Genomic DNA, 72,089 nt, shown 5'->3' with positions numbered 1-72,089 from the left:
ATAGAGGATATGATAGGATAGAGGATAGGATAGGATAGAGGATTGGATAGGATAGAGGATAGATGATAGGATAGGATAGAGGATTGGATAGGATACAGGATAGGATAGGATAGAGGATAAGATAGGGGATTTGATAGGATAGAGGATACGATAGGATAGAAGATAGGATACGATAGAGGATAGGATAGACGATAGGATAGGATAGAGGATAGGATAGGACAGAGGATAGGATAGGATAGAGGATAGGATAGGGGATTTGATAGGATAGAGGATAGGATAGGATAGAAGATAGAATAGGAGAGAGGATAGGATCAGATAGAGGATAGGATAGGATAGGGGATTTGATAGGATAGAGGATAGGATAGGATAGAAGATAGAATAGGAGAGAGGATAGGATCAGATAGAGGATAGGATAGGACAGAGGATTGGATAGGATAGAGGATAGAGGATAGGATAGGATACAGGAAAGGATAGGATTGAGGATAAGATATGATAGAAGATAGGATAGGATAGAGGATAGGATAGGATAGAGGATAGGATAGGATAGAGGATAGGCTAGGATAGAGGATAGGATAGAGGATAGGATAGGGTAGGATAGGATAGAGGATAGGATAGGATAGCGGATTGGATAGGATACAGGATAGGATAGGATAGAGGATTAGATAGGATACACGAAAGGATAGGATTGAGGACAGATGATAGGATAGGATAGAGGATTGGATAGGATACAGGATAGGATAGGATAGAGGATAGGATAGGATAAGATACAGGAAAGGATAGGATTGGGGATAGAGGATAGGATGGGATAGAGGATTGGATAGGATAGGATAGAGGATAGGGTAGGATAGAGGATAGGATAGGATAGAGGATAGGATAGGATAGAGGATTGCATAGAATACAGGAAAGGATAGGATTGAGGATAGAGGATAGGATGGGATAGAGGATAGGATAGGATAGAGGATAGGATAGGGGAATGGATAGGATAGGATAGCGGATAGGCTAGGATAGAGGATAGGATAGAGGATAGGATAGTGTTCGAGATTCGAACGATAACGGCTTGATCTGATTTCTGTTCGACACCAAGCTATAAATAGCCCGTTGTTGTTCTGGTCTCGTACATGTTGTCTTCGTCGATGCGATCGCTTCTGTTTCGTCCTTTCTTTGTGTCGCTCCTTCTCCGTCCTTCGTTCGTCTCTCTGCTATTGTTTCCCCAAATTTAAAACCACCCGTTTCTTCAAGATCCACCGATCGCGTCGACGGAGACAACGGTTTCTCGTCTGATCGACATTCGACCATACGCTTTCGGCTCGTACGCGTCTCGTTCACGCTCTCTGTACTCTAGCTTCACTCACGTTTTCGCGGCCGCTCCGCACGTAGTCAAGCTCGAGCTTCACGTACATTCGAAAGTCCAAGTACGACTGTTAACCGTTTTCTACGATTATTGTTCTCCCCGGTCAATAATCTTCTTTCATCCGCGTCGCGAATCGTCTCGTCCCGCGTGCAAGATTTCCGTTCTTCCGCGGTCAAGATCATCCGTCGCGCCGCGAGCAAGATTTCCGTTCTCGCCGTTCCTCCGTGTTTGTCCGAGCGTCAGTGTACGTCAGTGTACTATGAGTTTTGTCTTTTTAAAATAAATAACCGTTGGTTCCGTGCATTTTCGTTTCTTGCGAAATCCATTCGTCTCCTCCGGAACTTCATCCTTCTTTCCGGTGCTCTCATTCCGCGTCCACCGCTGGACGGTCCCGGCACTCGGCAATTCGCCGAACATAAATTTGGTCCTTCGAGCCGGATCGTGAGTGAGTGGAAAGGACACGAACGTGACTATGGCGGAACTCATCGCCACGCAAGAAACTCTTAAACGAGCCATCGAGCGGTCTCTTTCCAACCTGAAGAAGCTGGGCAAGACGAACTGGACAGTGGCTGGGATACACACGCGTATGAACCATCTCAAAACCCAGTGGGCGACTTTCGAAGCCAACGATGTGAAGATCTCCGCTGCCATCCCACCAGAGGATCGACCCTCCATGGCCTACTTCAAGGACAACTATCTCGAGACCACGGAGGAGACGTTCCTGCAGACTCTCACCTTCATGAACTCTGCCCTCGCCGATCTTACTCCGAAAGAAGTGAGTCACACCGCGTCGACCGACACTCCAGGTGCGTTCGCTCCGCCCGTCGCGCATCTTCCTCCGATTCCTCTCCAGCCGTTCGATGGCCGGTGCGAGGAATGGGAAGCCTTTCGGGACCGCTTTCAGTCGCTTATAATCGCGAACTCTTCTTTAAATAATTTTTCGCGTATGCATTACCTCGTTTCGTCGCTCGCCGGACGCGCACTCGGGTGCATCAGTAACCTTTCCGTTACTCAGGATAATTTTGCGATCGCTTGGAAAACGCTCACGTCGCGGTACGATAACCCTCGGCGCCTTCTCGCGAAATACCTAACCACATTGTTAGATCTGCATGCGCTCAATCGCGAATCTGCATCGGACTTGCAAAACTTGCGCGATCGCCTCGCTATGACCGTCTCGTCGCTCCGAAATCTTGGTAGAAGCGCTGCCGAGCTTTGGGACGACTTCCTTCTTCATCTTGCGGTACAAAAGCTCGATCCCGCGACGCGAAAGGCCTGGACTCTTCGGGCAGGCGACGACACGAAGTTTCCCTCCTTCGAAGAGTTCCAGACGTTTATCGATACGCGGGTGCGCGCGCTTGAAGACTTCGATTCGGGCGCGTCCGGCAAGATAGGAGCCTCCTCGTCACTTTCTGCGTCTCGCCCTTCGCGCAATCCCGCTCACTCTCACCTCGCGACAGCGTCGAAAAATTCGCAAGGAGCCTGTCCCTTATGTAAAGCTCATCATTATTTAGGCTATTGCTCCTCGTTTCTCGCGAAGAGCCCTCGGCAAAGACTTGAGATTGTTAAGCGGTTATCGTGCTGCCCGAATTGTCTCAGTTATAATCACGCGATTTCGTCGTGTGCCAGTAAACACACTTGCCGCATGTGTCAGAAGCGTCATCACTCGCTCTTGCACGACGAGTCGACCCCTGGGGCTCGGTCTTCCGCTGAGTCGTCCGGTACTCGCGAGTCCGTCCCCGCTGAAATCAATTCGCATTCAGCAACCGCAGGCTCAGCGGCTACCGGGTCGTCCATACTCTTAGCTACCGCGCGAATTCAAGTAAGCGTTCCCTCCGGTCGCAGCGTGATAATTCGTGCGTTAATTGACCAAGGCTCCGAAGCCAGTTTTGTGGCCGAGTCGGTTGTCCAGCTTTTGCGAGCGAAACGTAACCGTGTCGTCGCGTCGATTTCTGCCGTCGGCGGCGTTCACGCTGGGACTGTACGCCACGCAACCCATCTTCTGGTGTCGAATCGCACTTCTTCCGCGCCTTGTGTTCCGACCACGGCGTTGGTGCTCGGGTCAATGTCCACGTACAAACCCTCGCGAGTCCGAAATTGGCGTACTCTCGCGCATTTAGCCGATCTTTCTTGGGCTGATCACGACCCGTCTAGTTCTGACCCCATACAAATGATTCTCGGAGCCGACGTGTACCCTAGCATCATTCAACACGGGCTGCGTAAAGGGCAAACTGCGCAACCGATCGCGCAAAATACTATTTTTGGATGGGTCATTTCTGGACCCCTTCATAATTCATTGGACCGCGGTTTCTTCCGTCGTTCCGAACCAGTCTCAAATACAACGCAACTGGTCTCCACGCGCCACTGCGTTCACGATAATTCTCTCGATGCGGACCTCCGCCGCTTTTGGGAAATAGAGGAAATCCCACATGCCTCTCTTCTAACTCCCGCTGAGAAACAGTGTGAGCAATATTTTCGAGACTCTACGACTCGCACAACGAACGGTCGTTATATTGTTCGTCTTCCCTTCCGCTCAAACCCTCCGCTGAGGATCGGGCACTCGCGTTCGACTGCAGAACGGATCATGCTCCATCTCAACCGCAGATTTGAGTCAAATCCGAACCTTGCCTCAGAATATCGCGACTTCATGCAAGAATATGAACGGCTTGGCCACATGCGCTCCGCTGTGTCTTCGTCAAGTGATTCTCAATCGGTCTATATCCCTCATCATCCCGTTCTCCGCGAAGGTAGCAGCACGACGCACCTGCGCGTCGTGTTCAACGCCTCGAGTGTTACCACGAACGGATCATCGTTAAACGATCATCTTCTACCTGGTCCTAAACTACAAACGAATCTCTCTTCGGTCATTCTCCGCTGGCGCGCGTTTCGTTTTGTGTACACCGCGGATATTGCCAAGATGTACCGGCAGATCCTAGTGGATCCTCGGGATGTCAATTACCAGCGTATCCTGTGGGCTCCTCACTCGGCGGACTCTATTCAAGCGTACGAATTGCTGACCGTCACGTATGGGATGACTTGCGCCCCATATCTAGCTCTTCGGGTACTCCAACGTTTGGTTGAGGATGAAGGCGACCGTTTCCTTTTAGCGTCTCCGATTCTCCGATCAAACACTTACATCGACGACCTTCTTTTCGGACACGATGATATCGCGTCTCTTCGGCATTGTCGAGATCAACTCATCAAATTGCTCCATTGTGGGAAATTTCACCTCCGGAAATGGGCCAGTAATCATCCTTCTCTCCTCTCTGACATTGACCCTTCCGATCATGGTCTAGCGTGCACGAAAGATCTGGCTCAAGATGATCAAGTAAAGGTTCTTGGAATCTGCTGGAATCCTTCCCAGGATACTTTTCAATTCAAGACATCCCTCTCGGACTCGTGTCCGTCAACCAAGCGTTCTATTTTGTCGACCATTGCCAAAATTTATGACCCTTTGGGATGGATCACTCCTGCTACTATTCTCGCGAAAGTTTTCATTCAAGAACTTTGGCGCCTCCGCGTTGGTTGGGACGAACCCATCCCGGTTCACAAACTCAGCAAATGGCGAACTCTTTACTCCCAATTGGCTCACCTTGACAAAGTGCAACTTCCCCGATGGATTGGTCTAATATCTACTACATCGCGAGTGGAGCTTCACGGTTTCTCCGATGCCTCAACAGTTGCGTATTCAGCCGTGGTTTATGCAAAATGCATCTCGTCCTCCGGCGAAATCACAATTTCCTTTCTCGCCGGCAAATCGAAGGTCGCTCCGCTAAATCCTTTGACGATACCACGGTTAGAACTGCAAGGTGCTTGTCTTATGATTCGCCTTATCGAATTTGTTCTCGAGTCATTCGACTCTCGACCAATACCTTGCGTGTGTTGGACTGACTCGACGGTCGTGCTTAACTGGATATCCCAGCATCCTTCGCGATGGAAGACTTTCGTCGCTAACCGCGTCGCTACAATTCAGACTCGCCTCCCTCAAGCTGAGTGGCGGCACGTCCCCACCGAATGCAATCCCGCCGATTGTGCCTCTCGAGGTCTCCTGAGCGACGATCTTCTAGGTTCCGATCTCTGGTGGCATGGTCCATCCTGGCTGCGTCGCGAGCGTTCCGAATGGCCGAACCGTCCACTCTTGGTCACCGACGACGTTCAACCGGAAGCCAAAGTCGTGTCGGCACATGTGGTTACCACTTTTCCACGGTGGGATCTGGAGAGCCGCTTCTCTTCGTGGCCGAAGCTCATCCGCGTCACCGCGTACATGTTTCGCTTCCTTCAAGCTTGTCGCAAAGGACCGTCGGCTCCTCGACCATCTCCGGTCGGTCGTGCTCTCACCGCAGCGGAATGTAATTCGGCGAAACTTTGGTGGCTCAAATACCTCCAATCAACTCTATTTCCTGTAGAGCTAGACGCACTCCGCCGTAAACGATATCTTTCAAGGAACTGTTCCATCTTATCTCTCGACCCATTCCTCGATAACGATGGGCTCCTTCGCGTCGGTGGTCGTCTACACCGCGCTCCACTACCGTTCAATTCAAAGCATCCGATTATTTTATCTTCTCATCCGCTTGTTCGGTTGATAATTGAACAGGCACATTTGCGCTCGTTGCACGGTGGCCTTCAACTCACTCTCAGCACTCTACGTCAGACTTTCTGGATTCTCCGCGCTCGCAGTTTAGTCAAAGCTGCAATTCATTCATGTGTTGTATGCGTGCGAGAAAGAGCTGCTGTCCCCGAGCAGCTGATGGGACGGCTACCGGAATCCCGGGTCTCTCCTCAAACAAAATGTTTTTCCCACTGCGGTGTGGACTATGCTGGACCAATTCAAGTTCGCGCTTCCGCCGGTCGTGGGATCACATCAAGGAAAGCCTATATCTCCTTGTTTGTTTGCTTGGCTACGAAAGCGATCCACCTCGAGTTGGTTTCCGACTATTCGACCCGCGCCTTTCTTAACGCCTACGTTCGATTTTGTGCACGACGCGGAATCCCTTCTGCCATTTATTCGGACAATGGGACCACGTTCGTCGGCGCTTCGCGGGAATTAACGCGCGCGTTTCGGGAGTCCCTGACAAATCCCGAGTTCTTAAACAAAGCCGCTAGCGATGGTGTCACCTGGCACTTTATTCCTCCTTCCGCTCCGCATTTCGGAGGGTTGTGGGAGGCCGGGGTGAAGAGTCTTAAACACCATTTAAAGCGAGTCGTCGGACCTCGCACCTTTACCTTTGAAGAATTCAGTACCCTTCTGTGCTCCATCGAGGCGTGCTTAAAGTCGCGACCCATAGCGCCTTTGCGAGATTCTGTCGATGACTTTGACGTGTTAACCCCCGGTCATTTTCTAATTGGCTCTGCGCTCTCGGTCCCCCCACAACCTTCGCTTCTCGAGATTTCCGAAAATCGTCTGGCTCGTTGGCAGCTAGTCCGGCATACGACGGAGCGCTTTTGGAAAATTTGGGTGAGCGATTATCTAAACACCCTCCAACAACGAAGCAAATGGCGTCGTGAACAACCGCCTCTGCGGACTGGTCAATTAGTTTTGCTGCGCAACTCGAATCTCCCTCCGTGCAAGTGGGAGCTTGGTCGGATCAAGCAACTCCATCCCGGCGACGACGGTCATGTCCGCGTGGTCACCGTCAAGACCTCGTCTACCGAATTGATGCGACCAATTGTAAAATTATGTCCGCTTCCCATCGATAGCGCTTCTCCATCAATGTAAAAAAAAAAAAATGTCCATATATCGATATAGTTAGTTCTAAGTTTTGCGTTAAAATTAAGTTTCTGCGTTAATTTTAAGACTTCTGAAACTGAGGTTTCAGGGCTGGCGGTATGTTCGAGATTCGAACGATAACGGCTTGATCTGATTTCTGTTCGACACCAAGCTATAAATAGCCCGTTGTTGTTCTGGTCTCGTACATGTTGTCTTCGTCGATGCGATCGCTTCTGTTTCGTCCTTTCTTTGTGTCGCTCCTTCTCCGTCCTTCGTTCGTCTCTCTGCTATTGTTTCCCCAAATTTAAAACCACCCGTTTCTTCAAGATCCACCGATCGCGTCGACGGAGACAACGGTTTCTCGTCTGATCGACATTCGACCATACGCTTTCGGCTCGTACGCGTCTCGTTCACGCTCTCTGTACTCTAGCTTCACTCACGTTTTCGCGGCCGCTCCGCACGTAGTCAAGCTCGAGCTTCACGTACATTCGAAAGTCCAAGTACGACTGTTAACCGTTTTCTACGATTATTGTTCTCCCCGGTCAATAATCTTCTTTCATCCGCGTCGCGAATCGTCTCGTCCCGCGTGCAGATAGGATAGGATAGTGGGTGGGATAGGATAGAGGATAGGATAGGATAGAGGATAGGATAGGATAGAGTATTGGATAGGATACAGGAAAGGATAGGATTGAGGATAGATGATAGGATAGGATACAGGATTGGATAGGACAGAGGATTGGATATGATAGAGGATAGGATAGGAAAGAGGATAGGATAGGATAGAGGATAGGACAGGATACAGGAAAGGATAGGATTGAGGATAGAGGATAGGATGGGATAGAGGATAGGATAGGATAGAGGATAGGATAGACGATAGGATAGGATAGAGGATAGGATAGGATAGAGGATAGGATAGGATAGAGGATTAGATATTATACAGGAAAGGATAGGATTGAGGATAGGATTGGATACAGGATAGGATAGGATAGAGGATAGGATAGGGGAATGGATAGGATAGGATAGCGGATAGGCTTGGATAGAGGATAGGATAGAGGATAGGATAGGATAGGATAGTGGATGGGATAGGATAGAGGATAGGATAGGATAGAGGATTGGATAGGATACAGGAAAGATTAGGATTGAGGATAGAGGATAGGATAGGATAGAGGATAGGATAGGATAGAGGATTAGATAGGATACAGGAAAGGATAGGATTGAGGATAGGATTGGATACAGGATCCCTCGGCCGTGCGCCGGGTGTCGGGATGGAGGGTGGCCGAGGAGATAGAGATTGCGTCAGACCATACGCCCATCGTCATGGACGTGTGGCCCACCCTCCACGCGCGGGATTCCCGGCCGGGCCGGGGGGACCGACGGCCGCGATGGGCCTTGAAGCGGCTGGACGCGGACGCGTTCGGGGCCGCGGTAGCCGCGGCGACATGGACGGGGCCGGCCCTGTCCGAGCTGGCGCCTGCGCAAGGGGCGAGGCGGCTGCGGGAGGTAATGACGGCGGTGTGCGACACCGCCATGCCCCGCAGCCGGTTCGCCCCCAGGAGGGCGGCGTACTGGTGGTCCGCCGGCATTGCGGAGCTCCGGCGTGCCTGCAATGCCGCGCGGCGTCGGTACGGCCGAGCGCGTAGGGGGCGCGACGACGAGGAGGCGACGGCGAGGCTCGGCGGGGAGTACCGAGCCGCGCTCGGGGTTCTCCGCAGGGCTATCGCGCGGGCCAAGGCCGACGCGTGGTCGGAGCTCGTCGGCACGGTGGACTCCGATCCATGGGGGCGCCCGTACAAGCTTGTCATGAACAAGCTGCGCGCGTGGGCGCCTCCGGTGACGGAGTCGATGGACCCCCACCTGCTCGAGGGAGTGGTGGCGTCCCTCTTCCCGCGAGAGGGGGGACAACTGCGCCGCTCCCATTGGGAACAGGAGCCTCTCTCCTGGTCCGCAGAGTGGGAGGTGTCGGCCGGCGAGCTGGGTGAGGCGATGGCCAGGGCGCGGCGGGTGGGCCGCAAGGCCCCGGGCCCGGACGGGGTGCCGGGCCGCGCGTTGGTCTTGGCCCTGGAGGGGGGACTCGCCGCCGAACTCCGGCAGCTGTATAACGGCTGTCTGAGGGAGGGGGTGTTCCCCACGGAGTGGAAGTCGGGCAGGTTGGTCCTCCTTCCGAAGGGGGGCAAGTCCCGGGACTCGCCCTCAGGGTACCGGCCAATTTGTCTGCTGGACGAGGCGGGGAAGTTGTTCGAGCGCGTACTCGTTGGACGCCTCGTCCGGCACCTGTCGGCGGGAGGGGTCCCCGATCTGAGCGGGGTTCAATTCGGCTTCCGGGAGGGTCTCTCCACCGTCGACGCTATTCGGCGGGTGAGGGCTCTCTCGGAGGCCTGTACGAGGGGGGGCGGTGTTGCGTTGGCGATATCCTTGGATATCGCTAACGCGTTCAACACCGTCCCCTGGGATCGGATAATGGAGGCCCTGGTCTTCCACCGGGTGCCTCTGTATCTCAGAAGGGTGATCGGGAGCTATCTCTCCGACAGGGGTATAGAGTATCCCGGCCGGTACGGGATGGTGCGCAGGGGCGTCGTGCGCGGGGTTCCGCAGGGCTCGGTGTTGGGCCCGTTGCTGTGGAATCTTGCGTACGATCGCGTCCTGCGGGAGGAGATGCCTCCCGGGGTCAGCCTGACGTGTTACGCCGACGACACGCTGGTATTGGCCACCGGGAGGTATGCGAAGGAGGCCATCTGCCTGGCGGAGCGCGGCGCGTGGCGCGCGGTGCGCGCGATCCGGTCGCTGGGCCTAGAGGTGTCCGTCGAGAAAACCAGGGCCATGTGGTTTCTCCGCTCGGCCCGGTTGGCGGCGCCTCCCCAGTGCTGGATCTGCGTGGGGGAGGGGATGGTCAGGGTCGGGTCCCAGATGCGGTACCTGGGACTCGAGCTTGACGGCCGGTGGCGTTTTGACCGCCACCTTGAGTCGCTGGCGCCCCGGGCGGAGAGGGCGACCGCTGCGCTCGGTCGCCTTCTCCCGAATCTCGGGGGACCCTGTGGACGGGTGCGTCGTCTGTTCGCGGTGGTGGTGCGAGTTTTGGTCCTGTACGGAGCCCCTGTATGGGCGCGCGATGTCTTGGCTAGGGGGCGCAGTGGCGGCACACGGTCGCTGCTGCGTCGCATCGAGCGCAGGCTGGCCATAGGCATCGTGCGGGGGTACCGCACCATTTCATACGCGACGGCGATGGTGATGTCGGGGCTGATCCCCCTCGAGCTGGAGGCCCGCGTGTTGGCGGATGTGCATACGCACTCCAGGGAACTCCGGCTCCGGGGGGTGGCCCCGGATCAGGCGCGGCTCATGGTGGATGAGCTCAGGCGACATGCTCGGCGGCACGCAGCCCGGGAGTGGCGCGATAGCCTTCCCGGGACGAGGGAGGGCGAGAGGCGGGCCGTTCGGGCCATCCTCCCGGTGTTCGATCAATGGAACAGGGGATGGATGGGGCATTGGGTCTCCTACCGTGTGACGCAGGTGATGACCGGGCACGGGTGCTTCGGCGACTATCTGTGTCGCATCGGGAGGGAGACCGAGGAGGCGTGTCACCACTGCGGCGAGCCGCGGGACACGGCGCAACACACTCTGGAGGAGTGTCCGGCATGGGGGGGAGAGCGCCGTGCCCTGCGGCGCGCGGTGGGCCACGACCTCTCGCTCCCGGCTGTCGTCGCTGCGGCAGCCGGTGGCGAGGAGGCGTGGAGGGGGTTCGCTTCCTTCTGCGAGCGGGTTATGCTGCGGAAGGAGGCTGCGGAACGGGATCGGGAGCGTAATCACGATCCCGGCCGAAGGGGGGGGAGGCGGCGCAGGGTACGCCCCGGGGGCGTACCCCCGTTGCGACGCCTCTGACGCGAGCGGGGACGCCCTTGATGATCTCGAGGCGGGGGATCGGATATCCCCTTACACTCGGTCACCAACGGCGTCCCCGGAGGCCGCCGGGCATCTCGAGCGGGGGCTCGGATGCTCATCGGGCGGCCTAACAGGGGGGAAGGCGCCACGTCGTCCGTTGCGTGGTGCCTTCGGATAGAGTAGGTACGGGAGGGGGCCGCGTCCCCCCCTGGGTGGTATGCTAAGGCGGGGGCACACCGGATTGACATGCGCGCGCAGAGCACGGGTGCCCCCAGGAGTCTAGGGACGGACGGGGAGGAGTTAGTGGGTATACTCGGCGTTGCACCAACCAGCCGAGGAGTCCCACATAACCCGGACCACCCCCCCCCCCCCCCGGGGGGGTTCGGGTATCCGTAACGAGATTACCTCCTCGGAAAAAAAAAAAAAAAAAAAAAATAGGATAGAGGATAGGATACGATAGAGGATAGGATAGGATAGAGGATAGGATAGGATAGAGGATAGAGGATAGGATAGAGGATAGGATAGGATAGAGGATAGGATACGATAGAGGATAGGATAGAGGATAGGATAGGATAGAGGATAGGATAGGATAGAGAATAGGATAGGATAGAGGATAGGATAGGATAGAGGATAGGATAGGATAGAGGATAGGATAGGATAGAGGATAGGATAGGATAGAGGATAGGATTGGATAGAGGATAGGATAGGATAGAGGATAGGATAGGATAGAGGATAGGATACACGATAGGATAGGATAGAGGATATTATAGGACAGAGGATTGGATAGGATAGAGGATAGAGGATAGGATAGGATACAGGAAAGGATAGGATTGGATACAGGATAGGATAGGATAGAGGATAGGATAGGGGAATGGATAGGGTAGGATAGAGGATAGGCTAGGATAGAGGACAGGATGGAGGATAGGATAGGATAGGATAGGATAGGATAGAGAATAGGATAAGATAGAGGATAGGATATGATAGAGGATAGGATAGGATAGAGGATAGGATAGGATAGAGGATAGGATAGGATAGAGGATAGGATAGGATAGAAGATAGGATAGGATAGAGGATAGGATAGGATAGGAGAGAGGATAGGATAGGATAGAGGATAGGATAGGATAGAGGATAGGATAGGATAGAGTATAGGATAGGATAGAGGATAGGATAGGATAGAGGATAAGATAGGGGATTTGATAGGATAGAGGATAGGATAGGATAGAAGATAGGATAGGATAGAGGATAGGATACACGATAGGATAGGATGGAGGATAGGATAGGACAGAGGATTGGATAGGATAGAAGATAGGATAGAATAGAGGATAGAGTATATGATAGGATAGAGGATAGGATAGGATAGAGGATTGGATAGGATAGAGGATAGAGGATAGGATAGGATAGTGGATAGGATAGGATAGAGGATAGGATAGGATAGAGGATAGGATAGGATAGAAGATAGGATAGGATAGAGGATAGGATAGGATAGAGGATAGGATATGATAGAGGAAAGGATAGGGGATTTGGTAGGATAGAGGATAAGATGGGATAGAGGATAGGATAGGATACAGGATAGGATAGGATAGGATAGAGGATAGGATAGGACAGAGGATAGGATAGGGGATTTGATAGGATAGAGGATAGGATAGGATAGAAGATAGGATAGGAGAAAGGATAGGATAGGGTAGAGGATAGGATAGGATATAGGATAGGATAGGAAAGAGGACAGGATAGGATAGAGGATAGGATAGACGCTAGGATAGGATAGAGGATAGATTAGGCTAGAGGATATGATAGGATAGAGGATAGGATATGATAGAGGATTAGATAGGATACAGGAAAGGAAAGGATTTAGGATAGATGATAGGATAGGATAGAGGATTGGATAGGATACAGGATAGGATAGGATAGAAGATCGGATGGGGGATTTGATAGGATAGAGGATAGGATAGGATAGAAGATAGGATAGGATAGAGGATAGGATAGAGGATAGGATAGAGGATAGGATAGATGATAGGATAGGATGGGATAGAGGATAGTATAGGATAGGATAGAGGATAGGATAGGATAGAGGATAGGATAGGATAGGATAGAGGATAGGATAGGATAGGATAGAGGATAGGATAGGACAGAGGATAGGATAGGACATAGGATAGGATAGGATAGAGGATAGGGTAGGATAGAGGATAGGATAGGATAGAGGATAGGATAGGATAGAGGATAGGATAGGATAGAGGATAGGATAGGATAGAGGATAGGATATAATAGAGTATAGGAGACAATAGAAGATTTGATAGGATAGAGGATAGGATAGGATAGGATAGAGGATAGGATAGCATATAGGATAGGATAGGGTAGAGGATAGGATATGATAGAGGATTAGATAGGATACAGGAAAGGAAAGGATTTAGGATAGATGATAGGATAGGATAGAGGATTGGATATGATACAGGATAGGATAGGATAGAAGATCGGATGGGGGATTTGATAGGATAGAGGATAGGATAGGATAGAGGATAGGGTAGGATAGAGGATAGGATAGGATAGAGGATAGTATAGGATAGAGGATAGGATAGGATAGAGGATAGGGTAGACGATAGGATAGGATAGAGGATAGATTAGGCTAGAGGATATGATAGGATAGAGGATAGGATATGATAGAGGATTAGATAGGATACAGGAAAGGATAGGATTTAGGATAGATGATAGGATAGGATAGAGGATTGGATAGGATTCAGGATAGGATAGGATAGAAGATCGGATGGGGGATTTGATAGGATAGAGGATAGGATAGGATAGAAGATAGGATAGGATATAGGATAGGATAGGATAGGATAGAGGATAGTATAGGATAGGATAGAGGATAGGATAGGATAGAGGATAGGATAGGATAGAGGATAGGATAGGATACAGGATAGGATAGAGGATTGGATAGGATAGAGGATAGGATAGGATAGAGGATAGGATAGGATAGAGGATAGGATAGGATACAGGATAGGATGGGATAGATTATTGGATAGGATAGCCGAAAGGATAGGATAGAGGATAGTATAGGATAGAGGATAGGATGGGATAGAGGATAGGATAGGATAGAGGATAGGATAGGATAGACGACAGGATAGAATAGAGGATAGGATACAATAGAAGATATGATAGGACAGAGGATAGGATAGGATAGAACAGGGGATAGGAAAGGATAGAGGATAGGGTAGGATAGAGGATAGGAAATTATAAATTATAGGATAAACGATAGACGATAGGATAGGATGGAGGATAGAATACAATAGATGATAGGATAGGATAGATGATAGGATAGGATAGAGGATAGGATAGCATATAGGATAGGCTAGGGTAGAGGATAGGATAGGATAGAGGATAGGATAGGATAGAGGATAGGATAGGATAGAGGATAGGATAGGATAGAGGATAGGATAGGATAGAGGATAGGATAGGATAGAGGATAGGATAGGATAGAGGATAGGATAGGACAGAGGATAGGATAGGATAGAGGATAGGATAGGATTGAGGATAGGATAGGGGATTGGATAGGATAGAGGATAGGATGGGATAGAGGATATTACAGGATAGAGGATAGGATAGGATTGAGGATAGGATAGATGATAGGATAGGATTGAGGATAGGATAGGGTTGGGGATAGGATAGGGGATTGAATTGGATAGGGGATTGGATAGAATAGAGGATAGGATAGGATAGAGGATAGGATAGGATTGAGGATAGGATAGGGTTGGGGATAGGATAGGGGATTGAATAGGATATGGGATTGGATAGAATAGAGGATAGGATAGGATAGAGGATAGGATAGGATTTAGGATAGGATAGGATAGAGGATAGGATAGGATAGAGGATAGGATAGATGATAGGATAGGATTGAGGATAGGATAGGGTTGGGGATAGGATAGGGGATTGGATAGAATAGAGGATAGGATAGGATAGAGAATAGGATAGGATAGAGGATAGGATTGGATAGAGGATAGGACAGGATAGAGGATAGGATATGATAGAGGATAGGATGGGATAGAGGATAGGATAGGATAGAGGATAGGATAGGATTGAGGATAGGATAGGGTTGAGGATAGGATAGGGGATTGGTTAGGATAGGGGATTGGATAGAATAGAGGATAGGATAGGATAGAGGATAGTATAGGATATAGTATAGGATAGGATATAGGATAGGATAGGATATAGGATAGGATAGGATTTAGGATAGTATTGGATAGAGGATTGGATAGGATAGAGGATAGGATAGGATTGAGGATAGGATAGGGGATTGGATAGGATAGAGGATATTATATGATAGAGAATAAGATAGGGTAGAGGATAGGATAGGATAGATGATAGGATACGATAGATGATAGGATAGGATTGAGGATAGGATAGGGTTGGGGATAGGATAGGGGATTGAATAGGATATGGGATTGGATAGAATAGAGGATAGGATAGGATAGAGGATAGGATAGGATAGAGGATAGGATAGGATAGAGGGTAGGATAGGATAGAGGATAGGATAGGATAGAGGATAGGATAGGATAGAGGATAGGATAGGATAGAGGATAGGATACGATAGAGGATAGGATAGGATAGAGGATAGGATAGGATAGAGGATAGAGGATAGGATAGAGGATAGGATAGGATAGAGGATAGGATAGGATAGAGGATAGGACAGGATAGAGGATAGGATATGATAGAGGATAGGATGGGATAGAGGATAGGATAGGATAGAGGATAGGATAGGATTGAGGATAGGATAGGGTTGAGGATAGGATAGGGGATTGGTTAGGATAGGGGATTGGATAGAATAGAGGATAGGATAGGATAGAGGATAGTATAGGATATAGTATAGGATAGGATATAGGATAGGATAGGATATAGGATAGGATAGGATTTAGGATAGTATTGGATAGAGGATTGGATAGGATAGAGGATAGGATAGGATTGAGGATAGGATAGGGGATTGGATAGAATAGAGGATAGGATAGGATAGAGAATAGGATAGGATAGAGGATAGGATTGGATAGAGGATATGATAATATAGAGGATAGGGTAGGATAGAGGATGGGATAGGATAGAGGATACGATAGGATAGAGGATAGGACATGATAGAGGATAGGATATGATTGAGGATAGGATAGGATTGAGAATAGGATAGGATTGAGGATAGGATAGGGGATTGTATAGGATAGAGGATAGGATGGGATAGAGGATATTACAGGATAGAGGATAGGATAGGATAGAGGATAGGATAGGATAGATGATAGGATAGGATTGAGGATAGGATAGGGTTGGGGATAGGATAGGGGATTGAATAGGATATGGGATTGGATAGAATAGAGGATAGGATAGGATAGAGAATAGGATAGGATAGAGGATAGGATTGGATAGAGGATAGGATAGGATAGAGGATAGGATAGGATAGAGGATAGGATAGGATAGAGGATAGGATAGATGATAGGATAGGATTGAGGATAGGATAGGGTTGGGGATAGGATAGGGGATTGAATGGATAGGGGATTGGATAGAATAGAGGATAGGATAGGATAGAGGATAGGATAGGATTGAGGATAGGATAGGGTTGGGGATAGGATAGGGGATTGGATAGAATAGAGGATAGGATAGGATAGAGGATAGGATAGGATAGAGAATAGGATAGGATAGAGGATAGGATTGGATAGAGGATAGGATAGGATAGAGGATAGGATAGGATAGAGGATAGGATAGGATAGAGGATAGGATAGGATAGAGGATAGGATAGGATAGAGGATAGGATAGGATAGAGGGTAGGATAGGATAGAGGATAGGATAGGATAGAGGATAGGATAGGATAGAGGATAGGATAGGATAGAGGATAGGATAGGATAGAGGATAGGATACGATAGAGGATAGGATAGGATAGAGGATAGGATAGGATAGAGGATAGGATAGGATAGAGGATAGGATAGGATAGAGGATAGGATATGATAGAGGATAGGATAGGATAGCGGATAGGATAGGATAGAGGATAGGATAGGATAGAGGATAGGATAGGACAGAGGATAGGATAGGATAGAGGATAGGATAGGATTGAGGATAGGATAGGGGATTGGATAGGATAGAGGATAGGATGGGATAGAGGATAGGATAGGATAGAGGATAGGATAGGATTGAGGATAGGATAGGGTTGAGGATAGGATAGGGGATTGGTTAGGATAGGGGATTGGATAGAATAGAGGATAGGATAGGATAGAGGATAGTATAGGATATAGTATAGGATAGGATATAGGATAGGATAGGATATAGGATAGGATAGGTTTTAGGATAGTATTGGATAGAGGATTGTATAGGATAGAGGATAGGATAGGATTGAGGATAGGATAGGGGATTGGATAGGATAGAGGATATTATATGATAGAGGATAGGATAGGGTGGAGGATAGGATAGGATAGAGAATAGGATATTATAAAGGATAGGATAGACTATAGACGATAGGATAGGATGGAAGATAGAATACAATAGATGATAGGATAGGATAGAGGATAGGATAGGATACAGGATAGGATATGATAGAGGATAGGATAGGATAGAGGATAGGATCGGATAGAGGATAGGATAGGATAGAGGATAGGATAGGATAGAGGATAGGATAGTATACAGGATAGGATAGGATAGAGGATATGATAGGATAGAGGATATGATAGGATAGAGGATAGGATAGGATAGGACCGAGGATAGGATAGGATAAAGGATAGGATAGGTTAGAGGATAGGATAGGATAGAGGATAGGATAGGATAGGATAGAGGATAGGATAGGATAGAGGGTAGGATAGGATTGAGGATAGAATTGGATAGAGGAAAGGATAGATTATAGGATAGGATTGTGGATAGGATAGGGTTGGGGATAGGATAGGGGATTGAATAGGATAGGGGATTGGATAGAATAGAGGATAGGATAGGATAGAGAATAGGATAGGATAGAGGATAGGATTGGATAGAGGATATGATAATATAGAGGATAGGGTAGGATAGAGGATGGGATAGGATAGAGGATACGATAGGATAGAGGATAGGACATGATAGAGGATAGGATATGATTGAGGATAGGATAGGATTGAGAATAGGATAGGATTGAGGATAGGATAGGGGATTGTATAGGATAGAGGATAGGATGGGATAGAGGATATTACAGGATAGAGGATAGGATAGGATAGAGGATAGGATAGGATAGATGATAGGATAGGATTGAGGATAGGATAGGGTTGGGGATAGGACAGGGGATTGAATAGGATATGGGATTGGATAGAATAGAGGATAGGATAGGATAGAGAATAGGATACGATAGAGGATAGGATTGGATAGAGGATAGGATAGGATAGAGGATAGGATAGGATAGAGGATAGGATAGGATAGAGGATAGGATAGGATAGAGGATAGGATAGGATAGAGGATAGGATAGGATAGAGGGTAGGATAGGATAGAGGATAGGATAGGATAGAGGATAGGATAGGATAGAGGATAGGATAGGATAGAGGATAGGATAGGATAGAGGATAGGATACGATAGAGGATAGGATAGGATAGAGGATAGGATAGGATTGAGGATAGGATAGGGTTGAGGATAGGATAGGGGATTGGTTAGGATAGGGGATTGGATAGAATAGAGGATAGGATAGGATAGAGGATAGTATAGGATATAGTATAGGATAGGATATAGGATAGGATAGGATATAGGATAGGATAGGATTTAGGATAGTATTGGATAGAGGATTGGATAGGATAGAGGATAGGATAGGATTGAGGATAGGATAGGGGATTGGATAGGATAGAGGATATTATATGATAGAGGATAGGATAGGGTGGAGGATAGGATAGGATAGAGAATAGGATAGGATAGGGGATAGGATAAGATAGAGGAAAGGATAGGATAGGATAGAGAATAGGATACGATAAATGATATTATTGGAAACACGATACGATATGATAGATGATACGATATTATAGAGGATAGGATACGAAAGAGGATAGGATAGGATAGAGGATAGGATAGATGATAGGATAGGATAGATAATAGGATAGGATTGAGGATAGGATAGGGTTGGGGATAGGATAGGGGATTGAATAGGATATGGGATTGGATAGAATAGAGGATAGGATAGGATAGAGAATAGGATAGGATAGAGGATAGGATTGGATAGAGGATAGGATAGGATAGAGGATAGGATAGGATAGAGGATAGGATAGGATAGAGGATAGGATAGGATAGAGGATAGGATAGGATAGAGGATAGGATAGGATAGAGGATAGGATAGGATAGAGGGTAGGATAGGATAGAGGATAGGATAGGATAGAGGATAGGATAGGATAGAGGATAGGATAGGATAGAGGATAGGATAGGATAGAGGATAGGATACGATAGAGGATAGGATAGGATAGAGGATAGGATAGGATAGAGGATAGGATAGGATAGAGGATAGGATAGGATAGAGGATAGGATAGGATAGAGGATAGGATAGGATAGAGGATAGGATAGGATAGAGGATAGGATAGGATAGAGGATAGGATAGGATAGAGGATAGGATAGGATAGAGGATAGGATAGGATAGAGGATAGGATAGGATTGAGGATAGGATTGGATAGAGGATAGGATAGATGATAGGATAGGATTGAGGATAGGATAGGGTTGGGGATAGGATAGGGGATTGGATAGAATAGAGGATAGGATAGGATAGAGAATAGGATAGGATAGAGGATAGGATTGGATAGAGGATAGGACAGGATAGAGGATAGGATATGATAGAGGATAGGATGGGATAGAGGATAGGATAGGATAGAGGATAGGATAGGATTGAGGATAGGATAGGGTTGAGGATAGGATAGGGGATTGGTTAGGATAGGGGATTGGATAGAATAGAGGATAGGATAGGATAGAGGATAGTATAGGATATAGTATAGGATAGGATATAGGATAGGATAGGATATAGGATAGGATAGGATTTAGGATAGTATTGGATAGAGGATTGTATAGGATAGAGGATTGGATAGGATAGATGATAGGATAGGATTGAGGATAGGATAGGGTTGGGGTTAGGATAGGGGATTGAATTGGATAGGGGATTGGATAGAATAGAGGATAGGATAGGATAGAGGATAGGATAGGATTTAGGATAGGATAGGATAGAGGATAGGATAGGATTGAGGATAGGATTGGATAGAGGATAGGATAGATGATAGGATAGGATTGAGGATAGGATAGGGTTGGGGATAGGATAGGGGATTGGATAGAATAGAGGATAGGATAGGATAGAGAATAGGATAGGATAGAGGATAGGATTGGATAGAGGATAGGACAGGATAGAGGATTGGATATGATAGAGGATAGGATGGGATAGAGGATAGGATAGGATAGAGGATAGGATAGGATTGAGGATAGGATAGGGTTGAGGATAGGATAGGGGATTGGTTAGGATAGGGGATTGGATAGAATAGAGGATAGGATAGGATAGAGGATAGTATAGGATATAGTATAGGATAGGATATAGGATAGGATAGGATATAGGATAGGATAGGATTTAGGATAGTATTGGATAGAGGATTGGATAGGATAGAGGATAGGATAGGATTGAGGATAGGATAGGGGATTGGATAGGATAGAGTATATTATATGATAGAGGATAGGATAGGGTGGAGGATAGGATAGGATAGAGAATAGGATAGGATAGGGGATAGGATAAGATAGAGGAAAGGATAGGATAGGATAGAGAATAGGATACGATAAATGATATTATTGGAAACACGATACGATATGATAGATGATACGATATTATAGAGGATAGGATACGAAAGAGGATAGGATAGGATAGAGGATAGAATATGGGATTGGATAGGATAGAGGATAGGATAGGATAGATGATAGGATAGGATAGAGGATAGGATAGGACAGAGGATAGGATAGGATAGAGGATAGGATAGAGTATATTATAGGATAGAGGATAGGATAGGATATACGATAGGATAGGACAGAGGATAGGATAGGATAGAGGATACGATTGGGGATTGGATAGGATAGAGGATAGGATAGAATAGAGGATAGGATAGAATAGAGGATAGTATAGGATAGATGATAGGATAGAGGATAGGATAGGATTGAGGATAGGATAGGGTTGAGGATAGGATAGGGGATTGGTTAGGATAGGGGATTGGATAGAATAGAGGATAGGATAGGATAGAGGATAGTATAGGATATAGTATAGGATAGGATATAGGATAGGATAGGATATAGGATAGGATAGGTTTTAGGATAGTATTGGATAGAGGATTGTATAGGATAGAGGATAGGATAGGATTGAGGATGGGATAGGGGATTGGATAGGATAGAGGATATTATATGATAGAGGATAGGATAGGGTGGAGGATAGGATAGGATAGAGAATAGGATATTATAAAGGATAGGATAGACTATAGACGATAGGATAGGATGGAAGATAGAATACAATAGATGATAGGATAGGATAGAGGATAGGATAGGATACAGGATAGGATATGATAGAGGATAGGATAGGATAGAGGATAGGATCGGATAGAGGATAGGATAGGATAGAGGATAGGATAGGATAGAGGATAGGATAGTATACAGGATAGGATAGGATAGAGGATATGATAGGATAGAGGATATGATAGGATAGAGGATAGGATAGGATAGGACCGAGGATAGGATAGGATAAAGGATAGGATAGGTTAGAGGATAGGATAGGATAGAGGATAGGATAGGATAGGATAGAGGATAGGATAGGATAGAGGGTAGGATAGGATTGAGGATAGAATTGGATAGAGGAAAGGATAGATTATAGGATAGGATTGTGGATAGGATAGGGTTGGGGATAGGATAGGGGATTGAATAGGATAGGGGATTGGATAGAATAGAGGATAGGATAGGATAGAGAATAGGATAGGATAGAGGATAGGATTGGATAGAGGATATGATAATATAGAGGATAGGGTAGGATAGAGGATGGGATAGGATAGAGGATACGATAGGATAGAGGATAGGACATGATAGAGGATAGGATATGATTGAGGATAGGATAGGATTGAGAATAGGATAGGATTGAGGATAGGATAGGGGATTGTATAGGATAGAGGATAGGATGGGATAGAGGATATTACAGGATAGAGGATAGGATAGGATAGAGGATAGGATAGGATAGATGATAGGATAGGATTGAGGATAGGATAGGGTTGGGGATAGGACAGGGGATTGAATAGGATATGGGATTGGATAGAATAGAGGATAGGATAGGATAGAGAATAGGATAGGATAGAGGATAGGATTGGATAGAGGATAGGATAGGATAGAGGATAGGATAGGATAGAGGATAGGATAGGATAGAGGATAGGATAGGATAGAGGATAGGATAGGATAGAGGATAGGATAGGATAGAGGGTAGGATAGGATAGAGGATAGGATAGGATAGAGGATAGGATAGGATAGAGGATAGGATAGGATAGAGGATAGGATAGGATAGAGGATAGGATACGATAGAGGATAGGATAGGATAGAGGATAGGATAGGATTGAGGATAGGATAGGGTTGAGGATAGGATAGGGGATTGGTTAGGATAGGGGATTGGATAGAATAGAGGATAGGATAGGATAGAGGATAGTATAGGATATAGTATAGGATAGGATATAGGATAGAGGATAGTATAGGATATAGTATAGGATAGGATATAGGATAGGATAGGATAGGATATAGGATAGGATAGGATTTAGGATAGTATTGGATAGAGGATTGGATAGGATAGAGGATAGGATAGGATTGAGGATAGGATAGGGGATTGGATAGGATAGAGGATATTATATGATAGAGGATAGGATAGGGTGGAGGATAGGATAGGATAGAGAATAGGATAGGATAGGGGATAGGATAAGATAGAGGAAAGGATAGGATAGGATAGAGAATAGGATACGATAAATGATATTATTGGAAACACGATACGATATGATAGATGATACGATATTATAGAGGATAGGATACGAAAGAGGATAGGATAGGATAGAGGATAGGATAGATGATAGGATAGGATAGATAATAGGATAGGATTGAGGATAGGATAGGGTTGGGGATAGGATAGGGGATTGAATAGGATATGGGATTGGATAGAATAGAGGATAGGATAGGATAGAGAATAGGATAGGATAGAGGATAGGATTGGATAGAGGATAGGATAGGATAGAGGATAGGATAGGATAGAGGATAGGATAGGATAGAGGATAGGATAGGATAGAGGATAGGATAGGATAGAGGATAGGATAGGATAGAGGATAGGATAGGATAGAGGGTAGGATAGGATAGAGGATAGGATAGGATAGAGGATAGGATAGGATAGAGTATAGGATAGGATAGAGGATAGGATAGGATAGAGGATAGGATAGGACCGAGGATAGGATAGGATAGAGGATAGGATAGGATAGAGGATAGGATAGGATAGAGGATAGGATAGGATAGAGGATAGGATAGGATAGAGGATAGGATAGGATAGAGGATAGGATAGGATAGAGGATAGGATAGGATAGAGGATAGGATAGGATAGAGGATAGGATAGGACAGAGGATAGGATAGGATAGAGGATAGGATAGGATTGAGGATAGGATAGGGGATTGGATAGGATAGAGGATAGGATGGGATAGAGGATATTACAGGATAGAGGATAGGATAGGATTGAGGATAGGATAGATGATAGGATAGGATTGAGGATAGGATAGGGTTGGGGATAGGATAGGGGATTGAATTGGATAGGGGATTGGATAGAATAGAGGATAGGATAGGATAGAGGATAGGATAGGATTTAGGATAGGATAGGATAGAGGATAGGATAGGATTGAGGATAGGATTGGATAGAGGATAGGATAGATGATAGGATAGGATTGAGGATAGGATAGGGTTGGGGATAGGATAGGGGATTGGATAGAATAGAGGATAGGATAGGATAGAGAATAGGATAGGATAGAGGATAGGATTGGATAGAGGATAGGACAGGATAGAGGATAGTATATGATAGAGGATAGGATGGGATAGAGGATAGGATAGGATAGAGGATAGGATAGGATTGAGGATAGGATAGGGTTGAGGATAGGATAGGGGATTGGTTAGGATAGGGGATTGGATAGAATAGAGGATCGGATAGGATAGAGGATAGTATAGGATATAGTATAGGATAGGATATAGGATAGGATAGGATATAGGATAGGATAGGATTTAGGATAGTATTGGATAGAGGATTGTATAGGATAGAGGATAGGATAGGATTGAGGATAGGATAGGGGATTGGATAGGATAGAGGATATTATATGATAGAGGATAGGATAGGGTGGAGGATAGGATAGGATAGAGAATAGGATATTATAAAGGATAGGATAGACTATAGACGATAGGATAGGATGGAAGATAGAATACAATAGATGATAGGATAGGATAGAGGATAGGATAGGATACAGGATAGGATATGATAGAGGATAGGATAGGATAGAGGATAGGATCGGATAGAGGATAGGATAGGATAGAGGATAGGATAGGATAGAGGATAGGATAGTATACAGGATAGGATAGGATAGAGGATATGATAGGATAGAGGATATGATAGGATAGAGGATAGGATAGGATAGGACCGAGGATAGGATAGGATAAAGGATAGGATAGGTTAGAGGATAGGATAGGATAGAGGATAGGATAGGATAGGATAGAGGATAGGATAGGATAGAGGGTAGGATAGGATTGAGGATAGAATTGGATAGAGGAAAGGATAGATTATAGGATAGGATTGTGGATAGGATAGGGTTGGGGATAGGATAGGGGATTGAATAGGATAGGGGATTGGATAGAATAGAGGATAGGATAGGATAGAGAATAGGATAGGATAGAGGATAGGATTGGATAGAGGATATGATAATATAGAGGATAGGGTAGGATAGAGGATGGGATAGGATAGAGGATACGATAGGATAGAGGATAGGACATGATAGAGGATAGGATATGATTGAGGATAGGATAGGATTGAGAATAGGATAGGATTGAGGATAGGATAGGGGATTGTATAGGATAGAGGATAGGATGGGATAGAGGATATTACAGGATAGAGGATAGGATAGGATAGAGGATAGGATAGGATAGATGATAGGATAGGATTGAGGATAGGATAGGGTTGGGGATAGGACAGGGGATTGAATAGGATATGGGATTGGATAGAATAGAGGATAGGATAGGATAGAGAATAGGATAGGATAGAGGATAGGATTGGATAGAGGATAGGATAGGATAGAGGATAGGATAGGATAGAGGATAGGATAGGATAGAGGATAGGATAGGATAGAGGATAGGATAGGATAGAGGATAGGATAGGATAGAGGGTAGGATAGGATAGAGGATAGGATAGGATAGAGGATAGGATAGGATAGAGGATAGGATAGGATAGAGGATAGGATAGGATAGAGGATAGGATACGATAGAGGATAGGATAGGATAGAGGATAGGATAGGATTGAGGATAGGATAGGGTTGAGGATAGGATAGGGGATTGGTTAGGATAGGGGATTGGATAGAATAGAGGATAGGATAGGATAGAGGATAGTATAGGATATAGTATAGGATAGGATATAGGATAGAGGATAGTATAGGATATAGTATAGGATAGGATATAGGATAGGATAGGATAGGATATAGGATAGGATAGGATTTAGGATAGTATTGGATAGAGGATTGGATAGGATAGAGGATAGGATAGGATTGAGGATAGGATAGGGGATTGGATAGGATAGAGGATATTATATGATAGAGGATAGGATAGGGTGGAGGATAGGATAGGATAGAGAATAGGATAGGATAGGGGATAGGATAAGATAGAGGAAAGGATAGGATAGGATAGAGAATAGGATACGATAAATGATATTATTGGAAACACGATACGATATGATAGATGATACGATATTATAGAGGATAGGATACGAAAGAGGATAGGATAGGATAGAGGATAGGATAGATGATAGGATAGGATAGATAATAGGATAGGATTGAGGATAGGATAGGGTTGGGGATAGGATAGGGGATTGAATAGGATATGGGATTGGATAGAATAGAGGATAGGATAGGATAGAGAATAGGATAGGATAGAGGATAGGATTGGATAGAGGATAGGATAGGATAGAGGATAGGATAGGATAGAGGATAGGATAGGATAGAGGATAGGATAGGATAGAGGATAGGATAGGATAGAGGATAGGATAGGATAGAGGATAGGATAGGATAGAGGGTAGGATAGGATAGAGGATAGGATAGGATAGAGGATAGGATAGGATAGAGTATAGGATAGGATAGAGGATAGGATAGGATAGAGGATAGGATAGGACCGAGGATAGGATAGGATAGAGGATAGGATAGGATAGAGGATAGGATAGGATAGAGGATAGGATAGGATAGAGGATAGGATAGGATAGAGGATAGGATAGGATAGAGGATAGGATAGGATAGAGGATAGGATAGGATAGAGGATAGGATAGGATAGAGGATAGGATAGGACAGAGGATAGGATAGGATAGAGGATAGGATAGGATTGAGGATAGGATAGGGGATTGGATAGGATAGAGGATAGGATGGGATAGAGGATATTACAGGATAGAGGATAGGATAGGATTGAGGATAGGATAGATGATAGGATAGGATTGAGGATAGGATAGGGTTGGGGATAGGATAGGGGATTGAATTGGATAGGGGATTGGATAGAATAGAGGATAGGATAGGATAGAGGATAGGATAGGATTTAGGATAGGATAGGATAGAGGATAGGATAGGATTGAGGATAGGATTGGATAGAGGATAGGATAGATGATAGGATAGGATTGAGGATAGGATAGGGTTGGGGATAGGATAGGGGATTGGATAGAATAGAGGATAGGATAGGATAGAGAATAGGATAGGATAGAGGATAGGATTGGATAGAGGATAGGACAGGATAGAGGATAGTATATGATAGAGGATAGGATGGGATAGAGGATAGGATAGGATAGAGGATAGGATAGGATTGAGGATAGGATAGGGTTGAGGATAGGATAGGGGATTGGTTAGGATAGGGGATTGGATAGAATAGAGGATCGGATAGGATAGAGGATAGTATAGGATATAGTATAGGATAGGATATAGGATAGGATAGGATATAGGATAGGATAGGATTTAGGATAGTATTGGATAGAGGATTGTATAGGATAGAGGATAGGATAGGATTGAGGATAGGATAGGGGATTGGATAGGATAGAGGATATTATATGATAGAGGATAGGATAGGGTGGAGGATAGGATAGGATAGAGAATAGGATATTATAAAGGATAGGATAGACTATAGACGATAGGATAGGATGGAAGATAGAATACAATAGATGATAGGATAGGATAGAGGATAGGATAGGATACAGGATAGGATATGATAGAGGATAGGATAGGATAGAGGATAGGATCGGATAGAGGATAGGATAGGATAGAGGATAGGATAGGATAGAGGATAGGATAGTATACAGGATAGGATAGGATAGAGGATATGATAGGATAGAGGATATGATAGGATAGAGGATAGGATAGGATAGGACCGAGGATAGGATAGGATAAAGGATAGGATAGGTTAGAGGATAGGATAGGATAGCGGATAGGATAGGATAGGATAGAGGATAGGATAGGATAGAGGGTAGGATAGGATTGAGGATAGAATTGGATAGAGGAAAGGATAGATTATAGGATAGGATTGTGGATAGGATAGGGTTGGGGATAGGATAGGGGATTGAATAGGATAGGGGATTGGATAGAATAGAGGATAGGATAGGATAGAGAATAGGATAGGATAGAGGATAGGATTGGATAGAGGATATGATAATATAGAGGATAGGGTAGGATAGAGGATGGGATAGGATAGAGGATACGATAGGATAGAGGATAGGACATGATAGAGGATAGGATATGATTGAGGATAGGATAGGATTGAGAATAGGATAGGATTGAGGATAGGATAGGGGATTGTATAGGATAGAGGATAGGATGGGATAGAGGATATTACAGGATAGAGGATAGGATAGGATAGAGGATAGGATAGGATAGATGATAGGATAGGATTGAGGATAGGATAGGGTTGGGGATAGGATAGGGGATTGAATAGGATATGGGATTGGATAGAATAGAGGATAGGATAGGATAGAGAATAGGATAGGATAGAGGATAGGATTGGATAGAGGATAGGATAGGATAGAGGATAGGATAGGATAGAGGATAGGATAGGATAGAGGATAGGATAGGATAGAGGATAGGATAGGATAGAGGATAGGATAGGATAGAGGATAGGATAGGATAGAGGGTAGGATAGGATAGAGGATAGGATAGGATAGAGGATAGGATAGGATGGAGGATAGGATAGGATAGAGGATAGGATAGGATAGAGGATAGGATACGATAGAGGATAGGATAGGATAGAGGATAGGATAGGATAGAGGATAGGATAGGATAGAGGATAGGATAGGATAGAGGATAGGATAGGATAGAGGATAGGATAGGATAGAGGATAGGATAGGATAGAGGATAGGATAGGACAGAGGATAGGATAGGATAGAGGATAGGATAGGATAGGGGATTGGATAGGATAGAGGATAGGATGGGATAGAGGATATTACAGGATAGAGGATTGGATAGGATAGATGATAGGATAGGATTGAGGATAGGATAGGGTTGGGGATAGGATAGGGGATTGAATTGGATAGGGGATTGGATAGAATAGAGGATAGGATAGGATAGAGGATAGGATAGGATTTAGGATAGGATAGGATAGAGGATAGGATAGGATTGAGGATAGGATTGGATAGAGGATAGGATAGATGATAGGATAGGATTGAGGATAGGATAGGGTTGGGGATAGGATAGGGGATTGGATAGAATAGAGGATAGGATAGGATAGAGAATAGGATAGGATAGAGGATAGGATTGGATAGAGGATAGGACAGGATAGAGGATTGGATATGATAGAGGATAGGATGGGATAGAGGATAGGATAGGATAGAGGATAGGATAGGATTGAGGATAGGATAGGGTTGAGGATAGGATAGGGGATTGGTTAGGATAGGGGATTGGATAGAATAGAGGATAGGATAGGATAGAGGATAGTATAGGATATAGTATAGGATAGGATATAGGATAGGATAGGATATAGGATAGGATAGGATTTAGGATAGTATTGGATAGAGGATTGGATAGGATAGAGGATAGGATAGGATTGAGGATAGGATAGGGGATTGGATAGGATAGAGGATATTATATGATAGAGGATAGGATAGGGTGGAGGATAGGATAGGATAGAGAATAGGATAGGATAGGGGATAGGATAAGATAGAGGAAAGGATAGGATAGGATAGAGAATAGGATACGATAAATGATATTATTGGAAACACGATACGATATGATAGATGATACGATATTATAGAGGATAGGATACGAAAGAGGATAGGATAGGATAGAGGATAGAATATGGGATTGGATAGGATAGAGGATAGGATAGGATAGATGATAGGATAGGATAGAGGATAGGATAGGACAGAGGATAGGATAGGATAGAGGATAGGATAGAGTATATTATAGGATAGAGGATAGGATAGGATATACGATAGGATAGGACAGAGGATAGGATAGGATAGAGGATACGATTGGGGATTGGATAGGATAGAGGATAGGATAGAATAGAGGATAGGATAGAATAGAGGATAGTATAGGATAGATGATAGGATAGAGGATTGGATAGGATAGAGGATAGGATAGGATAGAGGATAGGATAGGTTTGAGGATAGGATAGGATTGAGGATAGGATAGTGGATATTATAGGATAGAGAATGGGATAGGATAGAGCATAGGATAGGATAGTATTGAGGATAGGATAGAGAATAGGATAGGATTGAGGATAGGATTGGATAGAGGATATGATAACATAGAGGTTAGTATAGGATAGAGGATAGGATAGGATAGAGGATAGGATAGGATTTATGATGGGATTGGATAGAGGATAGGATAGGATAGAGGATTGGATAGGATAGATGATATTATAGGATAGAGGATAGGATAGGATAGGATAGGATAGAGGATAGTATAGGATAGATGATAGGATAGAGGATAGGATAGGGGATTGGATAGGATAGAGGATAAGATAGGATAGAAGATAGGATAGGATCGAGGATAGGACAGGATTGAGGATAGGATAGGATTGAGGATAGGATAGGGGATTGGATATGATAGAGGATAGGATAGGATAGGATATAGGATTGGATAGGATAGAGGATAGGATACGATAGAGGATAGGATAGAATAGGGGAGCAGTCTCCGCCACTTTCCTCAGCCCTCAATTCTGAGTGGTCCCGGCCTCAGGCAATCGAACAATCGTTCAAGCCGAAACATTTGGTCCTTCGAGCCGGATCTGTGGAAGTGGACGTCGACCGTTCAACACCGACCATGGACGAGCATTTGGAGCAGCAGCTCACCCTTCAACGGGCCATCGAGCGATCGGTGATCAACTTCAAAAAATTGGGCAAGGAGAAGTGGACGAAGAGTGTTGTACAGACCCGAATCGTTCACATAAAGGAGCAGTGGAGGAAGTACGAGGCCGGTCATGGGAAGGTCGCGGCTGCCCTGTCCCTAAAGGAGCAGACGAGCCATCCTTACTTCAGCGAGGATCAGTTCGCAGCCACGGAGGAGGTGTACCTCGACAGCCTCGCCTTCATGAACGACATCCTTGACCAGCGGAAGCAGGAAGAAGTGAGTGCTGCTCAGACTGAGTCCGCCGGTTCCCATCTCTCGATGGAATCGCCCGCGCATCTCCCGCGAATCCACCTCCCGCTATTCGAAGGTCAGTGCGAGACCTGGTAAGCGTTTCGCGATCGATTTGACGCGCTCATCATTTCGAACCGGTCACTCACGGATGTATCCCGCATCCATTATCTCGTATCCTCGCTCAAAGGCCGCGCTCTCGATTGCGTTAGCAACATTCCGGTGACCGCTGCAAACTTCAAAATCGCGTGGGACGCGCTTAAATCGCGTTACGACAATCCGCGTCGCCTTCTTACCGTCCATTTGTCAGCGCTGCTTCAATTACCCGCTCTTAATTGCGAATCCGCGTCGGAGCTACAAGATCTTCGTGACCGAGTCTGTATGTCCGTTGCGTCGCTTCAGAATCTCGGACGGACTCCCGAAAACCTCTGGAACGACATACTCGTTCACGTGATCGCGCAAAAACTCGATTCCACGACGCGGAAGGTGTGGAACATAAAAACAAGCGACGGCGTGACCCCGCCGTCGTTCGATACATTGCGAGAATTCATCGATTCACGTGTCCGCGCTCTCGAGGAATTTAAAAGCGGTTCTATAATTCCTCCCGTTCCGCGTGCGAAATCTCCCGCGCGTGTCAAAAGCGGAGTTCAGGCGACCAAATTTCCGTTCGAGACCACTCGGACTCATACAGCAGCTGTAACAAAGTCATCGCCGGTAGCATGTCCGTTATGCCGCGCGCGTCATTACATAAATGTATGCCCATCGTTTCTGTCAAAGAGCGCTTCCCATCGTAGGGAAATCATTAAGCGATTATGTCGATGCTCAAACTGCTTAAGTCAATCTCACTCTATTCAAGACTGCACGAGCAAATATTCTTGTCGCGCTTGCCATGAGCGGCACCACACGTTATTGCATGAAGAAAGATCTGTTCCCGCCTCGACATCTTCTACCGAATCTCGCGAGAGCACGTGAAACGACCGCCGATGTCCAGTCTCATCTCGCATCAACTAAAGCCCCATTGCAGAAATCAATTTTGCTAGCCACTACGTGGGTGCTAGCAAGCGTCGATTCCGACCGCAGCATCAGCGTTCGCGCGTTAATAGACCAAGGATCCGAGACAAGTTTCGTTACGGAATCCGTTGCTCAGCTGCTACATGCGAAACGTCAACGTGTCGCGACGACGATCTCGGGAGTTGGTGGGGTACGCACCGTCGCGGCTCGGCATGCGATCCGCTTGCGTCTTTCCCCGCGCTTTTCTCTCGCTCCATCCGTCACAACAACCGCGCTCGTTCTACCTTCGCTGTCAACCTACACACCGAAGCGCGTAACGGATTCACGCAAATTCGAGCATCTCGCCGATTTAAATTGGGCTGACGCGTACCCTTCGAGTGCCGACTCGATTCAATTGATTCTAGGATCAGATATCTATCCGCATATTATTCTTGACGGACATCGCAAAGGCGAACCGGGTACACCGATTGCGCAAAACTCTATTTTCGGCTGGATAATCTCGGGTCCCGTGTTCGCGAATTCGTCGACCCTTAGCTTTCCGTCGGCTGCCGTTGTCACGCACCACTGTCTCTATGACAAGCAGCTACAATCAGACATGCAACGATTTTGGAAAGTTGAGGAAATCCCTCTCCAGTCTCTCTTCACACCGGACGAAGAAGCGTGCGAGCGACACTTTCGCGACAATACGTCTCGCGCGCCCGACGGACGATATATCGTTCGTCTTCCGTTTCGATCCGGTCCTCCCATAGATATCGGGCATTCGCGCCGGGTCGCCGAAAAAATGATGCAGTCTCTTTCGCGCCGCCTTCAAACGAGTCCCTCAGTCGCCACTGAGTATCGCGACTTTCTTGATGAGTACCAGCGTCTAGGGCATATGCGTCTCGCTCGAGACTCGGATGCATCGTCTCATCAATGTGTTTTTATTCCGCATCATCCCGTCCTTCGAGCTGGCAGCGCTACGACCCACCTTCGCGTTGTGTTCAACGCCTCCAGTCTCACATCAAACAGCTCTTCGTTGAATGACCATCGCCGGTCCGAAATTGCAAAGCGACCTCGCCGCGGTCATTCTTCGATGGCGTAAATTCCGATACGTTTACACTGCCGATATCGCAAAAATGTATCGCCAAATTCTCCTCGACGACCGCGATGTCGATTACCAACGCATTCTGTGGCAGCCAGCACCTTCCGCCACGTGCCGAGAATATCAACTTCTCACAGTCACATACGGAATGACGTGCGCTCCTTATCTCGCCCTTCGCGTCCTTCAACGTCTTAATGAGGACGAAGGGCATCGTTTTCCTCTCGCGAAATCGATCCTCCAAGATCATATACAGGGTGGCCCACATAACTCTGAACAGCTCAATATCTCGAAAACTATGCCATCGATTTTAAAGTTCTTAGTCTTAAATTGCATGGAACTGAATGGCCTTTCTGACTACATAAACGTGAAGTGGCCTCCCTTCCCCTTTAACGGGGGAGGGGAGGTACCTTTGTAATTTTAAATGGAACCCCCTATAAAATGTTACATATTTAGATTCTACCGGAAAAAACAAGTCAATTTTGTCTGAAACATTTTTTTGTCAGATACTTCCATGATGAGATTTAACAGTTTGAACTTTCGAGTTGTAGGTACTTGAAGCGCTCGGAAATATATGTTGACGACGTTCTGTTTGGAGGCGATGACACCGAGTCCCTTCGCCAGTCTCGTAACCAGCTGACCGCTCCCCTCGATTGCGGGAAATTCAGGCTACGAAAATGGGCAAGCTATTCGTCCGCGTTGCTGGCCGATCTCGATCCAGCGGATCACGGTCTTGCGTGTACCAAAACTCTCGCCCCTGATGACCAGCTCAAAGTTCTTGGAGTCAGCTGGAGTCCGAGTCTGGACGCCTTTCAATTTCGCGCAATCGTGGCTGATCCACTGTTGTCGACCAAGAGGTCGATTCTTTCCACGATCGCCAAACTCTACGATCCGTTAGGCTGGGTCACCCCCGCAACCGTCCTCGCTAAGATCTTTCTTCAGGATTTATGGCGCCTCCGCATTAGATGGGACGAAGAATTACCGAATGCGCTTCTCGACAAATGGCGATCAATTTGCGAGTGCCTGCCACTCCTCAACTCGTTAAAACTTCCTCGGTGGATTGGCTCCTCATTGTCTTTTTCTCGCATCGAGCTTCACGGCTTCGCCGATGCCTCGACGGTCGCTTACGCTGCCGCCGTGTATGCAAAGTGTACCTCGCCCTCCGGCGAAGTCACGATTTCTTTGCTCGCCGGAAAATCTAAAGTAGCTCCTCTTAACCCATTGACAATTCCTCGATTAGAATTGCAAGGGACACTTCTTCTCGCGCGGCTCATGGAATTCATCCTGTCGACCTTCGGCACGCGAAATATCTTCTGCGTGTGCTGGACAGATTCGACCGTTGTCCTGAATTGGGTCCAGCAGCATCCCTCACGCTGGAAGACCTTTGTGGCCAACCGAGTTTCGAATATTCAAGCCCGGCTCCCGCACGCGGAATGGCGACACGTCTCCACAGAAGACAATCCTGCCGATTGCGCTTCCCGTGGTCTCCTAAGCGAAGACCTTCTTCGGTCATCTCTGTGGTGGCAAGGTCCCGCATGGCTGATCCGTGATCGCTCCGAATGACCACAGCTTCAGGTTCGTCTCGACGACCACAACCCGTTAGAGGCAAAAGTCATACCGGCTCATTTCGCCGTCCCAACTCAACAGTGGGAACTGGAAACCCGCTTCTCGTCCTGGCCAAAACTCATTCGAGTCACGGCATACATTTTTCGATTCGTGTGCGCGTGTCGACGCAGTAATCCGGAGACTTTTCAAGCTCCATCTCGCGGCTATGGTCTCGCGCTTTCGGCTGATGAATGCTGCAACGCGAAATTATGGTGGATCCGTCGAATCCAACCCACTCTGTTTCCATCGGAAAGCAAGGTCGTCGTCCAGAAAAAACCGCTGCCGTCGAAGAACCCTCTTAGTTCTCTGAATCCTTTCCTCGATAAACAAGGGATTCTTCGCGTGTGAGGTCGACTGCACCGTGCTCCTTTACCGTTTAACTCTAAACATCCCATTATTCTCGCGTCGCATCCTCTCGTTCGACTCATCATCGAACACGCGCATATTCGTTCGCTACACGCCGGACTTCAGCTCACCTTGAGCACCCTCCGCCAAACCTTCTGGATTCTACGTACGCGAAATCTTGCGAGATCGGTAATTGACGCATGCGTCACATGCGCTCGAGAACGAGCTGCACATCGCAACCAACTCATGGGACAGCTCCCGGAACCTCGGGTCTCTCCTCCCGCGAAATGCTTTGCCCACTGTGGCCTTGACTACGCCGGCCCCGTTCAGGTTCGGGGATCTGCGGGTCGAGGCATCACCTCTCGTAAAGCGTACATCGCGCTGATCATCTGCCTAGCCACCAAGGCGATCCACCTCGAGCTGGTCGCGGATTATTCGACCCCCGCGTTTCTCAACGCCTACTGTCGTTTTTGTTCTCGTCGAGGAATTCCCGAAGCGATGTACTCCGACAACGGCACCACGTTTATCGGGGCTAATCGCGAACTCCTCGGCCCCGCACTTCGGAGGCTTGTGGGAGGCCGGCGTGAAAAGCGTAAAGCATCATCTGCGTCGCATTCTGAAGGATCGCACTCTCACATTCGAAGAATTTACCACTCTTCTCTGTGCTATCGAAGCGTGTCTCAATTCTCACCCGATCTCGCCGCAGTCCGACTCGTACGACGATTTCGAATCGTTAACTCCCGGCCATTTTTTAATCGGTTCGGCGCTCACGGTGCCCCTTCGGCCATCGACGCTAACTCTTGCCGAAAATCGCCTCACGCGCTGGCAACTTATTCGGCACATGACCGAACGATTTTGGAAGCTCTGGAGAGACGATTATGTCAACACTCTCCAGCAGCGCAGTAAGTGGCGTCGCGAACAACCTCCAATAGCGACCGGGCAGCTCGTACTTCTTCGCCTTCCGAATCTTCCTCCCTGTAAGTGGGAACTCGGTCGCGTTACCCAACTGCATCCAGGCGAAGACGGCTACACGCGCGTGGGTACCGTTAAAACAAGCACCGTCGAATTTAAGCGACCTATCGTTAAATTGTGCCCGCTGCCGGTTTCATGTAAAAACCCAGCGGAATAAGATTCTCGGTCATTCTGTGTTCATTAGATTTAAGTCGCGTGCGTTAGATTTAAGTGGGCGTTTGTTAGATTAAGCTTGCGTTCGTTTAGGTTTAAGGTTGCGTGCGTGTGCATTAAATTCATTTCCCCCGTCTCTCATGGCGGGCGGCTCGACGATCTCGCGTCCTTCTATTCCGGCGTCATCCGTCCACCTCGCGATGTGTGTGCGTTTCGAAACTATCGTTTCAAGGCGGGCGGTATGTTCAGTATTGGCAGAAAAAGGTAGCATTCAAACGAAGGTGTTCCGACCGTTGGTGATCGTTTCAAAATTGTTTTCGCGTTACGAACGCGCGATCGAGCGGCTGTTGTCTCGCTCGCGTAAACAGCCGTGTCACCGGCGACAAATACCTCCGTTTGAATCTCACCTCGCTAGCAAAGGTGAACCGAATTCACCTATTAGAATAATAAGAGCAACCGTTCTTCCGACGTTTCGTGCGTTATCGTGCGCATACTTCATTTTCTCGCGGCATCTTCGCGTCCTATCTCGCTACAGTTTGTACCGCGATTTCCGTTATATTTCTTTGTTTGTGCCAACGGTGTGGCCTAGTCGTGTCGAAAACCATTAAAGTGACTTTCAACAACTTTCGCGTTTCGTGCATATCACCTGCAGTCTCCGCCACTTTCCTCAGCGCTCAATTCTGAGTGGTCCCGGCCTCAGGCAATCGAACAATCGTTCAAGCCGAAACAAGAATCATTTGGCGTGTCAGCTACAAACTACAAGTTAGCTTGGCCGCGGTTAAGGCAGAGGTACGATGATCCGAAAATTTTAGTAACTCATCACATCAATTCACTCCTAGACCTCGAGCCATTGTCTAGAAAGAGCAACGGAAAGGCTCTTAGTGAATTTGTGGATAGCGCAATAAACAATGTTCGCGCATTAGAGTCTTTGCTAAAGCCAGTAGAAATTTGGGATGCACTCATTAGCACTTACTTAGCGAGGAAATTGGATACCGCTTCGCTAAATGATTGGGAGAAGCGCACTATGGAGTTGCGACGAAACGGCGAATTTCACGTTCCGTCGCGAGCTCGCGAATCTGACCCGCACGCGAACCAATCCGCGACCGGCCCCTACGCGAACCAATCCGCGAATAGACCCAAGCGCGGACCAATCTGCGAGCGCCGACGCTTCGCGAACATTTCGCGAGACGGCGCGCTCTCCGTAGTCCGCGCTTCGCCAAAAAATACCGGGCCGAAACACACCAGAAGCGGAGTTGGCTTGGAGCTGCTCGTGGAGGATTATCTCCGAGCTCCAGACCACTCGCAGCCGCGTGGAACGCGCACCCTACGGGCTCGTCCGTGCGTGTGCGTGAGCACGTTGGTGTCGGTGGAACGCGTACTACGGAATCGTCCGTGTGCAAGCGAAACCGATACCGCGAGCGAGTCTCGAGTGAGCAGTCGGGCGAGAGCAGTGCTTCCGAGCACTACTACGCGCCGCGCCTCCGGCCCTCTCCCCCCTGGTTCCTGCCGTCCAGCCGCAGATCCGGAATCCCGGGCACCTTCCGCCGTTTCGACCGCTCCGCGACGTATCGTCGCTCCGTATTCTCCCCGTTCCCGAGCGAGTCCCGATCGCTCCGTTCTAAAGCGGGTCCCGATTGCTTCGCGCTCCGCCGTTTCGCGACTCTCGTCGCTCGGCGTACCCGCCGGATAAGCGAGTCCTGATCGCTTCGCGCTCCGCCTTTCGCGACGTATCGTCGCTCCACGTTCCCGCCGTATAAGCGAGTCCGATCGCTTCGCGCTCCGCGTTTCCGTCATTAGGCGTAATTAGATGTAAGAGTAGAGTTAAGATTTGTATATAAATAACGTGTCGTCTCTTCGGGCTGATTACAGCCTGTCTTCCCGCCGGAACACTCCAGCCAGGACCCTCCGTCCTGATCCGAGTCTACGAAGAACAGTAACTTACAATAAAGCTAAATTACTTTCATAAACCTCGTCCGTTTATTTCAACCGCTGTCCTATCCAACGACCCTGGCATGCTCGAGCATCCAGGAGAGGGCAGCACAAACCAACCTTCCTTCGCGATTCACGTCCGCGTAAAACGCTCCCGTTACAGAGTGAAAGGTCCTCCCACCTTTCAATGATTTCGCTGCATTTGTAGAAACGCGATCTCAATATTTAGAACGCAGGGAGAGTAGCAACCCATCCGTTGCTATTGCCGTTAGTGACCGTACGCCCTTCCCAAAGAACCGCGAAATTAGTAAAAAATCATTCGTGGTAACATCGCACGTCGCTAGCAAATCTAGCAAATGTGGGCTATGCGACGTCGAGCATGCGTCGCAAAATTGCTCGAAGCTATTAGCCATGTCCCATGTAGAAAGACATGCTGCCGTCAGAAGGGCACGCGTGTGTTTCAATTGTCTAAGTATGGAGCACAGCATTAAGGGTTGCACTCGCGGTAATTGTAGAAAATCTGGTAAGAAACACCACACATTGTTGCATCGAGAGGAGGCCGTTTCTGTCCCTGAGCCTCAAGCGGAAGAATCTCCCTTCTCATCTCATGTAGGGCACGTATGCCACACTAACTCGGCAAATTTTGAGGCCGAATATGTATGTAGTTTTTTCTACCGCGGTGGTTTACGTTACGGATAGTAAGGGTAGAAAACATAAATGCCGCGCGCTGTTAGATTCGGGTTCTCAAATCAATTCGTTCAGTCAGAATTTAGCACAAAAACTAGATCTTCCACGTCGCACAATAAATGCATCTATCAGCGGTTTTAACCCTTTGCACTCCGCGCCATTCTCGACGTTGGATACCAGCTACTCCGCGCCACTTTGTGGCAGAAACGGACATTTTCAAACTCTCGTATTATTTTGTATAGTTTTGGAACTAAGTATCTTATTATGATGATATTGGACTTATATGAATTGGTTGAAATCGAGGAAGGTATATTTGCAAAAAAATCAATATTTTATTGTTTATAATTTTGTACAGTATGATAAATTTTGAAACACTCTCCAATATGGATTGCAGGCTGATTAGTGCATGTTTGACAATAATAATTTGTTTAACGCCTGCTAGCAGGTGTTTTCCTGTTAGAACACACAATGCAGTCCCGTTTTCTGTGTCCCACATCGGGAATATGTAGTTTATTGTCTAATCTATTGTCCGCAGAAGATGTGGATGGACGCGTTCTCAATACACGAAAATCGCCCCTCAATTGGTCAATGAGTGTCTTGACAAACTTGTGGTGTGTCATTGGCGTTTCATTATTTGTTTGTTTTGAGATGCGATACATTATGTATGAGTTTATCACACACATTTCCAACCCCCAAAAAAATAACTTCCTCCACCATTTCAGCGATTTACGGAGGAAACAATACGTCGAAGCGTATTGATCCGCACGATCCGCATTTCAGGCTTATTGACTATTGCAACAGTCATTTCCTCCAGTTTTAGACTTGTTTATTTATATTTATAAAACCCTCTATACAGTGCAAGGTATGCTCGCATACCGAGCTTTCTTCTACAAACTCTCCTTATCGCTCTTTTCAAGAGAAGTGCTCGGACCGTCGTGAGCACACTTCTCACGTTCTCTTCTGACATAAAACCCGCTGACATTTTTTTTACATATCTTAGTAATTTTCCTATATTTTGATTTGATTTCTTGTGCCATTTCAAGAGAAAACTTCAGGGAAACATGCATGTCCCAAAAAGTTGCGCTGAAATAACTCAATTCCCCGTAATCACTAATAAACTTGAATGTCCCCTGAGAGGGGACATCGGAGTGATAAGCTAGAATTACGATGTCCCCTGAGAGGGGACAGCGGACTGCAAAGGGTTAATAGTTCAAAGAGTAGAATAAAGTCAGCAATGTAACCGAAAATTCTATGCTCGTCTATTTAAATTAACTTTATCTCTGTCTCAACTACTCAAGAGTAATCTATACTATCTCGCGGGGCCGGTTACTACCCCGAATTCCCTACGCGTGTCAATTCGCGAAGGAGATTGGTTCGTGCCTTGTTACGAGCCAGGGCTGCGAAAACGCGAGAGGCCGGCGAGGGGTTGTTACCCCAGGAATATGGTTTCAATTTGTTAGTTAAGTACGCGGACGCACCCAATGCGAGATCGGGGAGCCGCTAGGATAGTTGACGTCGAGGACGCACCTGATGCGAAATCAGGGAACCTCTGGGAGGTTGGAGTCAAACGCAGACGCACCCGATGCGAAACCGAGGAGCTACTAGGAGGATGAAACTTCGTGAACGCACCCAATGCGGAATCGGGGAGTCACTAGGAGAGACACGCGGCGAACCCGATTTAAAGGAAGGTGGATAACTCACAGACGCACCCGATGCGAGACCAGGGAGCTGCTAGGATACGGAAGAACCCAATGCGAAATCAGGGTTCCGCTAGGATGGTATAATTTTCGTGGACGCACCCAATGCGAAACCGGGGAGCCACTAGGTTGGAGAAATCTTCGTTGAATTGAATCTAAGATTAGTAAGCCTCGTAACTTATATATAATTTAATGGATACAATCCGAGCGGTAAGATTGTATCATGTGGGAACGTTCAATTATTAGATTAGGATATCGGGCAATAATTAAAGGTTGTAGATTACGCGAGTTAACAAACAAGACAAATATATTCTGATTTGGAATAGTTACAAGTGTGATTGTTTGTGTCGCGAGTGGATGTAGTAAGTGTACAATTAGAGAAATTGTTACCTAATGATGCACGGTGTTGACGCACTGGCAATGCGGGGTTAGATAGCGATTGTTGAATGCCAAATAGAATATATACCGAACTGACGGAATCTATAAGGTTACGTTTTGATTCGAAAGGGACTTTAACCCGATCTCACTAGACTTGACGCGACGTGACTGCACGAGTACTGAACCGCGTCTGAATCTTGACTAAACCGCTTCTCGACTAACCGAAGGGGATGAAAATGCATGGGTTTATATACCCTAAAAATGAGAGGGGAATGTATCTGTTTTATTTTACGGTCGCATACTCGTATTTGTCGTTTCAAGTGAATTTAAGGTTTGCAGCTGGATCTTTTGTTTATAGGGGTAAAACGAAGGGTTAGCCAGGATATTTCCTATCAAAGACTATCTTGACAAAACATTCCAGAAGGGGATGTTTTGAAGATTTCCAATTTAGGAAATCGTACGGTGCTGTTACTGAATCATGCTTCGTGCCAGTTGCGTCCAGCCGGAGTACAATCATTAAACAAGGGGCCTGTTGGGACGCTTTTCGTTCTCAGAAAAGAGATTAGAACTTCTAATCGAAATGAACGTGGAGAAACGTCTCCATACGTAACAGCCTCCAGGCACTGGAAAGCGGTGAGGTTTGGACGAGACAAATAAAGCTTGTAGACACATTTCTGGTAAAGGGGCAGTATATTCTTGGAAGAACTATTTATATAATCTTGGAAGAACTATTTATATAATATGTTCGCAGAAGAGCTGTTTGTATACAGGACGGCCCGTTATCTTTCCCGACGTTCAGGGCAATAAATTCCGTTGTGATGACGCGCGGAATACCGAGTATCGGTAATCCGTACCGGATTCTCGTAACACGTAAACACACCGTGTATACCGTGTTACGACGCACGCGGCTCGCTCGCTTTGTCTCTACGTCTGGTTTTCAAGCACCGATTTAAATGATTTTAATATGGATCGCGTCCCGCGATATGCGAGTTCCTGACCTGTCTAACCAACCGTGCACTCGGCCGCAAATACGTACGAGTGGTCCGGTTGAAGACACACTAAAAACCCCTGGCACTCCACGCAACCAAGAAGTTTACCCTTCGGCACGATACGTGGCCTCCGAGCAATCTCCGTATAGGTAGCGGCAGAACGACAGTGATCGTGCACAGTCCGATCGCTCTAATTCGACCCGTATGCCCGCCGCAGTGACGGTTGAACAACTCCTTTCGACCTCGTGATCGATCGAAGTCGAACCTGTCAGACCACCCAGGTATTTGGCCGAATTCTCGTACAAATGGCCCAGGTGGAGACGCACATGAGACCCCTGTTACTCCACGCAACCAAGGATTTTACTCTTCGGCACGATACGTGCAAAGTTCGGGCGTATCGAGTCGACCCGAAGGGAAACCGTGAGTTCGTTCGAACAATCCGTCCGCGCACTCGTCCGAATACTTGTATAAGTGATATGGATGGAGACGCACACCAAGCCGTGAGTCACGCCACGCTACCAAGGACTATGCTCTTCGACAAAATGCGTGGCCTCCAAACATATTCTTTATAGATAGCGGCAGAATGACCGCGACCGCGCAAATCCTACCTGAGCAGTCATAGGCATTTTGAACGAGAACAACGAATTTGAATATAACGAAGTGTCTGCTCGGTACAACGATCACGAAAAACGATTTACGAATTTAATCAACTTTACCACTACACGCGATAGCATCCGCAGAGCACAGAACTGCGTCTTAACCGTCGGCAATGTCACAGCGCAGTTGCGCAGTTGCGTTGTTGCATGTTACAGCGCACCTGTAACTCCTCGGTTTGAGGCGCTTACGCGTCGGGGATAGAACAGCCGGTTTGTCTGTTCTATCGGGTCGGTTTGACCCCTCGATTGCGTACCGTGTTTCGCCGACCGGACACTTCGCGAACGCGTGCGGCTAGACCCGCTTCCAGACGTAGAGTGATCTATCTGCGGCACGCATCGACCTCCTTCGATCGGTATCGAGTGGGGATCGATGCGTGCGCATTGCGACAAGTATCGCGATATCTCGCGTTCCTTTTCTTTGTCAGGACTCGCGGGTTACGTCACGGAGTATTATGGTGGGGTCGACATCGTCGTTCGATATATGCGACGTATCGATATGTAACCTGTACAGTTACAGCAATAGATTTAAAAATGTCGTCCATCCGCGGTAATTTCTCGTCTAGCCTGCCATGTTTAGTGGTCCAGGACATCACAGAAAACATGTCGAATGTGCCACTGCACAGGTTCAATGTTCCCATTCCTTCTGGGACTTATCCCGCGGATCCCGAGTTTTGTTCATCGGGTAGAATAGATTTACTAATTGGTGCAGGTATTTTTTGGAATCTGCTGTGTGTAGGCCAAGTCAAAATCGGGCTTGGCACTTAGCATAGCAGAAAACTCGCTTAGGATGTGTTTCGGCTTGCACGAGACTTCGAGCTGCCTGAGGCCGGGACCGCTCAGAATTGAACGCTGAGGAAGGTGGGGTAGACAGGAGGCGATAAACGGGAACTCCGATTGTTGTTTCAACACACTTTATTTGGCACACGAGGCCAAACCGTCGAAAATGTATAAAGAGCTGGACACTATGCAATGAACGCGATATAAAATAAGCGACGACGCCGCGAGAAAACACTATTAGTTTCGAGTATGTGACGAAGTCACGAGATAGACAACTAATAATTTGATATTAAGTGAAGAGAGAAAGCAAGCGAGCGCTGCGAAGTTAGAACGACGTCTGATCGTGCGTTCGCGCACGGTAACGCACGAGACGTCGGGAGAACCGTTGATCGTAGGGTTTTCCATAGGTGAATTCGGTTCACCTTTGATCGTGAGGTGAAATTCAAACAAAGGTGTTTGTCGCCGGTGACACGGCTGTTTACGCGACCGAGACAACGGCTGCTCGGTTTCGCGCTCACAACACGAAAACAAGTACGAACCGGCCACCAACGGTCGAAACCCCCTTCGTTTGAATCTCACAATTTTAGGCTAATCCTGAACATACCGCCCGCCTTGAAACGATAGTTTCGAAACGCACGCACACTGCTCTGTGGACGGAAGATGCCGAATCGGAAGACGCGAGAATCTCGAGCCGCCCGCCATGATGAGACGGGGGAATGAATTTAACGCAAGCACACGCAACCTTAATTTTAAACAAGAGAAAGCTTAGTCTAACGATCGCATAATTAATCTAACGCACGCAACTTACATCTAGGGAGCGCGACTTCCATCTATAACGCACGGAGGAAGTACCTTATTATTCCGCTGGGTTTTGACAAGAAACCGGCAGCGGGCACAGTTTAACGATGGGCCGCTTGAGCTCGGCGGTGCTTGTTTTAACGGTCACCACGCGCGTAGATCCGTCTTCGCCCGGATGTAGTTGCGTTACTCGACCGAGCTCCCACTTACAGGGAGGAAGATTCGGAAGGCGCAGAAGGACGAGCTGCCCGATCGCTAGTGAAGGTCGTTCGCGACGCCATTTACTGCGCTGCTGGAGAGTGTTGACGTAATCGTCTCTCCAGAGTTTCCAGAATCGCTCGGTCATGTGCCGAATAAGTTGCCAGCGCGAGAGGCGATTTTCGGCAAGGGTTAGCGTCGATGGCTGAGGGGGCACCGTGAGCGCCGAACCGATTAAAAGGTGGCCGGGAGTCAATGACTCGAAATCATCGTAGGAGTCGGATAGCGGAGATATCGGACGAGAATTGAGACAGGCTTCGATTGCACAGAGAAGGGTGGTAAACTCTTCAAATGTGAGAGTGCGATCTTTTAAAACACGACGCATATGATGCTTCATGCTTTTCACGCCGGCCTCCCATAGGCCTCCGAAGTGCGGGGCCGAAGGGGGTATGAAGTGCCATGAAACACCGTCGGTGGCAGTTTTATTTAAAAACTCGGGATCGTTAAGAGTTGCGCGATGCGCGAGATGGAGTTCGCGATTAGCTCCGATGAACGTGGTACCGTTATCTGAATACATTGCTTCTGGAATTCCTCGGCGAGAGCAAAATCGACAGTAGGCGTTGAGAAACGCGGGTGTTGAATAATCCGCAACCAGCTCGAGATGGATCGCCTTGGTTGCTAGGCATATGAACAACGCGATGTAAGCTTTGCGAGAGGTGATGCCCCGACCTGCGGATGCTCGAATCTGGACGGGGCCAGCGTAATCAAGACCGCAGTGAGCAAAGCATTTCGCGGGAGGAGAGACCCGAGGTTCCGGAAGCTGGCCCATGATTTGTGCGGGAATTGCAGCTCGCTCTCGAACGCAGGTGACGCAGGTGTGAATCACCGATTTCGCAAGAGTTCGCGCTCGTAAAATCCAGAAATTCTGGCGGAGGGTGCTCAAGGTGAGCTGGAGCCCACCGTGCAGCGAACGAAGATGCGCGTGTTCGATGATTAGTCGAACGAGGGGATGCGACGCGAGAATGATCGGATGTTTCGAATGGTACGGTAAGGGAGCACGGTGTAGCCGACCTCCCACGCGTAGGATCCCTTGGTTATCGAGGAAAGGATTAAGAGCACTCAGAGGGTTCTTCGACGGCAGCGGTTGGTTCTGTAGGAGAGTCTTGCGTTCCGACGTAAATAGAGTGGATTGGATCCGGCGGATCCACCAGAACTTCGCGTTACTGCATTCGTCAGCCGAAAGCGCGAGACCATAACCGCGAGACGGAGCTCGACCTGTCTCCGGGTTACTGCGTCGACACGCGTACACGAAACGGAAGAGGTACGCTGTGACGCGAATGAGTTTTGGCCATGAAGAGAACCTTGTTTCCAGTTCCCAAGGTTGAGATAGGACGGCGGAATGAGCCGGTATGACCTTTGCCTCTAACGGATTGGTGTCGTCGATCCGAATCTGAAGCGGTGGCCATTCGGAGCGATCGCGGGTCAACCAGGCGGGACCTTGCCACCAGAGGGATGACCGAAGAAGGTCGTCGCTTAGGAGACCGCGAGAGGCGCAATCGGCAGGATTGTCTTCTGTACAGACGTGTCGCCATTCCGCGAGCGGGAGCCGGGCTTGAATCTTGGAAACCCGGTTGGCCACAAACGTCTTCCAGCGCGAGGGATGCTGTTGGACCCAATTCAGGACCACGGTCGAATCGGTCCAGCACACGCAGGAGAGATTTCGCGTGCCGAGGGTCGACTGGACAAATTCCATGAGACGCGAGAGAAGAAGGGCCCCTTGCAATTCCAGTCGAGGAATTGTCAAGGGATTCAGAGGTGCTACTTTCGATTTTCCAGCGAGGAGAGAAATCGTGACCTCGCCGGAGGGCGAGGTGCATTTGGCATACACGACGGCGGCGTAAGCGACTGTCGAGGCATCGGCGAAGCCGTGAAGTTCGATGCTAGGAGACCGTATAGAGGAGCCGATCCACCTAGGAAGGGTGACCGAGTCGAGGAGAGATAGGCGCTCGCAGATCGGTCGCCATTTGTCGAGAAGTGCCTCCGGTAGTTTTCCGTCCCAACTAATGCGGATTCGCCAGAGATCCTGAAGGAAGATCTTCGCAAGCACGGTTGCTGGAGTGACCCAGCCTAACGGGTCGTAGAGTTTGGCTATCGTGGAAAGAATCGACCTCTTCGTCGACGGCAATGGGTCAGCCACGATGGTTCGAAGTTGAAAGGCGTCAAGGGTTGGACTCCAGCTGACTCCAAGGACCTTGAGCTGGTCGTCAGGGGCGAGAAGCTTCGTGCACGCGAGACCGTGATCCGCTGGATCGAGATCGGTCAGCAACTCGGACGAATTGCTTGCCCACTTCCGGAGCCTAAAGTTCCCGCAGTCGAGGAGCGCGGTCAGCTGATTACGAGACTGGCGAAGGGATTCGAGGTCATCGTCCCCGAACAATACGTCGTCCACATAGATGTGGTGTTGAAGAATGTGCTGCGCGAGAGGGAAACGATGCCCGTCGTCCTCATTAAGCCGTTGAAGGACGCGAAGGGCAAGATATGGAGCGCACGTCATCCCGTATGTGACGGTGAGAAGCTGATATTCTCGGCACGAGGCGGAAAGTGCTGGCTGCCACAGAATTCTCTGGTAATCGACGTCCCGTTCGTCAATGAGAATTTGGCGATACATTTTCGCGATATCGGCTGTATAGACGAACCGGAATTTTCGCCATCGGAGAATAACTGCGGCGAGATCATTTTGCAGTTTCGGACCGGCGAAAAGGTGGTCGTTTAAGGAAGAGCCGTTGGTTGTGAGGCTGGAGGCGTTGAACACGACGCGAAGGTGGGTCGTAGCGCTGTCAGCTCGAAAGACAGGATGATGCGGGATGAAAACGCATTGCCGAGACGATGCAGTCGAATTTTGAGCTAGCCGCATGTGACCTAGACGCTCGTATTCGTCCAGAAACTCGCTATACTCTTTTGAGATCGCGGAACTCGTCTTTAGACGGCGCGATAGAGAGTGCATCATTTTCTCTGCGACCCGACGCGATTGCCCGATCTCTATGGGGGGTCCTGATCGGAACGGCAGACGAACGATGTACCGTCCGTCGGGAGCGCGAGACGTGTTGTCGCAGAAGTGACGCTCGCACGCTTCTTCGTCCGGTGTAAGGAGAGACTGGAGAGGGATTTCTTCTACTTCCCAAAATCGTTGCATTTCTGAAGTCAACTGTTGGTCAGCGAGACAGTGATGCGTGACAACGAAAGTCGACGGATCGCTCGGGCGCGACGAATTCGCGACCACGGGGCCCGAGATTATCCATCCGAAAATGGAATTTTGGGCAATAGGTTTCCCCGGCTCGCCCCTTCGTATTCCGTCAAGGATTATATGCGGATAGATGTCTGCTCCTAGAATCATTTGAATTGAGTCGGGACTCGAAGGATCCGCGTCAGCCCAGTTCAAATCCGAGAGATGCTCGAAATTACATGAATCCGTTACGCGCCGCGGTGTGTACGTGGACAGAGACGGTAACACGAGCGCGGTTGTTGTGACCGTTGGAGAGCGAGAAGAGCGCGGGGAGAGACGCAAACGTATCGCATGCCGAGCGGTGCCTGTGCGTACCCCACCAACTCCCGAAATCGTCGTCGCGACACGTTGACGCTTCGCCTGTAACAGCTGAGCAACAGCCTCGGTTACGAAGCTTGTTTCCGATCCTTGGTCGATTAACGCACGAACTGTTATGTTGCGGCCGGATTCGACGCTTGCATGCACCCATGCAGTGGCTAGTAAAATTGTCTTAGACGAGGTAGATTTCGCGGACGCGAGATGCGACTGTACTTCGGCGGTCGGGCACGTGCTATCGATTGATTCGGCCGAAGTTGTCGAATCGGGAGCGTGTCTCTCGTCATGCAACAACGTATGATGCCGCTGATGGCATACGCGACACGAATATTTACTCGTGCAATCTTGAGCGGCGTGCGATTGGCTCAAGCAATTTGAGCACCGAGATAATCGCTTAACGATTTCGCTACGACGGGCAGCGCTTTTCGCTAGAAACGATGGGCACGCGTTCATATAGTGACGCGAGCGACAGATCGGACACGCTACCGGAGATGACCCTTTTGCCGCCGCGGTATGAACACGAGTGGACTCGTGTTGGAATTTACTCGCCGGAATTCCGCCTTTGAGACGTGCGGGAGATTTCGGACGCGAAACGGGAGGACTCGCACAACCTCCCTTGAAGTCCTCGAGAGCTCGGACACGGGAATCGATAAACGCTCGCAAAGTATCGAACGACGGCGGCGTCACGTCATCGCTGGTTTTTATGTTCCACGCTTTCCTCGTGGTGGAATCGAGCTTCTGCGATATTAAATGAACGAGTATATCGTTCCAGAGTTCGTCGGAACTTCGACCCAGGTTTTTGAGCGACGAAACGGCCATGCATACCCGATCGCGTAGGTCCTGCAGGTCCGACGCAGACTCGCGATTTAGTGCGGGCAACTGTAGTAACGCTGAGAGATGAACGGTCAGGAGGCGGCGCGGATTATCGTAACGTGCCTTAAGCGCATCCCACGCAATTTTGAAATTCGCCGCGGTGACCGGGATATTGCTCACACAATCAAGAGCGCGGCCTTTTAGCGATGAGACTAAATAATGCATGCGCGCAACATCCGTGAGGGACCGGTTGGAAATTATGAGCGCGTTGAATCGGTCGCGAAACGCCTCCCAGGTCTCGCAATGACCTTCGAATTGTGGGAGGTTGATTCGCGGGAGCTGCGCGGGTGGTTCCATCGAGAGATGGGAATCGGCCGAAACGGAATTAGCAGCACTTACATCCTCCTGTTTCTGCTGCTCGAGGACGTCCGTCATGAAGGCGAGGCTGTCCAAGTAAACCTCCTCCGTGGCTGCAAACTGGTCCTCGGTGAAGTACGGGTGGTTCATCTGCTCCTTCGATGAAAGGGCAGCTGCGACCTTTCCATGACCAGCCTCGTACTTCCTCCACTGATCCTTGATGTGGACGATCCGGGTCTGGACCACGCTCTTCGTCCACTTCTCCTTTCCCAGTTTTTTAAAATTCGATACAGCTCGTTCGATGGCCCGTTGTAGATTGAGCTGGTGCTCCAGATGTTCGGCCATGGTCGTATGTTGAACCGTGAAAGTCTACTTCCTCAGATCCGGCTCGAAGGACCAAAATGTTTCGGCTTGCACGAGACTTCGAGCTGCCTGAGGCCGGGACCGCTCAGAATTGAACGCTGAGGAAGGTGGGGTAGACAGGAGGCGATAAACGGGAACTCCGATTGTTGTTTCAACACACTTTATTTGGCACACGAGGCCAAACCGTCGAAAATGTATAAAGAGCTGGACACTATGCAATGAACGCGATATAAAATAAGCGACGACGCCGCGAGAAAACACTATTAGTTTCGAGTATGTGACGAAGTCACGAGATAGACAACTAATAATTTGATATTAAGTGAAGAGAGAAAGCAAGCGAGCGCTGCGAAGTTAGAACGACGTCTGATCGTGCGTTCGCGCACGGTAACGCACGAGACGTCGGGAGAACCGTTGATCGTAGGGTTTTCCATAGGTGAATTCGGTTCACCTTTGATCGTGAGGTGAAATTCAAACAAAGGTGTTTGTCGCCGGTGACACGGCTGTTTACGCGACCGAGACAACGGCTGCTCGGTTTCGCGCTCACAACACGAAAACAAATACGAACCGGCCACCAACGGTCGAAACCCCCTTCGTTTGAATCTCACAATTTTAGGCTAATCCTGAACAGGATGGATTCTGGGAGGCCAGCTTTCCTGGTCAGGCCCAAAGGGCAAGTGTCGATCAGGTCGCGCTTGTAATCTTATTACAATAAACTGTAGAAATGTAAAAAGTACTTCAACGGGTCATCGTGGCTCTCCATCCGTTTCGGAATTGATTTCGGCCGAACGGATCTTGATTCGAGCTGCTCAAAATCATTATTTTGACATTGATTATCGCAGCCTGGCACAACGAAAGGCTATAAATAAAAATAGTTCATTAATATCATTGAACCCCTATCTTGATGAGCACGGACTCATTAGGGTGGGCGGCCGATTAGAAAATGCTCCTGTTCCGTATGAACAGAAGCATCCAATAGTTATACCGAACTCGGGTCCACTGGCGGAATTAATCGTCAGCAGGGAACATTTTTGTTCATTGCACGCCGGAGGTCAACAAACCTTAGCGTCACTTCAGTCTAGATATTGGGTTATCTCAGGTAGGCGGGTTGTCAGAAAGGTATTGCGTCGCTGCGTCACCTGTTTTAGAACAGGTCCCGTCAGCGCGCAACCCCAAATGGGCAATCTACCTGCCGACCGGGTTACACCTGTTAGGCCTTTCCATACCTGCGGAGTCGGTTATGCCGATCTTTTGCAAGTGGTTAACCGCGGACGCTCGCGTACGGCTCGGAAGGCGTATATTTGTATTTTTGTTTACATGGTCACAAAGGCCATTCACTTAGAACTTGTAGTTGACCTTACGACGGACGCTTTAATTAGTTGTCTCCGTAGATTTATTGCTCGCCGGGGTAAATGTAAAGTTATTCATTCTGATTATGGGACAAATTTTGTTGGATCTAGGAATGAGCTTAGAGAGTTGGGTGCGTTAATAGGTTTCGATGCATACAATGGCACAATCTCTGCATTATTGGCAAAAGAGCAGATAGAGTGGCGTCTTATCCCACCTCGTGCGCCTCACTTCGGTGGCTTCTGGGAGCGCGACGTCCGCTCTGTCAAGACGCATTTGAAACGAATAGTGGGTGAGCAGCGGCTCAGTTTTGATGAATTGTACACATTGCTTATGCAGGTTGAAGCTTGTATAAATTCCCGCCCAATACACCCATTATCCGCTGATCCTTCCGATCTAAATCCCTTGACTCCTGGGCCTCTCCTTATTGGTGATGCGTTGACCGCACTTCCTCAGGTCGACCTTACAGCTGTTCGACAGAGCAGGCTTAGTCGGTTTCAGCTAATACAGCAAATGCTGCAACACTTTTGGAAGCGCTGGTGCCAGGAGTATTTGAACGGGCTGCAGCAGCCACACAAATGGAAGGTCGACTCTCCTGTTGAGCCCAGGACAACCTGCCTCCAATGCAATGGATGTTGGGACGCATCTTGGAGCTGCATCCAGGCCAGGACGGGTAGATACGTGTTGTTTCCCTTCGGACGGCGTCTGGCATTTTGAAGAGACCCGTCATCAAAATTTGTTTTTTGCCGATCGCAGAAAATGAGTCCATTTAGTGACATTTGATTTAGTTTAAGTGTTATTAGCTGTATATATTTCGTTCTTTGTATTAGTTGATATTTTTTATATTCCGCCTTTCGTTTCTTTAGTTAGTATCTCGCGTTACGTCGTTCTTAGCTATTCTATCATGTTTTCTTGTTTTGTTTTTTTTTGTTAGTGTTCAACCTGGAGCCGCGCGAGAAATTTAGGGAGATCAACTGAATTTCGTTAATTCGCAAGGTGGTCGAGAGATGCTCTAGGAATTTCTTCCTTAGTGGGAGAATCGGTAGAATAGACGGTATTTGATGAAAAAAGTTGAGATTTTTATGAAATAGCTCGATTGAGCAGTCTAAGTATATTCTCAACAAAAAGATACAAAATAACGTACGAAAGATTTTCGCCTTCGCGATAACAAAGCGGTCCACGCACGCGGTTGCAATGCAATCTCAAATAACGAACCGCAAGTGCCACGAAAATCTGTATCGGAATCGAAAGTGACGGAGAAACGACACAGAACGCACGGAATCGAAAATGACCGAAAGCTAAATTATGCGCCTCGCTTGGCCTAACGCGTGCGGTTCGATTTACGTCTAATACTCGAGTCGACTCCGCGGTAACGCGCGAGCACACGCGTCGCCGGCGAAGTGACGTCACATGTCACCGGTACGGCTACCGAATTTGTCCGTTTCGTCGAATTCAAAACGTCTCCAACGACAGAACGTACACGGAGCAAATCAAACAAACAGTTTACAGTTCCCCAAGAATTCCGTGTCAAACTCGTTACGTCCGTGTCCTACAACTACATACACAGTGTGTCTAACAGTTAGTTATTAGTCGTTTATTGTTACTTGTATAGTAATTTTTGTGCGATTTTATCCTCCCTTCATATTAGTTTTCCATTTCGGTTGAACTCCGTGAGTTCAAGGTGGGTGGTACGTAGCGGCCAGCTTGGGACATCTGGTTATGGCATGGGTATTGCTTTACGTGTTTGGAACGTGACCTTTGGGATTTTAGAAATCAGGTACGGAGTGGCCTTGTCACCGTAAAGGGCCTAGCCGATTAAGATGGTCAAAACTGCACTTAGAGGTTTTTCAATATTTGAGGTCCAGCTTTCCCAGGTGGCCTTGATCCGCCACAGTGTGGGTGCCGTGTGCGTGTGACATGGTGTGCCGCACACAACTCTAGATCGTACAAGGTAGCAAGGGTTCGGGAGGCGGCGATTTATGGCTCGATAATGCAAAGATGGGGCATGTCAGTGGTCAAAAGCGGTAGATGAAGGATAAATCTAGAGCGCTCGCCACCAGGCAGGCCCTACTTTTGCGTTATCGAGCAACATTTTGCATTATTCGGTCGCATGATGCCTGTCAGAGAGGCATTCGAACGAAGCTACGGCAGCGCCGTTGTTTACGTTGTCGGCCACGCGTGCTAAGATCGCCTCTCTGACAGGCATCATGCGACCGAATAATGCAAAATGTTGCTCGACAACGCAAAAGCAGGACCTGCCTGGTGGCGAGCGCTCTAGATTTATCCTTTATCTACCGCTTTTGACCACTGACATGCCCCATCTTTGCATTATCGAGCCATAAATCGTCACCTCCCGAACCCTTGCAACCTTGTACGATCTACCGTTGTGTGCGGCACACCATGGCACACGCACGCGGCACCCACACCGTGGCGGATCAAGGCCACCTGGGAAAGCTGGACTTTAATGAATCATTCGAAAGCTGACCAAGAAAAACCCCTCTGAGCACAATTTCAACCCCCTATCTTGCCCATGAGGGTAGTTACAGAGTAAATTAGATTTCGCGCTTTTCCGCGCATTTTCCGCACTCTCATGCTTCCTAAAATTCTGAAAAAAATGTGGAATATTTTGGATCCTGACAGATTTTTGAGAATTTTTTCAGATTTTTTTGTTGCAAACTGTGGTCGTAAAATATGCTATTCTACTGTTTAGTTCCCTGATAAAGTACTGTAACAGGCAGTGTCGTCAATTTTTTTAGATCTTTTGTTGTGGGACATCATTGTCAAAAACAATAAAAACCGAATTTTTCGACATTTCTGCTATTAGGAGGAAAATCACACTTGTTGGTTTTACCGCAAGTATATATTAAGTAATTTTTAACATTATTATATTGACGCAAGTAATTGTTTGACCTAAGAAATGTGATTTTAGAGAAGGAATAAATTGTATTTCTTTGTATGTTCGTAACAGTTGGCACAGCGGTTAATGCGTCAGACTACGGAGCGGATACGCTGGAGTTCGAATCCCGTCGGTGGAAAAGTTTTTTTTTCCATATATCATCTTTATTTTTTCAATTTCTTATATGGTTCATTCATGTGATTTTAACATTTTTTTTTAATGTTTTGAAAATATTGAAGTAACATCTTTCGTCGAAAGTTGAGAACGATTACCTTTTAAAGCAGGCATGAGAACTCTGAAACCAAGATCTGTTAAATGAGATATAACATCTCGAAAACCTCTGTCGACAATACAAAAGTCTCCCCCTTTTATGAGGGTTTTCAATCCATTTGGATTTTGAAGAATTATTCCCATTATCTCGGCATCATTTTCATTGGCATAGAATGGTCCGACCGTGTCTACTATATAGCCATTCGTTGTGCAGATTGTGAAGGGTTTACACAACGGTACCTTTTTGGACTGAATATTACTTTCGTTGGTATTCGTTGTTTGTACTTTTCTGGTGACGAATGTACGTCCCATCGAAAATAATGTACTTCCTCATGTACCTTACCATAAAAAGCAATGGCTTAGGTTATTTGTACCTGACACCTCACTTTCAAAATAGTGGTAGTATGTAGCCATTTTCTTTTAATTTGACAAAAACCAATACTTTGCTGCATGTTATTTATTCAGAGTCCTTCTCATTTCCTCCCTAATTTCTGAAGACACAAGGCTTAGAAACTAGATTAATGAATTTTAATATTAAGAATGTTAAACAGGACCGTAATGATGAACATATACAATTAGAGAATCGGGGAAGTAATAGATACTCCAAAGCTATTTTTGTATGTATTTTAGTTAAAAATGTTACTTTAATATTTTCAAAACATTAAAAAAAAATTGTTAAAATTACATGAATGAACCATATAAGAAATTGAAAAAATAAAGATGATATATGGAAAAAAAAACTTTTCCACCGACGGGATTCGAACTCCAGCGTATCCGCTCCGTAGTCTGACGCATTAACCGCTATGCCAACTGTTACGAACATACAAAGAAATACAATTTATTCTTTCTCTAAAATCACATTTCTTAGGTCAAACAATTACCCAGTTAGCCAAATGCCCACTCGACCAAATCAAGTGGAATGTGTGCTGCACACATTGCGAGCATAAGACTTATGTATTTTGTACCAAACCCTGCTCGAAGCTGAATTTGGTTCTCATGTGCTATGATTTTGGCATTGAAATTTGTTGCCAAATTCCTAGTCGAATGCGGATACAGATCGATTTCACAATCCATGCGAAGTCTCCACGTAAAATTCCATGCGGAATCATGTGGTCTTTTCGAGCCAAACTGTGCCTTCGATATAGAGGGCAGGTCCGTCGCATTAAGAACGGACGTAACCTTGTTCTAACAGTAAATATCGGTAAAAATTTGAGTAAATCTTCCTGTTTAGGGTGGGAAAAGGTATTTTATTTAAGTTTCAATGCGTAATAAAGATAAAGTGATGCGTAAACACCACAATGTGTCGTGAAAGACAAAGTGCCGTGTAGTGGAAGGCGAAGATCGTACGTGCGAGAAAGAGAGAGAGAGAGAGAGAGAGAGAGAGAGAGAGAGAGAGAGAGAGAGAGAGAGAGAGAGCGCGAAGAGTGTGCGAGACAGAGAGAGCACGAGGAGTGTGCGAGAGCGAGAGAAAAGAGCGCGAAGAGTGTGCGTGCGAGAGGAAGTGGATTCGAAGAAGATTGAAAGAAGGATTTAGAAAGGGATGACGGAATATTTTTAATATCTATTAATTTTTTATTTAAATTGAATTTATTTTTGAACTCTTACAATTAGGATAATACAATATAATTTTAAATTAGCACTAAATAGTGCTGTTTGGAGCACTGAAAAGTGCTGTTTGGTGCTTTTTTTATTTTTTATTTTTATTATTTAAAGTGGAGGGAGGTTGAATGTTTTACGCACAACTTCTCGGGGCCATTCCAATCCCGAGAAAGTGTGGGACTCCCCAAGCGATCGCCCCCCCCCCCTTTCAGAGGGGCAATGTGATGGTGAGGGTTTACCCACTAAAACTCCTCCCTCCACTTGCGCCCCCGGTTACTGCTGTTGTCCCTGCTCCCAGGGATTGGGTGGTCTCATACTGTTGGTCGGTTTCTTGTGCCGGACCCTTTCTTTCCTCGCTTTCAGCACCACTCGCCTCGAATTTCAGGATTCAAAAGCTCTTTCAGCAAAAGCTCTGCTTTCGCAAGCTGCATCTGCAACATTAATTTACAAAGATTATTATACGGTCATATTAATGTTAATGTATTAAAGTATTTATGTAATGTATTAAGTAATAAATAATTCTTACCGAAAAGGGCCCGCACAATCTTTGTGAGATACAATGGTTGGCGGCTCTCCTTGCCAAACTACGTATAAAATTGTAAGAGGCTGTCTGTGACAGCCTCTCTAAACTCAGTGCCTCTTTCAAATTAGGGCCACCCAAATAGGCAAAGTAGTCAACCTAAAAAACAATATATCATTAATATATACACTCACACGTGCGCGCGCACATAGCAGTGGAATAAATGCATACACTTACCACATTATTGTACTGCTCGTCTGAGCAGTTTTCAAAATTGTCTACATCTTCCCTCGTTTGAAGAGGTAGACAATCCGGCTTTCGCCCATAATGCCTTGGTCTATCCTTCCTGCTTAGTAGTCTACAAAGAAAAAGTAAATTTTGTTAATTCTTATTAAGTATTGCTATCATACTACTGTAATTTCAATTTGTTAAATTACATACTTATCTATTTTTTGGTTCATGTGGTCCATCCTTTTTACTAGGTCATTGTAATGCCAGATAGTGAGTTCTCCGGGGGGATGCATGGTATAGGATGGGGTAGGTGGTGGTATAGGAGGTTTTTGTACATAGGATGAGGATGCGGATAAATCTATCGGGGAGGTTGATGAAGGTATAGGTGTTACGGGTGCATGTGAGGGATTGGAAAGCAATCCCCCCGTTGTTCCCCGTTGTTCTGGCGAATTTGCTTCTAGAAGCTGTAGTAGCTCCTCATCGGAGCCAACGGGAGTAGGCGACCTAATGATGCGGCGTTTCCGTCGCTGTGGTGCCTCTTCCGACGAGGTGGTTTGGTACCTCGCCGGTTTATGAATCGTCCTCCCTAGTCGACGGTCTCGAATCTCAAAAACATATCAAAAATAATATAATGATATACCGATAAAGTATATAATATTTTAGATTAATTATATCATAGAGGAGACTGAAACTTACCGATTCCATTGTCTTTGAAATGCCTTCCATTGCTGCTTTCGGAATGTTGCATTCACGAATGCACGATAGCGAATAACCGTAGCGATTTTCATATTTCTGCGTGCGGTCGTTTTAAAACAAATGACATTCATATTTCGCGCCAACTGTGAGCATGCCCTTAAGGATATAACACAATTGTTCAGGATTCAAGCTGTGGAATTCGGTGCCTATTGTCTAACTGGCGACCGCTATTTCATACGGTTTTTGTCGCATATGTCAACACGCGGCAAGAGCGCGTGTCGCCGTTCCTCGATATCGCGTAGCAACCGTTTCAATTCTCATTGGCCGAATTTCACAGCTTGAATACTTCAAATTGAGACAAACAAGGATCGTCCGATGTGCGAGCTCCAATCACGGTGCTCCACATTCGACGGTCTTTGTTATTTAAGGCACCTGCGTATGCCTTCTCGCTCTCTTAACGTTCTGAACGCTCAGTCAATCACAAGGTATCGCTCTACACGTTTGCTCATCTGTCCGCTCTCGTCTCGATAAGTAGAGATTCTCATCTCTCGCGCTCTGAGACTCTCGCGATTTCGCATTATTCGGTAGCAATATTCTCGCGATCTCCCGCGCCGCGTTACGTGCACTCTGCTTCGCGTCAAGATTTCCGGCGTCCGCGTAAAAGATTTCCGTCTCGCGGCGGCACGCGTTTCGTGCCGCTCAAGATTTCCTCTTCGCGATCCGACGGCAGAAGTTTGCACACGCAAGATCTCCGTCCGTTCGCCGACTCGCGACTCTCGTTCGCGCGTTCTCTCTCGCGCTCGCGAGTGCCTCGCACCTCGTGCGTCGTACGACCAGAACCCACCGAATAAAGTGCAATTTTTTCCGAAAAAGGAAAGGTTTGATTCTCCCGTCTCTCCTTGCCTCCTCGCGCGCTCATTTCTGAGTGCTCCCGGCCCCCCGGCGACTCCGACCTTCGGTCGACGCCAAACAACAATAATACGCGTAAATATTAATGCACACATTATTAATTTAATTAATTTAATTCTTAATTTTTAATTTTAATTCATTAATTTCTTTTAACGCTATAATATCTATAACTTTTAATTTATGATGCGCGTATGTTAGGTGTTGCGCGTTACGCGATCATGCGCAGTGCAGTTTGCGACACCAGACCGGGAACAACACCTCTCACGACGAAGGTGTCGGTGTTTCGACACGCGCACTGATTCCGTCTTGTTTGATTAGTGATTCCTTTGTTAGTTAATTACTAATTATTAAGTTCGTGAATTAACTCTGAAGCGGTGAAGACTGGATGAGCAGTGGATTCGAAGGAAGGAAGGATAGAAGCAGAGAAAACGCCAGATAAGTATTGCCACGTGGTATTGTTACCAATATACGTAACAAATTATTATATATTTTGTATATTCTTTATTCAGTTTTCTTTTACACCCATGGATCGAGTTTTGAAGAAGTCGGTTTCGCGAAAACCGTATAATCAATTAAGCCCTAGGCAGAAACGAAATATTCGGCGCGACATAACCTTAAATTTGAGGAAGTATTCACGTGACAATGAATTACAAAGTCCCCCTAATGTTGATAATCTGCAGGACATTCCCAGCACGTCTTCTTTATCCGTGCCTGTCAGTAATAATAATAATGAAAGTCTGGTTAATATTCCCACCACATCTTCATTCACGCATGATCTACCTCTTCTACCTCTTCATGCGATGATGTGGTTTGGGAGTCCGCTGGTACTGTTTCAGAAGTATCATTTCTTGATCGTTTGGCATCTTGCTTTGTGGACAATAATTTAACGCACACTCAGGGGAACAACATCTTATCTCTTCTACGTACCCATTCGTGTTTTTCTAGTTTGCCGAAAGATATAAGAACGCTCATTGGTACACCATGTACCAGTGTCGTCACCACTGTGGTAGAACCAGGAGAGTATGTTCATTTTGATGTAGAGTTGGAAATAGTTAAACAGTTATCTCAATGTTCTCCAGTAATTCCTGGAGAGTTGCAATTATATTTTCATGTGGATGGATGTAGTTTAGATAGTTCCAATACAATTCAAATTTGGCCTATTTAAGTCAGAATTGTAAACATCTTAAATATTAAACCCATTGTAGTAGGGATTTATAAAGGCACTCAAAAAACCGAGGATTGTAATAATTATCTTCAAAAATTTGTCTCTGACATAAACTTGATAATGTCAAATGGAGGCATTACGTTTCACGAGAAAAAAATTCCAGTCGTATTAAGGTGTTTTATTGCTGATGCACCAGCTCGAGCCTTTATACTTCATCACAGAGGCCATATGTCTCATCGACCTTGTTCCAAGTGCAAAGTTTGTGGTACACAGGAAAGAGGTCGTCAGGTTTGCAATGGTATTACACATCCTTTACGAAGTGATGAAGAATATACCAGGTGTTCCGACGAGGATCATCATAAAGATGGTCAAAGTCCATTAGCTTTGATGCCAATAGGAATGGTATCAGAGGTGCCATTCGAGTATATGCATCTCGTATGTCTAGGTGTCTTCTCGACAAATTTTCACAATCTCAGACAGAATGAGAGGGATCAATAAATATTGTCCATCCGAGTTTGCAAGGCGTCCTAGATCAATAGATTTATTTTCCAAATTTCAAGCAACAGAATTTCGGCAATTTCTTTTGTATACTGGTCCATTTGTCACCTATGGAGTGCTGAAGGATAATGTATATCGACACTTCTTGTTTCTGCACAGTGCCATAAGAATAATGGTTTCACGGGTTTTTGTTAGCAAATATTTAAACTTTGCAGAAGTAGCTTTGCAACAATTTGTTCGTCGTTGTGAAAAGTTCTATGGCCCAACTTTTAATTCTTATAATGTCCACGGTCTTCTCCACTTGGCGGATGACGTCAGACGTTTTGGTACATTAGATTCATTTTCTGCTTTCCCGTATGAAATCAAAATGTCCATTTTTAGAAAATATTGCAGAAAGCCAGGACAACCCCTTCAACAATTGAGTTCAACAAGAGATAGAACATCATGGCAGTAATAAGGGAGGTGGTGATTCTTCAACCACCATTCAGGCATCTATGATGTTTCTCAATAGTAGTAGTGCTATTTCTTACCGCAAACTTCAAATTCATAACTTATTGCTTGGCACAGACGAGCGCGATAATTGCTGCATTTTACACGATGGTACAGTTTGTATAATTTCATCTATTAGTCCCCATGAAAATTCTTTTCGCTTAGGTGTACACAGATTTCTACAAGTTGATGAATTCTGTGATATCGCCTTGTCATCTCCAGCATTAGAAATTTTTAAATGCGATACTTCGAGCACTGAAATAACATATGTTAGCCAGGAAGATGTTAGGGCAAAATGTTACCGAATGCCATTGGAGGCCATGGACGATTCCAACGAATCATCGACGGATGAAGAAGACGATAACATATTGGGAATGTCCCAGTGGGTTATCGCTGTGCTGGTTCATTTTGAAACAGTATAATTTATTCCAAGTTGCACATCGTACATTACATATTTCTCGTGTTATGGTAAATTGTAATGTTATTATATATAGATATGAGAGAAATAAGATACGCATGGAAAACAAATAACTTTATGTTATAATCAATAATATCTTCCGTGCAGTATTGTATAGTATTATTTTAGTACTCTAAACTTTGTAACGGTACGCGTCTCGCTCGGGATGCGTAGCGAGACGGGTAAGCTCTCCCCGGATTGGCTCAGCGGCCAGGGTTCTTTGGGGAGGGGGGTGGACAGGTAGTTAAATGAGACACCTGGTTGAAATAATAAAACTAAACAGAATTTATTGCATCCACGGCGGTTTGGCCGATTTCCAGATTACCGGTGGCCCCGGCCCGAATCGGTCCGATGATCTGGCCCGTCTCTGGACCGGCCTAGTGTACAGAAACGAAAATAAAATGTACGGTGGACGCTCGATGCGTAACGAACGCTTAACCTACGCCCCCGTGAACCCCTTATCTTAATTAATAGCATAATTAACAACCTATTTATTAGCCCCGAACCGAACGGTCGGTTCTCTATAACTAATTAACTCTTCGCGGGAGCGGCGGGGCTCCGTATCGACGGATCCGGTTTGAACCTCGCGGTGGGTTCCCGGATTTCGCGGCGGGCGCCGTCCGCCGGTGGACGGCGGCAGAAAACGGAGCAATCTTCGGTTCGGTACGCGGTACGGCGGCGCGGAGAGCGCGGGGCGAGCCGGGTTCGCTCAACGTCGGCCCGACGATCGGGTATTCTCGGCGCGGTCCCGAATCCCCACGATTCCCGTCGCGCGGTCGCCTCGGCGAGGAGATCGGAACGGCCGCGGCCCAGCAAATGATGGTGGATTGGCGACGTTTCCTGCGTCGGCTGGGCTCGCGGGGCGCCGAGAGGATTCGCGGGATTCGCGGAACGCCCCGTTTGTCGTCCCCGCGCGGCCGTGGCTCGAGTACGTAGACATAGACGTAAACCTCGCGCCTACGACTCGAGACCGGCGAGGTCGCTCGTCCCCGGTAGTATACCGCGAGGCGAACTCCGCACGCTGCTGCGAGGAGACTAGACTCCTGGAGCGAGGCGCGGAATCTCCGGTCAGGAGCGCGGGATGCGGGAACAGGTCCGAGGAGTGGGGAGGACGGACCGGAGTGTCGAAACTACGGTGCTCTGAAAAGAGCAGGCCGTCGATCGACTGCCTCCCAGAACCTACTGGCGGTCTCGGTTTTGGCGTATGGGACGTAAACCCACGTACGCCTCGGCCGGTCCCAGCGCTTCGGCGTGTTCGTCCGGTAGTATACCGAGGCTGGCACGATTCTGCGCGGCTGCGAGAGGACCTGGGCTCGGGTGTTCGCCTGAGAGCTGCTCCAGACCAACTCCGCTCTCGGGTGGTTTCGTCGCGATCTTTATAGCCCGAGCGCGGACCTCGTATGCTCGTTCGCGAATCTTCGGCACATGTCGATTGGTCCGCGCCCGGGCCGGATTCGCGGCTGGTTCTCGCGGCTGATTGGCGCGGGCCTGGTCGAAAACTCGACGGCAACGAGACGTATGTGTCTCGTTGCAACTTTATATAGTACTCACAAATATTTTGAATTATTTCAGATACCTATTTTTCCGAGAATGCTTTACTACCAGGATTAACACCGAAAGTAATTTACATTCAATGTAAGGATACAATGCTGTATCCTTGGCTAGCAGCTAAAGTAAATCAGCTTCAATTAGATGTCTGCATATATAATTTTTCATTAATATATCCATTCCAAGAACTAAAGGTAAACAAAAGGATATTATATTCTTAATAACAGAACATGAACAGTTAGGATCACAGGCTTGGTTGGATGCCTATCATCTATCATCTGTATTTACTTCGAGATCCTGTCTGCACTGTGCTGTGTAGTTATAATTGAAGACATTTCATCTCATAAGTGGAAATGGCAAAGTGAGTATATACATTATCCGAGAATTAAAAAAATTTTTTTTTCTTCGAAATATATCGATTGTACAATGAGAACAGAACACATATCCATATCACGTTCTAATGTAAGGCCCTTTTTGTTTGTAGGAAGGGGAAACTTCAAGAGTGGTGTGCTGTCCGTGTCCGCTGATGAGAGGAAGCATAGCAAAAATAAATAAATAAATATATTGTTAATGAACTCTTCTTAAGCATCCCTACACCTTATTTTCCATTCGAGGGTTTTATTTCCATTATTTTAAGATTTGAATATTTTTTTTTTATTTTATAACAGTTTTGTTATGATAATTGAATTTTATATCATTTTTATTTCCTTCATGTAACTTGTACAGTTCATTTTTTTTAATTTTATTGTCTATTCGTATTCTTTCTTAAGATTATAAATATGAAACAAATAAATAATATAATACAAATATATGTAAAATAAAAATAGATTAAGATTAAAATAAATACGTTTGTAAATTAAATTTTCCCTCTCGTCGTTTATTCCGATTTTTCCCGATATTTACTTTCAGAACAAGGTTACCCCATTCTTATTGCGACGGAACTGCCCTCTATAACGAAGGCTGTTCGAAGCGAAAGTTTGGCACGAATATGGCGTGGCAGACTTTCTACTGGAATACATATGGTAATGCGGAGGCAGATAGATGTCAGAGACACTTCCAAGTCAAATTTTAGTGGCAGATTCAAAGCATTTTGCTTACTGGGTTATTTCTCCTTCGGTTAAAGCGAATACTGATGGGAATTCTTCTTGGTTCATACTGTCTGTAAGTCTTGATGCCAATCCCTCATACAGGACATCGTATTGTTCGAATTTACAAGTGAATTTTGGTTAAGGCTTCCAGTAAGTGTACCCGTCGTCGTCATCTAAGCAGGTTCCGCTTTGGAAAATGCATATGGTTCCCGATTTTAACATTATCGTGTTTGCTTCTAATTGTACAGGTAGAGAAGCTGTTCGTAATGTTATCGTTGCTACGGTCTGTACGATGACTTTATCCCAAGATCCATATGGGTCTGAGAATTGGACTCCTTGGCATTTGCCATTGCTGTTTAGTTCTCCTGCTAACGTGAAGGGCCTGGTTACCGCGGAGTTGACCTTTAAACCGCTGAGATATGTGTTTCTTCCCACGGACATAGTGCCGTACAGGTGCATTCTTCTGCACTCTTCTTCTGTTATCAGTTCTAAATATTCGCTTATCCCGTTTTGTACTGCCGATATATGAGAATGCATACCGCAGTAGCTGACTGTTCTAGATATTACGACCTTGCATTGGATGATGTCCGCGTAACTGTAATCTGATAGCTGTAGTGGCTGAATGTAGAATTCTTCCGCCCTTGTAGCGACGTGGTCAATGTTACAGTCGTCAACGGTCTTGAGAGATAAGGTAGTCACGTTTAAAACATTTTCTGTAAGCAAACGCATCGTTCTTCTAATGCTTATACAAATGATTATCGCGTTATCTTTTAAGTTGTTATAGTAGAGTTATAGGAATTAGCATGATAATAACGAAAGAGTGCCTGTTGAAGGTATTCTGAATTATTATGTGAGTGAAGAAGCATTTCATCTTGTTATCTATTTTGCATCCGTTAGTTTGGAGTAAGGTTCTTCGCTTAGTTATTTCTATGAATAATACTATCGGTGTGTTAGTTGTGACAATAGTGGTAGAAACATTCTGCTATGAAATTTTAGATATTTTTATTTAGATAGGGCCATGGTCCGATGGATTAGCATGCTTCTCATATTGTTGCAGCAGTATCCTTCTAGCAAAAGGAATGTCCTATGATTTTTATTGGGGTAATTATTTTTTTACGCATTTGTATGGGTATGTATGAGTGTTTATTTCATGAGGTATGTGTATGTTAGATAATATACTACGTTGAAGAAAATGTATATATGGTGGTGGGTGTCCTTGTCATCATCGGGTGATCACTTCCTGGGCGTAGCCCGTATGAATTAACCACCACTCGTCTGCATTCATCTCGAAGTGCTCCTCTATGCACTCCGTACAGTCGTATGCCTGGCGGACTCTTCCTAGTTGTAGGCCGCAGTCTCGGCATTTTGCGAATGACCGGGCCGTGTCTAGCTGGCACATAATGTGCCAGCCGCCTTGTTCGTAATACCACTGCTCCCGCTGCGTTAGGCGGCCATAGCAGGTCCTACACAGCGTATGCTGATGGCAGATGTATGACGGCTCTTGCAACGGTACGACCACGCAATGCAGATTTAGCAAGTTCCGGTATGTTTCGGGGTAGTCGGTTGGCACCACCCCGTCTATTGGCCCGTAAAACTCTTCCAGTTCTTCCTCTTCTGGGCGGTAACTTGGCCTTGGAATGGGCATGGTTTGTCATCGTCTGTCCTGTCGTCTTCCGTCGTATCGTATCGTTAGTCGGGTCTACGGTGTGCTAATTTTAGTATATTTATGTGTAGCGTACAAGGATTTCCTTTGATTAGAATCTTTACATTTTGATTAGGTAGCATTTCTATAACTTTGTGAGGTCCAGTATACTGATCGCTGAATTTGCCTTTGACCGATTCCTTTAACAAATATACGAGATCCGTTACTTTCAAGTTTTGTGGGTTAATTTTCTGATCATAGTAGTATTTCGATTTTGCTTTAGCGGCGTTCAGATTTTTAGATGCCGTCTTTTGTAATTCCTTGATGGTCATATGCACATCTCGGAGGTAATCCGCATATGTGGATTCTAGGTTTTCTTTTACTGGATCACTGCTGGTTGGTTCACGAGCAATTTTTCCATAAACTAATTCATGCGGAGAAAACTTAGTTTCTTCATGTACTGATGTATTATATGAGAACATGGCCAAGTCTAGCCAGTCATCCCAATTGTTTGCATTGTTCACATACTGTTTTAGGTTGTAACGGTGCGCGTCTCGTGCGGGAAGCGCGACGAGACGTGCGAGCCCTCCCCGGATTGGCTCAGCGACCAGGGTTCTTTGGGGAGGGGGGATAAGGTAATTCAATGAATACACTCGATTAACGGAGTAATAAAGAAAAGAGAAAACGTTTATTGATTATACGGTGTTTCCGGATTCCCCGTGGGTCCGGTCACGGTCGGTTCAACGCGGGAGTCCGCCTCTCGGCCGGCCTATTATAACAAAAAGAAATGAGAACCAATAGATTGGCTTCTTTTATTGGGTTGTTCGGAAAGTAATTTCGTTTTGTTTTATGAAAATGATTGACGATTTTTTTATGGCGAATAAATATTTTATTGAATTATATATTGTCCATTCTGGTCCAATACCTTTTGCCATCTTTCTGGCAGTAGCATGATTCCACGCTCATAAAATGTTTGGTTTTTGCTGGCAAAAAACTGATCTAGGTGATTTTCGTCCTCCTCATTTGAAGTAAAGGTTTTACCGTCTCAAAAATTTTGTAGAGACCGGAACAAGTAATAATCAGAAGGTGCCAGATCTGGAGAATATGGTTGGTGTGGCAGTATATCCTATCCAAGCTGTAGAAGCTTTTGGCAAGTTAACAAACTTGTATGAGATCTCGCATTATCTTGGTGAAACACTACACCTTTTCTATTCATAAATTCTGGTCTCTTCTGTTTAAGTGAATCATTCAATTTGTCCAGCTGGTAAACAGTACACTTCAGAATTGATCGTTGTGTTGACCGGTAGAATCTAAAAAAAAAAAACGATTCCTTTAAAATCCCACCAAACAGATAGCATCACCTTTTTTTTTTTATGAATATCGGCTTTCGAAGTGCTTTGAGCCGGTTCGTCTTTTTTACTCCATGATCTCTTGCGTGTAAAATTGTTGTAGACAACCCATTTCTCGTCCCCAGTGATGATGTGCTACAAAAATGGATCATTTTCTTGACGTTTGAGAAGCAAATCACAGACGTCAATGCGATGACACAAATTTCTTTCCGTTGTAACGGGAACGAAGGGTTGTGCTGCCCTCTCCTGGATGCTCGAGTACGCCAGGGTCATTGGAGAGGGCAGCGGGATCGAAATAATTCGACAATGCTGGTTGGTCCGGCGTGGATCGGTGCGGTGTCCCGGCGAGAGATTCCCGCTGGAACCGGCGGCTACGGATAATCGTTAGTGGACGTCGGCTAATTAATCAATTACAATTGATACTAAACCTAAACTTAAGACTAATCGCAGGAAAGCTATGGTACAGACGCGAATCGAGTCTTGGTTCGCGAAACGGCGGAAACGCAGAGCGATCCTAAATCGCGTACAGTACAGGCGCAAGCGGTTCTGGACCACGAGGCGGCGGAAAGCGCGGAGCGCTTCTAAATCCCGTACGGTACAGGCGCGAGCGGTTCTGGACCGCGTGACGGCGGGAAACACGGAGCGACTGTGAAACGCGTACGGTACAGGCGCGATCGGTTCTCAATCGTGCGACGGTGGAGATAATCGGGATACCCTGGGCTGCGGATGGAAGCAGGAAACACCGCGGCTCAGCTATTTTATAGTGAATCGTTGTTTCCCTCGTTAGTGCTGAGCTCGCGGGTTCGCGATTTGCCTCGTAGCCCGACCGGCGGGACGGCCGGCTCGCCGCCCTCGGCCCGACCGCGGTGTGGGTTTGCTTGCACACGGACGTAACCCGTAGTACTCGTTCCACCGACACCAGCGTGCTCATGCATACGCACGGACGTAACCCGTAGGGTACGCGCTTACACGCGGCTGCGAGTGGTCTGGAGCTCGGAGAAGTGCCTCCGAGAGCTGCTCCAAGCCAACTCCGGTGCTGGCTTTTTTTCTTTTAATTAAAGGAGTGTAGGGTGGAGGGGGAGTTCCCGGAGCTGGCGAGCCGAAGGCTTGCCAGCGGAGATTTCTCCACCCTGTGTGAGCTGCGCGTGAGAGCCTAGGCTCTCTTATCAGCTGATTGCGTAAGAGTGGTGTTACCTATAGAGGTAGATGGATTGATATTCAATTGATTATAGTCCCGGGAAATTTGCAAAAACCCGGGAATTAATAGGAAAGAGATATGAGTAGATGTGAGAGATGGAATGAGGATGCAATTAGGCCTGAGAATTCAAGCTAAATGTTGTTAGACCCCGATTCTCCGTAGGGCTTGGTGACAAGTCCGCGGAGTGGGGGAGGAGAAAACACGAAAGACGTGAAGCTTGAATTTCACAAAGCGAATTCCGCGAAGCGGAGGTGTACATAGAGTGTAGAAGATAAAGCTAGAAGGAGGGAGGAAAGGGCATTTTGGCCCGGTATGGTAGTCTGTCCGGGGTATATTCCCCGGTTATGCGGATCAGAGTTATGCTCTTTAACTGAATAGTTAGAGATAATTTTTTCTATGTAATTACCCAGTAATGGTACGCTTGCGAGGATATGAAGTTCCTTGGTAGGGAACCGGCGATCCTTGTTGAGGATTAGATTCAGGATTTTGGATTGCACTCTTTGCGCTTTTATCTTGGTGGAAGTAGATAGGATTTTCCACCAAATGATCGATCCGTATGTGAGGGCAGGCCTGAGCCACATTAAATAAGTTAGAATGCGAAGTTTAAGTGGCAAGTGAGATGTAGGAGAAATGAATGTTTTAAGTACTTGAAGAGCTCGAAGAGTCTTAGTGGAACGGTCAGTAAGAGCCGGTATCCAACTGAGTCTATAGTCTAACATGACTCCGAGGTATTTGACCTGATTCATCCAGGCCACGGGTTCCCGGTCGATCAGAAACTGGTTACTATTTTTGAAGTTATCTAATTTAGGTTTACGTGACCTGGTGAAGAGAATAGCTTCTGATTTTAATGGATTAGGCAGTAGTTTTCAGTTTTTGAAGTAGTCAATAATGACGTCTAGATATTTTTGAACTCGGCGAAAGAGAGCCAAGCGGCTGTTTCTTGCAGATGAGGAGTAGATTGCAGTATCATCAGCATATAAGGCTACTTCGCCTTAGAGAATGAATAATAATGGGCCGAGTACCGAACCCTGGGGTACACCAGTTTGACAATTATAAGTAATGGACTTATGCGAGTTGAACCATACATAACATGTGCGTTCAAGCAGGTAGGAATTTAGTAGTCTTAAGATTGAGTGGGTGCCAGACTGTATCAAAAGCTTTAGATAAGTCTAAGAGAACCATGGCAGTGTCTCGGCGTACGTTAAGTCCGTGAGTAATGTGTTGGGTTATTCTGCCAACCTGGTGTATGATGGAATGTCACTGCCGAAAGCCAAATTTCTGATTAATGAGTAAGTTTTTTGTTTTGACAAATTCATCAATGTCGTGATATATGACTCGTTCAAGTAGCTTGCCAGGTATTGGCAGAATACTAATTGGACGGTAGCTGGCTGGATCGGCAGAGGGTTTTCCTGGTTTGTGAATTGGTACAACTTTGGCGACCTTCCATGCGACTGGGAAGTAGCAGAATTTGAAAGAGAACTTGTACAGATAGTAGAGTTGACAGAAAATTTTATGTGATGCGTTGGCCAGCATTGGTACAGTGATTATATCGGGTCCAGGAGCTTTGCTGGATTTCATGTTGCGGACGAGGTCGAAGATTTCTGTCGTCTCGAGTAGACCATTCAAAGTCATCGTAGAAGGCATTGACTATCGTTTCGTACTTGGATGAAATTCGAGACGCTTCAAGATGGACTCTTGCAAAGGAGTTTGCTAGAGCATCAGATTTCTCATGATCACTATAGATTTTGTTTCCATTGACTTCTAGAACTGGAGTAAAGGAGGAGCGCTTTTTAGCTAAAGAATGGTAAGTGGCCCAAAAGGTAGGGTCCGGTCTACTAAAGCACTGGAGCATTTTGGCCCAGGCTTGCTGTCTGATCGCAGATATGCGGGATCGAATCTGTCTGGTATATTCTTTGGCTTGATAGCAAAAGTACAGATCATTAGAGATCTGGTATAACTTGCGCATCCTTCTCCTAGTTTTTATAAAAGAGGTCAAATAATCATCATTTGCCACTGCTTTTCTCCGAGTGGCACTCGGGGAGTTGGCAAGAGTCGAGTCCCTTATCGTAGTGTCCCAAAGGGATCTAAGCAGGAATGCATTTAATGTTCCGATACATTGGTCAATGTCAGCTGTTGTATTGAATCTTGAGACAGTGTTCCAGGCAAGGGTACACTCCCTGTACTTGTCCCAGTCGGTGGACATATAGAATAGAGATCCGGAAGAGTCTTGCATTTATACAGGGTGGTACCGGCCTGATTAGCTCGAACATTGTTCCAAAGTCGGTGCTTCGCGTTCCAGTCTCCGCCAATTATATAGGGAGAACCGAAGTGTGTGATTAGTCCCAGGTCAGCCTCGATGGGGGGGGGGGCATTGCGGTTTGAAGTAGACAACTCCGACCAGAATGGAGGGATGGTCAAGTCGGATGGCCAGGAATTCCAGATCGGTATGGTCTCCGACAACTGTAAATTTAATATTGTTGTTGATAATAATAGCAACGCCTTCCCTGCCGGTGGGCCGATCCTTTCGGATTACCGAGTAACCAGGGATATAGAAGTTAGTTTGCGGCGTGAGCCAAGTTTCTGTGACAAGAAAGATGTCGCATTCAAGGTTGTCAAGGTGTGCAATAATTTCGTTACGCCTCGGAAATACAGATTCGGCGTTCCAGGTGATAATATGTGGTAGTAAAGCCATTGCAATGCGATAGAATGGGAAGAAATGCATTAGTCCAGATTCGAGATGATCTGGAGGAAGACTTGGAATTTTTGTGAATTAGTCGTGCACTGTTTAAGTTTATTGGCCAGGATTTCAGCAGTGTTTAGCATGAGGTTAAGGTCACAGAGCTGTTTAACCTCTTGAATGGCATCGGTTAATTTGGCGAATTGATGAGCATCTTGAATAGGATTATTATTAAGGTTTAGGTTTAAATTATGTGTTTCCGTGGGGATGTGAGGGAGGTGGACGTGAAAACAGAGTCTGACTATTGGTGTAATTGTTGGTAGTAGGTATGTTTATTTTGGCATGAAGTGCCGGTTTGGGGGGTTTGGGAGCCCTTTTTACCAGATAATCGGCTAAGGCAGGGCACTTTGAAAAATTTGCTGTATGATCGCCCTTACAGTTGGCGCAGCAGGGGGCAACTTCATATGGTTTGTTGCAATCTGATGACAGGTGATTAGCTGAGCATTTGACACAACGTGCCGGTAACTTGCAGTTGTTGACAGAGTGGCCATAGGACTGACAGCGAAAGCATTGTGTGTATGCGCGCTTAGATAGGAATTTCTCCCCGTATATGCGGGTATTGAATATATGGCCAACTTTGTTGATGGCAGCGGTGGTAGTGGAGGGCGAAAAGATTACCTTGTATATTGCATAGTGAGAAGATGAGTTCTTGGGAGAAATGTCCGAAAGAGAGGAAATATCAAGCCCGTGGGCTTTAATTTCTGACACTAGATCAGTGGTGCGGATGGATGGTAGGCCCTTTAGGACCATAACTGGATTTCTGTCTGTGTTGGTGCTAAAGGTAAAGAACGGGATTTTTGATTCCGTTAAGGATTTTTTGAAAGAATTGAATTTTTCGGTGTCGAATAACTGTATCCGGATTCGGCGGCCGAGGAATTTAGCCGAGTATGCGTCCTTGCCATCGTCAGCATTCATACGCCGATGGAAGGCAGGAATATTAAGGTCAAAGTTAGAAAGATAAATAGGAGGAGGACGAGGTTTCCTGTTTGAAAGGTCGTCAGCTTGCTGAGTGTGACTACTCGATTTGTTAGGAGTGGTCGGTCTGGAGTTTCTAGTAACTTTCGGGATAGCTGTGAGATTTGCATCGTCCGTAAAGGACGAAAGAACTTGGAAACGATTGCTTGTTGTCGTGAGCGTTTTTGCTGACGGAGACAGATTCGCTGGATTGTTTATAATGGGTGATTTTTGGTTATTTAATTTTTTATTCTTTGGCGAGGTTACAACCTGGAACTCATCGTCGGAGGGAGGAGTATTTATCTCCTGGGACGTTGAGTCCTGGGAGGCAGATGGAATGAGTTGTGGATGCTTAGACATGTCTAGAATTGAAGTTACAGGATTGTTAAATCTTATATGATCAGAAGTTCGTTGTTCAAAGGAGAACGGAATGTCAGTTGATTTGGTCTGTAAAGTTGTGTGTAAGTCAGCGAGACTGTCAGGAGGAGGAGGAGGAAGGGATAGGGAAATTCCAGGAATTACATCCTCGACGTTTTTGGGTTTTTGATGTAGTATTCTTTTATAGATAATTTGAGGTTTTCTTTTACCTTTGGTAAGGGATAAACGGTTCCCTGGGAGAGCCAGGGTGGAAATTGGGGAACAGAGTCCCCAGTCAGACTAGGGAAAATAATTGAAAAAGTCAGGCTCGAGTTCGGAATCGAAATCAAACCAAGTCCTATAAGGGAGCATGGATGTATTTCGTGAATTTGTGTAGAATATGCAGGATGTACGTGTGTAATGCGATACTGACTGATATTAATTGGATTGTTGTTGTATTGTTTAAGCACTTTAGAGGTAACCCGGACCGAGGTTCAGATTGTCGAGAAGAGTTGTCACGTTGCCCTGATTTTCGGGCCCGTCCGACGGGAGAAAACCTGGGCAACGGCGGGTTTTTACAAACCGTGAGGCCGGGCCACGCTCGGCCGCGCGATACGTGGTCCACCCGTGACAAACGGTATCTCGTAGGCTCGATTTTCCCGACGGATCTTACAAGGTTCGGGACTTGAAACGGGCGCCAGACACTCGCAAGTGTCACACGAACAATTCGTAACGAACGCGAGACGCGAATTATACTACCGAACCTACGAGAACCGCGCGAGGACCTGAATAGCGGCAGCCTGGGCCAGGATTCTACGGGGAGGGAATACGGGACGTTTCCCGCGGCGGAAAGGTTTCTCACAATGAAGCGTACACGAGTGTGGGCTTCGAGTTAACATTTATTTCATCCGGTTTTTACAAGGGGCTGCCGGGATCGCCCGGCAGCGGTGTAAACAAAGCCCGCGCGATTTTACAAGCTTGTACGACAGGTAG

The 72,089-nt window shown here is 46.7% G+C and overlaps 1 protein-coding gene and 1 pseudogene across 1 annotated transcript; one reads left to right on the top strand and one right to left on the bottom strand.

The window, feature by feature from the left end:
- Positions 1–35,577: 35,577 nt before the first annotated feature.
- On the bottom strand, positions 35,578–49,131 carry LOC143363366 (uncharacterized). The gene is made up of 4 exons (XM_076803963.1): positions 48,829–49,131; positions 48,228–48,354; positions 45,090–47,402; positions 35,578–35,759 (listed from the first exon to the last, which is right to left on the bottom strand). The coding sequence occupies exons 1-4, from the start codon at positions 49,129–49,131 to the stop codon at positions 35,578–35,580; spliced, it is 2,925 nt and encodes a 974-aa protein (XP_076660078.1).
- Positions 49,132–56,355: 7,224 nt separating this feature from the next.
- LOC143363365 (uncharacterized) lies at positions 56,356–59,277 on the top strand (annotated as a pseudogene).
- The last annotated feature ends 12,812 nt before the right edge of the window (positions 59,278–72,089 follow it).

Source organism: Halictus rubicundus, unplaced genomic scaffold (assembly GCF_050948215.1).
Source record: "Halictus rubicundus isolate RS-2024b unplaced genomic scaffold, iyHalRubi1_principal scaffold0042, whole genome shotgun sequence".
NCBI classification, from domain to species: domain Eukaryota; kingdom Metazoa; phylum Arthropoda; class Insecta; order Hymenoptera; family Halictidae; genus Halictus; species Halictus rubicundus.
Note: the sequence above shows the minus strand (reverse complement) of the source record. Positions and strands in the feature narration are given on the sequence as shown.

Bases quoted from the DNA above. Each gene is read 5' to 3' on its own strand.
- LOC143363366 (XM_076803963.1), bottom strand. From the start codon at position 49,131: ATGGCCGAACATCTGGAGCACCAGCTCAATCTACAACGGGCCATCGAA. The intron at 47,403-48,227 runs GTTGTGCGAGTC...AAATGATTCTAG, and splicing joins TCTCGAGGACTTCAAGGGAG to GAGCAGACATCTATCCGCAT. The intron at 35,760-45,089 runs GTCGGCTACACC...TCCCACTTACAG, and splicing joins AGGGATCCTACGCGTGGGAG to GGAGGAAGATTCGGAAGGCG.